Genomic DNA, 72,089 nt, shown 5'->3' with positions numbered 1-72,089 from the left:
CCTGTCATACCTCTGTCCCCATCATCCTTCTGTGACCAAAGTAAGTTGTGTGTTAGTGTTCAGTGGCCTACATTCTCCAGGAGGCCTGGGTGCAGAACACCTCTGTGGTGGAGGAAGTGTGCCTCAGGCAGTAGCTAGACCCAGCCTGGCTGGAGAGAGTCCTAGAGGCCTGTGCCCTGCGGCGAGATGTGGACAGCTTAGCTTCCCTGTGGGAGTCCACACTTCAATTGGGAAGCAGGTGAGAGTCTCGGGGTCTTTTGGGTCAGGGAGGCACTGCAGTTGGGGGTCATTTTGGTCCCTGACTCATCAAGGATGGTATGATGGAGAAATGCAGGAAGTGGTCAGGGAAGCGGAGGAGGAGAAGTGCTCAGCTTAGAATCAAGCACATACTAGGTGCTCAATAAATAATCATTAATCAATAAATAGAAATAGACACAAAGAGAGGCAAGGAGTTGTGGTAGGAATTGGCTGTGAGGGTCTCTCTGACAACTGAGAGTGAGATGACTAGACTTCTGTCTTACTCTGCCCTGCCTTGTTGGGTGACATTGATATAATTGCTTCTGGTCTCTGGGCCTCACCAAAGGGTCTGGACAGAGATGTCCAAGACACAGGATATATGCATCTGGAGCTGTGGCTTGGGCAGGAGCTCACAAACTGTGACTCCCAGGACAAATTCAGCCCTCCACTTGTGCATGTGTGTGTGTGTGTGTGTGTGTGTGTGTGTGTGTGTGTGTGTCTTTGAGACAGAGTCTCACTCTGTTGAACAGGCTGGAGTGCAGTGGTGCAATCTTGGCTCACTGCAACCCCCCCTTCCCACATTCAAGAAATTCTCCTGCCTCAGCCTTCTGAGTAGCTGGGATTATAGGGGCATGCCACCACACCTGGCTAATTTTTCTATTTTTAGTAAAGACAGTGTTTCACCATGTTGGCCAGGCTCATCTTGAGCTCCTGACCTCAGGTCATCTCCTCATTTCCCTCAGAGGCAAAGCCCAAGTCGTGATGATCCCTGGCAAAGTCTCTATCAACTTGCTCTGGTATCCATCATTCCCATCTCCCATCGTCATCTCCTGGCTTCACTCCAGCCTCTAGAGTCTCTGTGATGTTTCCTGATCCCCCCCAGCACACTCTGTCCCCAGGGCCTTTGCATCTGCTGTTCCCACTGTTGGAAATCTCTCCCCAGGAGTTCCCAGGGCTCATCCCTCGCTTCTATCACATTCACAGAGAACGCCTCCCTGATTACTTAATCCACCACCACCACCGCAACCTTGCTCATGCTAGTGTGCTTTACACCCACACCTGCTTTTGTTTTGCTTTCCTTTCCTTTCATTTTCTTTCTCATTTACTTTCCTTTCCTCTTTCTTTTCCCCTTTCCATTCCTTCCTTTCCTTTCCTTTCCTTTCCCCTTTCCTTCCCATTCCCTTCCCTTTTTCCTTTTTCCATTTCTTTATTTTCTTGAGACAGAGTCTTGCTGTGTTCCCAGGCTGGAGTGCAGTTGCGTAATCTCAGCTGACTGCAACCTCTGCTTCCCAAGTTCAAGCAATCCTCCCACCTCAGCCCTCTGAGTAGCTAGGATTACAGGCAGGTGCCACCCTTTTTTTTTTTTAATTGCATTTTAGGTTTTGGGGTACATGTGCAGAGCATGCAATACAGTTGCATAAGGTACACACATGACAGTGTGTTTTGTTTGCTTTCTCCCCTTCACCCACATTTGGCATTTCTCCCCAGGCTATCCCTCCCCACCTCCCCCTCCCACTGGCCCTCCCCTTTTCCCCCAATAGACCCCAGTGTTTAGTACTCCCCTCCCTGTGTCCATGTGTTCTCATTTTTCATCACCCGCCTATGAGTGAAAATATGCAGTGTTTCATTTTCTGTTCTTGTGTCAGTTTGCTGAGAATGATGTTCTCCAGGTTCATCCATGTCCCTACAAACGACACGAACTCATCATTTCTGATTGCTGCATAATATTCCATGGTGTATATGTGCCACATTTTCCCAATCCAGTCTATCATCAATGGGCATTTGGGTTGATTCCAGGTCTTTGCTATTGTAAACAGTGCTGCAATGAACATTCTTGTGCATGTGTCCTTATAGTAGAACGATTTATAGTCCTTTGGATATATACCCAGTAATCGGATTGCTGGGTCAAATGGAATTTCTATTTCTAAGGCCTTGAGGAATTGCCACACTGTCTTCCACAATGGTTGAACTAATTTACACTCCCACCAACAGTGTAAAAGTGTTCCTTTTTCTCCACATCCTCTCCAGCATCTGTTGTCTCCAGATTTTTTAATGATCGCCATTCTAACTGGCGTGAGATTGTATCTCAATGTGGTTTTGATTTGCATCTCTCTGATGACCAGTGACGATGAGCATTTTTTCATATGATTGTTGGCCTCATATATGTCTTCTTTCGTAAAGTGTCTGTTTATATCCTTTGCCAAATTTTGAATGGGCTTGTTTGTTTTTTTCCTATAAATCTGTTTGAGTTCTTTGTAAATTCTGGATATCAGCCCTTTGTCAGATGGGTAAACTGCAAAAATTTTTTCCCATTCTGTTGGTTGCCGATTCACAGTAGAGACTGTTTCTTTTGCTGTGCAGAAGCTGTGGAGTTTGATTAGGTCTCATTTGTCTATTTTGGCTTTTGTTGCCAATGCTTTTGGTGTTTTGTTCATGAAGTCCTTGCCTACTCCTATGTCCTGGATAGTTTTGCCTAGATTTCCTTCTAGGGTTTTTATGGTGCCAGGTCTTATGTTTAAGTCTTTAATCCATCTGGAGTTAATTTTGGTGTAAGGTGCCAGGAAGGGGTCCAGTTTCTGCTTTCTGCACATGGCTAGCCAGTTTTCCCAGCACCATTTGTTGAACAGGGAATCCTTTCCCCATTCCTTGTTTTTGTCGGATTTATCAAAGATTGTATGGTTGTAGCTATGTTTTGTTGCCTCTGATGCCTCTGTTCTGTTCCATTGATCTATATCTCTGTTTTGGTACCAGTACCATGCTGTTTTGATTACTGTAGCCTTGTAGTATAGTTTGAAATCCGGTAGTGTGATGCCTCCCGCTGTGTTCTTTTAGCTTAGAATTAACTTGGCTATGCGGGCTCTCTTTTGGTTCCATATGAAGTTCATGGTGGTTTTTTCCAGTTCTGTGAAGAAAGGCAAGGGTAGCTTGATGGGTATAGCATTGATTCTGTAAATTACTTTGGGCAGTATAGCCATTTTTACCATATTAATTCTTCCTAACCATGAACATGGAATGTTTCTCCATCTGTTTGTGTCCTCTCTGATTTCGTTGAGCAGTGGTTCGTAGTTTTCCTTGAAGAGGTCCCTTCCGTTCCTTGTGAGTTGTATTCCAAGGTATTTTATTCTTTTTGAAGCAATTGTGAATTGGCAGTTCATTCTTGATTTGACTCTCTTTAAGTCTGTTATTGGTGTAGAGGAAGGCTTGTGATTTTTGCACATTAATTTTATATCCTGAGACTTTGCTGAAGTTGCTTATCAGTTTCAGGAGTTTTTGGGCTGAGGTGATGGGGTCTTCTAGGTATACTATCATGACATCTGCAAATAGAGACAATTTGGCTTCCACCTTTCCTATTTGAATACCCTTTATTTCTTTTTCTTGCCTGATTGCTCTGGCTAGAACTTTCAGTACTATATTGAATAGGAGTGGTGAAAGAGGGCATCCTTGTCTAGTGCCAGATTTCAAAGGGAATGCTTCCAGTTTTTGCCCATTCAGTATGATATTGGCTGTTGGTTTGTCATAAATAGCTTTTATTACTTTGATATACGTTCCATCCATACCGAGTTTATTGAGGGTTTTTAGCATAAAGGGCTGTTGAATTTTGTCAAATGCCTTCTCTGCGTCTATTGAGATAATCATGTGGTTTTTGTTTTTGGTTCTGTTTATGTGGTGAATTACGTTGATAGACTTGCGTATGTTGAACCAGCCTTGCATCCCCGGGATGAATCCTACTTGATCATGATGAATAAGTTTTTTGATGTGCTGTTGCAATCGGCTTGCCAGTATTTTATTGAAGATTTTTGCATCTATGTTCATCATGGATATTGGCCTGAAGTTTTCTTTTCTTGTTGGGTCTCTGCCGGGTTTTGGTATCAGGATGATATTGGTCTCATAGAATGATTTGGGAAGGATTCCTTCTTTTTGGATTATTTGGAATAGTTTCAGAAGGAATGGTACCAGCTCCTCTTTGTGTGTCTGGTAGAATTCGGCTGTGAACCTGTCTGGACCTGGGCTTTTTTTGTGTGGTAGGCTCTTAATTGCTGCCTTGACTTCTGCCCTTATTATTGGTCTATTCATAGTTTCAGCTTCCTCCTGGTTTAGGCTTGGGAGGACACAGGAGTCCAGGAATTTATCCATTTCTTTCAGTTTTACTAGTTTATGTGCATAGAGTTGTTTTTAATATTCTCTGATGATGGTTTGAATTTCTGTGGAATCTGTGGTGATTTCCCCTTTATCATTTTTTATTGCATCTATTTGGTTGTTCTTTTATTTTTAATCAACCTGGCTAGTGGTCTGTCTATTTTGTTGATCTTTTCAAAAAACCAGCTCTAGGATTTATTGATTTTTTGGAGGGTTTTTTGTGTCTCAATCCCCTTCAGTTCAGCTCTGATCTTAGTTATTTATTGTATTCTTCTGGGTTTTGAGTTTTTTTTATCTTGCTCCTCTAGCTCTTTCAATTTTGATGATAGGGTGTCAATTTTGGATTTCTCCATTCTTCTCATTTGGGCACTTATTGCTATATACTTTCCTCTAGAGACTGCTTTAAATGTGTCCCAGAGGTTCTGGCATGTTGTGTCTTTGTTCTCATTGGTTTCGAAGAACCTCTTTATTTCTGCCTTCATTTCGTTGTTTATCCAGTCAACATTCAAGAGCCAGTTGTTCAGTTTCCATGAAGCTGTGTGGTTCTGGGTTGGTTTCTGAATTCTGAGTTCTAACTTGATTGCACTATGGTCTGAGAGGCTGTTTGTTATGATTTCAGTTGTTTTGCATTTGCTGAGCATTGCTTTACTTCCAATTATGTGGTCAATTTTAGAGTAGGTGTGATGTGGTGATGAGAAGAATGTATATTCTGTGGATTTGGGGTGGAGAGTTCTGTAAATGTCTATCAGGTTTGCTTGCTCCAGGTCTGAGTTCAAGCCCTGGATATCCTTGTTGATTTTCTGTCTGGTTGATCTGTCTGACATTGACAGTGGAGTGTTAAAGTCTCCCACTATTATTGTGTGGGAGTCTAAGTCTCTTTTTAAGTCATTAAGAACTTGCCTTATGTATCTGGGTGCTCCTGTATTGGGTCCATATATGTTTAGGATCGTTAGCTCTTCTTGTTGTATCGATCCTTTTACCATTATGTACTGGCCTTCTTTGACTCTTTTGATCTTTGTTGCTTTAAAGTCTATTTTATCAGAGATGAGAATTGCAAGTCCTGCTTTCTTTTGCTCTCCATTTGCTTGGTAAATCTTCCTCCATCCCTTTATTTTGAGCCTTTGTGTATCCTTGCATGTGAGATGGGTTTCCTGAATACAGCACACTGATGGGTTTTGGATTTTTATCCAATTTGCCAGTCTGTGTCTTTTGATGGGTGCATTTAGTCCATTTACATTTTGGGTTAATATTGTTATGTGTGAATTTGATACTGCCATTTTGATGCTAGCTGGCTGTTTTGCCCGTTAGTTGTTGTAGATTCTTCATTATGTTGATGCTCTTTAGCATTTAGTGTGATTTTGCAATGGCTGGTACTGGTTGTTCCTTTCTATGTGTAGTGCCTCTTTCAGGAGCTCTTGTAAAGCAGGCCTGGTGGTGACAAAATCTCTGAGTACTTGCTTGTTCACAAAGGATTTTATTTTTCCTTCACTTCTGAAGTTCAGTTTGGCTGGATATGAAATTCTGGGTTGAAAATTCTTTTCTTTAAGGATGTTGAATATTGGCCCCCACTCTCTTCTGGCTTGTAGAGTTTCTGGCAAGAGATTTACTGTGAGTCTGATGGGCTTCCCTTTGTGGGTGACCTGACCTTTCTCCCTGGCTTCCCTTAGTATTTTCTCCTTTATTTCAGCTTTGTTGAATCTGACGATTATGTGCCTTGGGGTTGCTCATCTTGCAGAATATCTTTGTGGTGTTCTCTGTATTTCCAGGAATTGAGTGTTGGCCTGTCTTGCTAGGTGGGGGAAATTTTCCTGGATAACATCCTGAAGAGTATTTTCCAGCTTGGATTCATTCTCTTCGTCACATTCTGGTATTCCTATCAAACATAGGTTAGGTCTTTTCACATAGTCCCACATTTCTTGGAGACTTTGTTCATTCCTTTTTGCCCTTTTTTCTCTGATGTTGGTTTCTCGTTTTATTTCATTGAGTTGATCTTCGACTTCAGATATTCTTTCTTCTGCTTGGTCAATTCGGCTATTGAAACTTGTGCATGCTTCGCGAAGTTCTCGTATTGTGTTTTTCAGCTCCTTTATTTCATTCATATTCCCCTCTAAGGTATCCATTCTTGTTATCATTTCCTCAAATCTTTTTTCAAGGTTCTTAGTTTCTTTGCATTGATTTAATACATGTTCTTTTAGCTCACAAAAGTTTCTCATTATCTACCTTCTGAAGTCTAATTCCGTCATTTTGTCACAGTCATTCTTCATCCAGCTTTGTTCCCTTGCTGGTGAGGAGTTTCGGTCCTTTCTAGGCAGCGAGGTGTTCTGGTTTCAGGTGTTTTCCTTCTTTTTCACTGGTTTCTTCCCGTCTTTCTGGATTTATCCACCTGTCGTCTGTGTAGTTGCTGACTTTTCGATTGGGTCTCTGAGTGGACACCCAGATTGTTGATGATGAATTCTTTCTGTTACTTGGTTTTCCTTCTACCAGTCTAGCCCCTTCGCTGTACGACTGCTGAGGTCCACTCCAGGCCCTGCTTGTCTGGGGTGCACCTATAGCAGCTGCAGAACAGCAAGGGATGCTACCAGTGTCTTTTTCTGCTATCTTTGTCCCAGAATGATGCCTGCCAAATGTCAGTCTTTTGGATATAGAGGGGTCAGGGAGCTGCTTGAGGAAACAGTCTGTACTTTGTAGGAGCTCAAGTGCTGAGCTGTGAGTTCTGTTGTTCATTCAGGGCTGTTAGGCTACTACATTTAATTCTGCTGCAACATAACTCATAAAAAAAAACTTTTTTTTCTCAGATGCTCTGTCTGGGGGCGGTTGGGGCTTTCCTTGTGAGTGTCCGCCTCGCTGTCCTGCCCAGCTAGGAGGCAGTCTAGTCACTTTTTGCCTGCCGAGGCTCCACCCTGCTGGTGTGAGGTTCACCCTGTTACTGCAGGCTCTGCCCTTCTGCTGCGGTCTCCGCCTTGTCACCACGGGCTACGCCCTGTGGCGGAGTCTATCTGTTGTACCGGGTTGCCTCGGCAATGGCAGGCTGTGTCAGCAATGGGCGTGTACCTCAGTAGGGGCTGATTGCCTCGGTAATGGCAGACACTCCTCCCCCATGGAGCTGCGCTTTAAGAAAACCTCCTCACCGGGAGCATTTGGAATTGCCGTTTTGTTTGTCGCACTGCGCTAACCCAAATGCTGTTTCCCTGGGATTTCCTGGGCTGGCTCACTGTCCAAGTCCTATTCATTCTCAAGTTCAGCCCTCTCAGGTCTCAGTTTGCTGGTTCAACAGGGCACTCATAACAGTGCGCTTTTGTTTGGAGTGCTGCGGAGCGCCTCTGCGCTCCGGCGCGGGCCGCAGCCGCACCGGCTGCCAGCTACACCAGCCTAGGCCTCTGCCTGGCGTCCCACATCTCTTTTATACCTGGGAATTTCCCCGTTCTGTGGGCAACTAAGATTCATCTGGAAATGCGTCCCCAACTCACCCTCTCCGTGCATCCAGCGAGAGCTTCAATCCTGGGTTGTTCTCACAGCACCATCTTGAGTCCTCCCCGCCACCCTTTTTTTATTTAAAAGGCATTATAGAATCACAAAAACAAACCAGTTTTATTTAAAAAAAAAAAGAAAGAAAAGAAAAAAAGTGTGGCCCTGCTCCTGTACTGATTTCTTCATAAATGGTGGAACACTAAAAAAAAAAAATTATTTAACATATGAAATAGGGACCTCTAAGAGAGAAGCAATCTAAAGGCGGCATCTGTAACCTGAGGCAGAGATTTGAGAGTTTTTTGCCAAATTGAAATTCCACTCTGCTACCTAAGCAATGAACACCTGGGCAAGTCGCAAACAATTTCTGATAAACTACCTCCATTACAATTCTGAGCAGATTACCTCAATATGTGTCAATTCTAGCCATATAAAAAGTCCACAGGTGAAAGTTGGCAATCATTCATTGAGGCCTCTGAAATTTCTTTACTTGTGCCAGTGTTCCCTTTAACTACCAAGTCAGGAGGGACTGATGCCAGATTGTCATTCTGTGTAAGAATGATTACTTTCTTCTGATAAAAAATCAAGGGATAGAGTAAGTAATTTGTAAAAGAAGAACTTATTCTTAAGAAAGAGCTCATGTGCCTTCAAACAGGAGACGTTTTTCCTGAATTTCCTTGCAGTTCAACACCCAGATTGGCAGGCACTCCTGCCTTCTAGCTGGGCACAGAACATGGAGGGAGGGAGGAGTCAGGAGACCTTGAGAGGCTGAGCAGGCTGGAGGCAAGGGACACGTTCTGACCCTTTCTGTCTTCACATAGTTGCCCATTGCCCAAAGGACATGTCCTGCCTGACCTAGGAGTATTTTCCCTCTCTATGATGCAAAAGCTAAGGAAATGGGTTTCTTCCAATATCAAGAACAGTCCTTTATGAGAAAGATCCCTTTTTACCTAGGAAGAAAATTCTCCTGCCAGGGGACACACTTCTGCATAAACAGAACCACCTGCTCCCAACAAACCTGGCTGTTGTCTTGGTCCATCATGGCCAGTAGGTGGCTGCCTGCCTCTGTTAATGTAGTAGTAGACCCCAAGTAAAATGGAATCTTCCATTTTTCCCTCTTTTCCTACAGCTACTGTTATATCACTGTAACAGGGGCATTCCCTTGTTTTCAGAAGTATTCAACAAAAGAAAAGAAAAAGAGCTTCTTATATAAGGGTTTCTGGAAAAATTAAATGTACACTCACCTTTTGCCTTTAATTGCTGGCTTTGTACTCTTAAAGGGAAACTGATGAACCAAAACTGCAAGGGAACAGAAACCAGCTGTATGAAGAGTCACAGAAGGTTAATGAGGAGTGAGGAAGAGCACACAGTAGAGATTTCTAAGGGAAGACAAAGGAAACTAAATGATATGTGAATGGAAAATGGGATCCAGAAAAACAGGGCAGGAGGGAGGACGAAGTATGTCAGATATCAGAACTGAAAAATTAGTACTATGTACAGGTCAATTTCACTTCAGTTTAGGAGACTAACTTCTCTTCCAGATATTTCGACGAGCTGAATTTTCCTGACTGAACATATAAACCAGATTTTTCTCCCATCTTAAAGATAATTATTTTTCAGTGTTCTCTGGAACACTTCCCATAATGGCATTTTTTAGGCTCATATTTTTGTAGGTAGTTACTGAGGGGTGGGGGCAGAATTAGTTCTCCACTCTGATATTTATATGTGTGCAAAGATAATAAAATTATTAACTGTATTTTAAGTTTCCAATGAGAAAAACTTTTAATTGTTTTTAAATGTTTAACATTCACAACTGTAATTATTTTCTAGCCTATATTTACCTAAAAAGACTAAGGTTCAGAGAAATTAGGTGAATTTCCTTAGATCACACAGCATTGCTGTCAGAATCTAATATAGAATTCTATATTACATATTATCGGCAATGTAAAAAGTTTCATATGTTAGATTGTTATTCAGTTTTTTTAACAAGCTTGGATTCCAAAATTAAACAGATGTCTTGCTCCATGGTCTTCTTTTAATTGCTGCCTGCTATTGTATTTTTGAGGGACCAGCTGTTACCTATTTTTTAGTGGCGAAAACTTAATTGATCCAGTTTTACTCTTCCGTCTTATAAGAAAACTTTCCCTAAACATTACATTTGTTGCAATTTGGTTATTTGTGCATCCTGAAGAAACTGTGGTTTTCATGAAATTACTGTTCTACATAGCAGATGAAATATATATTTAATTAGGGAGAATACATTAATAATGTAAAACATTCTGTTGGTTGCTGGTTCACTCTAACAATTGTTTCTTTTGCTGTACAGAAGCTCTGAAGGTTAATTAGATCCAAGTTAATTTGTCTATCTTGACTTTTGTTGCCACTGCTTTCAGTGTTGAAAAAAGTTTTGCAATCTACCCATCTGACAATGGGCTAATATCCAGAATCTACAAAGAACTCAAACAGATTTACAAGAAAAAAACAAACAAACCCATTCAAAAGTGGGTAAAGGATATGAATAGACGCTTCTGAAAAGAAGATATGTATAAGACCAACAAACATATGAAACAATGCTCATCATCACTCGTCATTAGAGAAACGCAAATCAAAATCACATTGAGGTATCACCTAACGCCAGTTAGAATGGCGATCATTAAAAAATCTAGAGACAACAGTTGCTGGAGAGAATGTGGAGAAATAGGAACACTCTTATAGTGTTGGTGGGAGTGTAAATTAGCTCAACCATTGTGGAAGACAGTGTGACAATTCCTCAAAAATCTAGAAAGAGAAATTCCATTTGACCCAGCAAACCCATTACTGAGTACATACCCAGAGGATTATAAATCATTCTATTATAAAGACACATGCACACATATGTTTACTGCGGCACTGTATACAATAACAAAGACCTGGAACCAACCCAAATGCCCATCAATGATAGACTGGACGAAGAAAATGTGGCACATATACACCATGGAATACTCCGCAGCCATAAAAAATGATGAGTTTGTGTTTTTTGTAGGGACTCTGGAAACCATCATTCTCAGCAAACTGACCCAAGAACAGAAAACCAAACACCACATGTTCTCACTCATATGCGGGTGTTGAACAATGAGAACACATGGACTCAGGGAGAGGAGCATCACACACTGGGGGCAGTTGGTTGGGGTGCTAGGGAAGGGACAGCAGGAGGTGGGGAGGGTGGGGAGGAATGCCAGATATAAATGAAGGGGGAATGGATGCACCTATGCAACAACCTTACATGACTTGCACATGTACCCTGGAACCTAAAGTACAATAATAATAATAATGTAAACAGAAGACTTCTTGGCATACCTTTCCCTATTAGAACCACCAATGTGATTTAGAGGAAACTAAGGTTAGCAAACTTTTAAAGCAAATATTCTTTGAAATTATATTTTCTGCAGTAATTATATTTAGGATAAAAGATATAGCTAATGTACATGGTAGAAAGAAGTTTTCAATAAATTTTAAAATAATAAAGGCAGAAATCCAATGAAAAATGTCATATTACAAACTAATAAAATTTTGATGAATTGAAGAACTGACAGTGATACTAAATTTTAAATCAGTAAGAGAATTCTTGGTGTATAATTATATGCTCATAAGAAATAGTTCAATTTTTAAAATGGTGGTTATTTTATAATGTACACAAATTTCTAACTTTTTCATATGAAACAGGATATAGTTACAGAGACTCTGATGGCAAGTTAATGAAATAAAGTGTGCCGTCAGGATTTTCTCACTTACAACAAAGAATTCTTGTCATACCTAGCACTAAGAAATTAAGATGGATTATAAAGTTGCAGCAAAACTGTAGTGAACCAGTGTGACAACAGTGTAAGTTAAGTAACAACTTATAAGGCCAGTACTTCCAGGTGTCATTATGTTATCATCATTAATCAATTTGGTGAAGGATTGAATTAGTTATCTATTACTCCCTAGCACATTAATATAAGCTAGGCAGCTTATTGATATTAAAGTAGTATTAATTAAAACAATAATACATTGTTAATGTATATGATATAGGATTAAAAATAAATATATTACATATATTAATATGGTTTGCTAGTACATCAGTTACATGAAATCTATCCAGAAAAATATATTGAGAAAAGGAAATACTATGCCCTGAAAATGTAACTCACAATCTTTTCCCCATTACAGTCTATTTGTTGTCCCCTTCAGAGTCACTAATTTCTTTTATTTATACTCCTACCTGCTACAATACGGTTTTCTCTGACTTCTTTTACCATAACAACTCTCATAAGGTTGCCAGTGCCATCTGTTTTCCCAAGGGAGTGGACAGTTTCAACTTACACCTTCTGCGAATCTACTGATTACTCTTTTCAGAACATTATTTTCTTAAATCAACCTTTTTCCCTAGTATTTTCACCTGTTGACCTTCTAATGTGTGGCCTTTCCATCTCTTTCCTTTGGGGCTCTTCTCTTTCCTTTCTTAACTGTGGGAGGTCCTCAGAATCATGTTTAAGCCATTATCTCCCTCTACACTCTCTCTACACATGAGCTCCTTCATTTTTGGGCTTTCAGTTACCACATATGAACCTCCAGCAATTGCATTCCTTATAAATAGCAAACTCTTATATCCATCTGGCAGTGCACATTTATGCTTAGATGTCAACCAGTCAGCATATAGAAGATATTTCTGGGTTTATTTTTATTTCCTCACATGCCTTGGTCTACCTTGTGGGGAGACAAATTCATTGGTTCTTCCTTCTCATTAACACATTTGACATGGCTGATACTACGGATGATTAATGCTTTTAAGTTTCTTTCCCTACAAAAACCAAAGATACAAGAGAGCAGGAATTGTATTTGTTATGTTCACCTAGCTATCTTGAGGGCAATATACAACCTAATTTAGACAAAGTTAATTTTTACTTATATTTTGAATGTAATAAGGATGGATAAAGGAATTGTACCATCCATTCTTTAATCAGGTTTTACAACCAGGGTTGGAGTTCAATTTTAAAGGACAAATAAAGAATATTTCATAGTAAAAATTTAATAAACAAGGTGAAATAATAAATATAAAGAACATAATTTGTTACACAATTCACAATGTAAAAGTTCACATGAGATAATAAGAACAAAACTAATTTAACTTATATAAATAGTGAAATAAATATTTAAATACATAGATGAAAAACTAACATATAAATAGTGAAATAAATAAATATTTAAATAAATAGATGACAGATCCATCAGTATGGCCATCTGTAAGGGGCTAGTGCCCATACAGCTCAACAGGATGTCGCTTAACACTCCTGAAAACACTTGACACAGTTAATTCAACTCACGGCATGGTTATAGCAGAAACAAGAGTCTTTGAAGTGGCACAACTTGAGGAAGTGTCAGCTGCTGTATTAGTCTATAAGAATCATTTCCATGGTGCACCGAGTCTCATTCCTTAGTCTTCAATCTTTTTCGAAAGTTGATTGATGAAGAGGAAGGATCTCATGATTTCTGCTCTGACAACCTCCCAGGCACAAGGGCTGTGTTTCTTCTCCGTCAGATAGAGAGTGATTCTTTGGAAGTATTTCCTCACAGCCAGGATGGAGTCCGCATTCATCAGGGGAGTCCCTTCCACTCCAATCCTCTCCATCACACAGGCTTCCAAGTCATTCAGCTGCTTGTAAAGTTCAGTGTAGAATTTTTCTAGGAGGGTCTCATCCCAAGCAGCAGATGAATCCTTTGTGCTGAAGAGGTTGAAGGTCTGCTGGATCATCTCATGGAGGACAAAAATGGCTCGAGCCTTCTGGAGCTGGCTGCCATCAAACTCCTTCTGGGGTAATCCAAAGTCATGTCTGTCCTTTAGGCAGGAGAAAGGAGAGATTCTTCTCATTTGTGCCAGGAGCACCAAGGCCCTCCTGTTACCCAAGCTGTGGTTCTGAGGCAGATCACAGCCCAGAGAGCTGAATGACTTGTAGCTGAGCACCACAAGGGCCACCAGTAAATGTAAGGGCAAGACCATCATAGATGCTGCTGAGCTGGTTCAGATGGATGACTCAACCTCTGGCTCTGGGATCTCTGAAGACTTTGCTTTGTATGCAGCCTTATAAAGGGAACATACTACTTTACATTTTCTGAACACAACTCCATTTTTTTCTACTTTTTCTTTTTGCTTCCCTTTATGCACTTTCTATATGGGCTTGGGGAAGTGTTTCTCAACCAGTTTCCTTTTCATTACTGTGTTCCCTTTCTCAGCCTCCAGAGTCCTATTTGATAATTTTTTTTCCAAGTAAACCCCTTCTGATAATTTAATAACACAGATATATTATATGTATATATGGATGTACTGTATGTCTATCCATGCCTTATACATAAAAAATGAAGTGGACAGTTTACTTCTTTATGCAATGCAGCATTAATAATAAGAAAAATTTTATGCTAAAAGTTAAATTTAAAAGCTATTGACATTGAACTTTATGAAAAGTATTTGCTGAGTGACTTCTAGTATACCTAGGTAAATATTAATGAATCAACTGAAACATGTAAAGTTAAAATACATAAAAATATATATACCAATCTAGTAAAAATATTTATTAAAAATATGTAATATCAATACAATAAAAATACTTAAAAATCTCAAAAAACTGCTAAGGGGCTCTTTAAAATTAAATTATTTCTGTAATATTTAATTTATTTTACTTAACATTTAGATTTGCTTTATATAAAAAATAATTTTTACCTTCACTAACTGCTAAATTTATATCAAGGTACAGTCAACACTTTTTTTTCAGCACTTCCTGTAAGTACTAATGTTTGAAAAACTTTTATACAATATAATAAAAAAATACAAAGCATTTGTATAAAAGTATATAATACACTTGAAAATACTGAGGATCAAACATAAACTACATACCCAGACAGCCAGTGGCAGCCTATTCATATGCCAATGGAGACCACATCACACGGTATGTGCTTAAGCACATAGAGGAGAGAAAGTCCACCAATGACAACCATCTATTTCACGTTGGTTTGTAGCACTGATCTCACATACATTTTTCGTATCTTCCATGAACTCAATGTCAATGATTTTCATGTGATAAGAAAACCAAGTGAAAGAAAATAAATACTAAAGGATGAGGTTTTGTTAGAGTTCGGCATTCAGGGGCCATAAATGAATGTACTATCTACAATTTGTTCACATGGCAAGAACTAAGGTTTGTACCCTTAGGAGCAATATCATCCCCAATCAAAATACACAATTGAGAAAATATCAATTTCATTTTTCAAAACAATTTTTGCATTAATATTCAGGTTTCCCAAAGAAGCTGGGGACATTTGAATTCTAGTTCATTCTTATGAAATTTAAAAAGCCATCTGTTACCTAAGGTCAATAATAATATCTAAATATGATAAGTAAATTAGGTGTACCATTGTTTACATAGCATGCAAGACACCAAATGTCTTTCCCATTTCCCTTTTCATTGAAAACAAAAGTTGTTGCTTTTTGTATCCCAATAAATAAGGAAAAAAAGAAAACAACTATATATCTAAATGTGATAAAAAGATAGGAATGAAAGTAATATCCCACTGGAGAAAAAAACTAGCAAAATATAACCTAGTCAGCCCAGATTAGATGGACATTCATGAGTGGGGAACAGCAGAAGCAAAATGGTGGAAGAGATGTAGATCAAAGGTAGCAAATGAGCATGAGCTCAACTGAAAGTAATCATTGCTGGTCCAGGGGGGTGTTTGCAGCTTTAGTGAATTCAGCCTTACTAGACAGTTGAGGGTGATGAACCAAACATAAGACGTTGTGCACTAGGAAGCAAATGTGTGAGAGCACAATATTCTCACTGTAGAATGGACAAGTATAATTGTCTCAAGTTCTCTACTAGTAGATAGATGAACTCTGAAGATCAGTATTTTTCATGTTGTATATTGTAATGTTTAATATTGAATGACAACTTGATGGAATTGAAGGATTCAAAGTATTGTTCCTAGGTGTGTCTGTGAGGGTATTACCAAAGGAGATTAATATTTGAGCCAGTGGACTGTGAGAGGCAGACCCACTGTCAATCACGGTGAGCACCATCTAAGTAAGCAGCTGCCAGCATGGCTAGAATGAAGCAGGCAGGAGAAGATGGAAGAGGAGACTTGCTGAGTCTTCTGACGTTCATCTTTCTCCCGTGATGGATGCTTCCTGCCCTCAAAATCAGCTCTAAGTTCTTCAGCTTTTGGATTCTTGGACTTACACCAGTGATTTTCTAGGGGCTCTTAGGCCTTTGGCCACACACTAAAGGCTGCAGTGCCGACTTCTCTATTTCTGAGGTTTTGGGACTTGGACTGATCCACCACTGGCTTCCTTGCTCCTCAACCTGCAGATGGCCTATGGTAGGTCTTTACCTTGTGGTCATGTGAGTCAATTCTCCTTAATAAACTCCTTTTTATATGTAAATACATCCAATTAAATAATTCTGTCCCTCTAGAGAACTCTAATGTACCTCTCTAATAAGAAGCCAGGAAATAGATGATTTCAAAGGAAACTTCTCTTGACTTAATAAAAAGGACGATAATAATAACACTAAGAATAAAAAGTTACTAAATTTGATTGTATTTCTTATCAATCAGATATTGTTCTTGGCACGTACAAAAACTATTTTCACTTTATTCAAAGAGAAATACACTCATTTTTCATATTTATTGAACATCTACTATGTGCCCATCCCTGTTTAGTTGCTAGAGACATCGGTGACCAGAGCAGACATGGATAGGTTGTACTATTGTCCCCTTTTACAAAAGGAAAACACAGAAGCACAGGGAGCTTTGAGTTGTGGAGCCACAGTTGGAACTCAAAACATCTGACTCTAAGTCCTCAGTTCTTACATGCTCCCTGGGAATTATTTCTGGCCATAAGAACTAGAGCTGTTTTCTAGACCCTGATGAGTGTTTTCTTAGTAGAGTTCTATATAAAGAAAGCCATGGTCTTTCTTTTCAGCTCCTTCACCCTGTCTTTCACTGAATAGCCCTATTTGTCTATGCCTGATATGTTACATTATAATGAAGATGGTCCCCAATTTATTTACATGTTATATAGTTTTGTTTCTTTGAGAACATATATTCTTATACTTGAATGTAGTTGCAAAATTCTTTGTTCACCCTAGTAATATATTTATAAACAACTCTGTAAAACTCTGTATATTTCTATCCTTTTATTCAAATATCCTTAAGGCTTTAGATTTTATCTTAGCACAAGTCTAAGATAAGTCATGACGAACTAGAGGCCAGAGCTAAGTCAGAACTAAACCAATGAGCTAATGCTCAGAGCTCAGGGAGTCCACATCTAGAAGGGCTCGCTAAAGGGATTGAAGGTGGGAATGGAAGTACTTCTGGAGAAATGAGGAGAGTCAAGTGTATTATAGGAGGAGGACTGTGATGCCAAAGTCTCTGAGTCACCTGACTTGCCAGCTGGTTGATGCCATTTATGTTGCAGGCCAGCAGAGTTTGCTACTGAGTTAATTTTCCCACTTGTTTTGAAAAACTGTGCAAACATGATAGGCAATATATGTAGTGAACTAAAGAAAAGGTGTTGGTAAAAGGAATGTGTTTGTCTAGATGGTAAGATGTCTGGTAAAAATGGGCATAGAATTGGAGAAAACTATGCCTTTGCTCCTTCTATTTGGCCTTTCATTTTTTTGGTGTGTCTTAAAAAATGTGATAATTATGTAGGCTTATTCAGTGATTTTTTTAAAAAAGATTCTCCTCACACACAAAAAAAGTGAATGATTATTTGCTTCTTATTAGCACCATCCATTTTCCATGTGATAATGGGGTCCATTTCTGTTTGATTTCCAAAATTTGGCATGTAAAATTCAAGATGACACTTCAGGTGGAAAAAACAAGATTTTGGATTTTGAGACTTTGGTCGGATGTTTTTGCCTGGCAGTGTTATTCTTCTTTATGCATGGTTATAATTCTCTCTTTTAGCTGTCAGAGATGTCACCTTCAGTTATCGGACCCATTTTCTCTTTAGAATAGCTTATCATGGGTCCACAAGATATTTATGAGCAGAGACACCATCTTATCCAAACTTGTTCCCTGGCACCTCTGCCCAATCCCTATCATATCAGGTGCTCAGTCAATATTCATGAAAAAGATTAATCACTATAATACTAGAGGAAAGAATAATACCAATACATATTAGATACATGATTTGAAAGGAAAATAAAAGATATTTTATAAATTCTTCAAGGTTCTTCATGGGGAGTTTTCACTGAAAATTATGTGGAATATTCAAAGAAAGAACAGCCACTTCATTGTAGAATCATTTTCAAGTTTCAGTTTTTAATAATCAGAACATCTGAATGAGAAATAATGACTTGGACAAATGGAAGACTCACTCTCCACTTTTCTTTCAGTGGTCTTCAAGTACCTGCAGAGATACCTGGCATAGTTTCCTTGTCTCCTCAGACAATAAAGAAAGAATTTCAATTTTACAAGTGATCCCAGGCCTTATCCCCATACTCTTGGCCTTTTTTAAACTTTAGCCAATGCCTTTGGGAACCAATTTAAATACTTCTTTCAAACAGTCAATGATGCCATAAACTCTAATGAAGGACATCTTTGTCCACTTCCCTGAGTTTGAATTGTGGAATCAGATTTCGGAACAGATGTTTTAATAGAGCATGATAGCAAAAATATTGTTTTTTTTTCCCCTAAAAATTGCATTTGTACAAATCCTATAAAAATATAGATTAATCTTATTCAAAGAACTTGCCTCCTTTTCCCACTAATCACCCAACTGGACTCCCTTTCACAACTTCTTTTCATCTTGGTATTCTATGAGAATAATTCCAGACCAAGTTAACTTGGTTGAAAGAGATTTTTGTCCTGTAATATCTGGGCCTATGAAAACATCTCCATGTGATGTACCATAGTTTAATCTAGCAATTGACTAAAATAGACTCGAGTGCCACAGCCACATTTGGGGTTATATGTTGAAGATAGCAAAGTCACAAAATACAAGGTACTCAGATCTCTGAATCATCTTCAGAAAACAGCCAACCAGAGTCATCTGAGCAGGAAGTTCTGCATTGAGCTTTTATGGGGAGGAAAGATGAATTTGCATGTTGATCTAATTACTGATTATTTTCTATTTATCTATTATAGCAGATAGCATCAACCTAACTGACGAAAGTCTTTTAAAATACTATCCTGAAGAAACTTGTCCATAAAAAATTGAATTTCTGACTTAGGAAACAGCAAGTACCCCTTAAATATTTAAGCAGATAAATAAAATTATAAGTGATCACTTAAGAAAATAATACATGTTGTTTTCTGCAAACATTTTTTGCAAAATTGTGATACACAATATAATGTTGATATAATCTAATGACTGGTTTCAGATTTTTTGAGCTGGTTAAAAAATCTGAGATGACATTGCTTTTTTGGCTCAGAAAACGATAATGTAATTGATTAGAGAGATTCATGAATATATAATAACTTTCCTGTTTATTTGCTGTCTTTTCTTTGAGGATTGTTAACAAGGGAAAAACACACTTCAATCTTCTCTCTGACAACTTCCCAGGCGTAGGGGCCTTATTCTCTTTACTTCACGTAGGTAATGATTCTTTGGAAATATTTCCTGACAGCAATTCCCAAATAGGAACTAGATAGATTTTCTACTTTTGTAGAAATTTACTTTTGTCAGCTGCAGTTGTTCCAGGTTGTGATCGAGGCTGTAGAGTCGTTTACCGAGGAGGATCTTATGTCAAGCAACCAAAGTGTCCTCCCTGGGGAAGAGGCTAAAGATCTGCAGGAGCTGCTGATGGTGGAAACGGATGTCTCCTGTCTTCTGGATTTGCGTGATACTTCTTTTTTCCTAGAAACCGTAGGTTCTATCATTAGGCACGACTGAAAGGGGATATTTTCAGCTGTGTGAATAGCACTGTGGTTTCCTCCCGCCTTCCTTCTTTTCTGGTCATTGCCCCAAGGCTTGTCTTGCTAAGTCAGCAGGCAGCGCTGAAGATGAGCATGATGACTCCCGCATAAGCAGGGAGATGAGGGCCGCTGCGATTTCAGAAATTCACTAGCCTGCCGCGAGGGGACCCGGGCCCGCTACGCAAAGAGCGCAGTGCCACTCGCTGTGCACCAAGGCCGCAGCAAGGGGCCGCAATGGCCTTTCCTGACACCCAGGATTTGGGAACCGCGTTCTTGGCGGGTTTGAGTTTCGGGGCGTCGCGCAGCCCCAGGGAAACGTCGTTGAGGCTTATCGCGTCAACTTTGTGCAGCTTCAACCTGAGTAATAAAATCTCCTTTGCTGCTGAGGAGGCAGCTCCACCGTGGTCTCCCCCGAGACATCCTCCTCAGGTAGCCAGCAGGGCACCTTTCATTTTCGGATTTTTCCCCTGGGTTTTGGACTTTATTCCCCACACAGACTTCAGCGAGGCTTATTTTTACAGAAGGACCAGTTGATTCTGGGGCTTGAGGACTCGAGATCACACGGGTTTAATCTGCAGGATTCCGTTTGTGTGGGGGTGCGGGGCGGGGAAGGTTTGGGGAAGGGGACACACTGGACTCTGGGGCCAGAGGGCGGGTCCTGGGAGCACCCGGGGCTGGGAACACTGTGCACCAGGCCAGGAGGAGGAAGGCGCCCTACTATAAATTTAAACGTTTGTAAACTTAGGTGTTTACAAATGCGAACTATATAGATTATATTTATACTAAAGGTTGCTATCTGTATTAGTCGGTTCTCAAGCTGCTAATAAAGAGATACCCAAGACTGAATAATTTATGAAGAAAAGAGGTTTAATTGACTCACAGTTCCATATGGCTGGGGAGGCCTCACAATCATGGCAGACGGCGAATGAGGAGCAAAGATAGGTCTTACATGGTGGCAGGCAAGAGAAAGCTTGTGCAGGAAGGGGAACACCCATTTATAAAACCAGCGATTCTTGGGAGACTTATTCACTGCCGCGAGAACAGTATGGGAGAAACCACCTCCATGATTCAATTATCTCCACCTGGCTCTGCTCTTGCCATGTGGGGACTACTACAATTCAAGGTGAGTTTTGGGTGGGGACACAGCCAAACCATATCACTATATTTTACTATGTTCAGATTCTCAGCCAGTAATTTCCAAACTTTATTTCATTTAATCTTTACAGTTTCTAAAATGACAGCTACTAAAATAGTCTCAATTTTTCGAATGAGGAAAGGAAAATCTGATGTTTGACTTGCTAAGAGTCACAGATTTTGTCAGAAAGTAGAGCCCTCTACTGCCTCCCAATTCCCCTCTTTATTCGCTCTCAGTACTTCCTCTTGGCTGCACTGAGAATGCTAGTGCTAATTAATCATAATTGTGTCTTTAATGTCTAGCTTTTGCTCCCTGGAGGGCAGTCATCATCCTGTCTTATTATCCTTGAATCCACAATGCCAAGCACATTGTTTGTCACATATATGCAGTGAACACATTTTTAGTGACAGAATGAAGACAACTGGATGACTTAACCCTTGGTATGCCAGTTTTATGCTCTGTTATCTGTAGATTGTAAATTGTGTCTCCTTTAAGGAAACATGGAAGAAATCAAATCTAGTGCCTTAGCCCTTAAAAGGCAGATGGAGAGAGGTGAGGAAATATGTATTCAGTGCAATTTAATAAGTAAAAATGGGCTGGGCACAGTGGCTCATGCCTGTATCCTAGCACTTTGGGAGGTGAGGTGGGTGGACAGCTTGAGGTCAGGAGTTCGAAACCAGCCTTGCCACTTGGTGAAACCTCATCTCTAATAAAATACAAAATAAAAATACAAAAAAAGTAACCTGGCATGGTGGCAGGTGCCTGTAATCTCAGCTACTTGGGAAGCTGAGGCAAGATAATTGCTTGAACCTGGGAGGCAGAGGTTGCAGTGAACAGCGATCATGCCATTGCACTCTAACCTGGATGGCAGAAGACTCTATCAAGAAAAAGAAAAGAAAAGAAGGAAGAGAAAGAAGAAAGAAAAGAAAAAAGAAAGTAAAAATGACATCTAAGATAAAACCTCTAAGTAGCATTATTAGAATTTTAAGAGAAATAGACGGAGACTCAGACAGGTTTTTATTTAAACATTGGTTCTCGGCCGGGGGTGGTGGCTCATGCCCGTAATCCTAGCACTGTGGGAGGCTGAGGCAGGTGGATCACGAGGTCAGGAGGTCGAGACCAGCCTGACCAACGTGGTGAAACCTTGTCTCTACTAAAAATGCATAAATTAGCTAGGCGTGGTGGCATACACCTGTAATCCTAGCTACTCAGGAGGCTGAGGCAGAAGAATTGCCTGAACCTGAGAGGTGGAGGTTGCAGTGAGCCTAGATCATGCCACTGCACTCCAGCCTGGGCAACAGAGTGAGACTTCATCTCAAAACACAAATAAATAAATAAATAAACCAACCAAAAAAAACCATTTGTTCTCATTTAGATGAATACCTCCTATTAGATGAGATTTCTGCCATTTTCTGAGTGCTTAATTTCCATTATAATACAAAAGAATTGTTGAAGTCATTAACATTATCTGAGATCCATAAATAGAATAGAAAGTGAACAAAATGGAAACAAAATTGGGATAAATACAAAAACTGAAAACCCTAGCCTTATTATGTAATAATCTCACAACAAGAAAGTGCTGAGACAGCTGGGTGAAGGCTCACAAGGCACAGCCAGCTGCATCACACCAGTGGCCCTGCCAGCCTATTCACTAGTGACACTGAGGATGATGTTCTCCAGCTCTCTCTGTACCCTTAGCTATGACCTGGCCCAGCACCTTGGCTTGCCAGAAGTAGAGACCTTCACAGTTCTGCACCAAATTGACAGAATCTTCCTTTTCTTCCTGTCTGAAGGACAAGAATGTTTTCAGGTTCTCCTGTAGCAGATGGATGACACCAAATTCCAAAAGGCTCAGGCCATCAATATTCTCCATGAGATGACCCAGCAGATCTCCAATGTTTTCAGCACAAAGGGCTGAAATTCCTCATTGAGCTTGATCAGTAGGTACAACCTCTGGAAAATTGTTTTGGAACAGAAAATGGAAGAGACCTTCAGTAGGAAAACTCCAACCTGTCTGTGAAAGGTTATTCCTGAGAGACCAGTCTCTATCTGAAAAAGAAAGGGCATAGCTGCTGTGCCCATTGGTACATTGGACATTGTTTTACCAGTAATTAAGAAGTAAAAATCAGTAAGTTACTTCTCTGTGTTAGTAGGCTTATCAGAAAACTCAGAAGATGGAAAAAGAGACTTAGACATAAACCTCATTTTGGTCAATTGGGTGTCTATTAAGATGTCACTTCAAGTTCAATTCAAAGACTTTTCTTCTGCTTCTGTAATAAAATGTATTGAGTCATTTTTGTTAGACTTTTTCAATAAGAAGAAATTGTACAGTACTTTTGAATGTAAGGAAATTACATTTTTAGTTTATAAAAATTACAGTGTAACTCATGATACTTGTCTTCAAATTTTCTCTTTATAGATATGGTCAGTTTTGCCTTCTGGTTTCTTTTGCTTGTGGAGGATGGGAGGAAGTTAAATCTTAACTATAAATGTTGGGTCTTAACTCACCCTCTTGAAAAGATACAAAGTGTTCTTAAACCTTGAATCTGCCTTCAATTTCAAAAAGAACATAATTGGTTTTATTTATTTCATTGCTTCATAAAATATTTTGAGTATATCTATATCAAGTAAATACACTTTTAGTGAATATATTTGTAAATAAAACAACTGTGTTATTTCTGTAGTTCAGCACTCTGGCAAAGATGACCCGTCTTACAGGGTAAGTAATCAGTAGGAACCCTTTCTAGGGCTATGAAAAAGATGTACAAAGCCCTTTGGCAGATTTTATAGCTGGAACTAATTCAATTTTACTTATGTTTCTTGCAAAAGTTATGTCCAATGGTTGTTGATTCAATTTTAGCAGCTGCATGAACAAGAAACTAAAATATGGAATAATTTATCTTGAAACTACAACAAGTAGTGAATATACTTTCTATTTGCTGACACTATGAAATGTGCCAGGCACAATGAAAAAAGTAGACATATTTCCTGCTTCCAGAAAATGACAGAGCTTCTAGTCTAGTGGGATATGGGCAAGTGAGCAAATGAAAGTAGTGCTAATGCCTGTGATAAAGAAAGTATAGGATTCTAGGAGCATGTAGGACTTGTGTGGGACTGGGAAAGCTTCCAGAATTAGTGACTGCTAAGCTCGCATCTCAAGGATCTGCGGGAGCTAGCCAAGTAAAGGCATGGTGGTCAAAGTGTCAGAAACAGGGAGCAGCGAATATGAAAGCTTTTATAATATAACCTCTACTTCCTACTCCAACTGGTGGCCAGAGGGATGATGTACGAACAAGGGACTGAAGGAAGATTTAAGTACACAGAGGCGGAGGAGAGGCAGCACAGAAGGAGACAGGAGAGCAGAAGTTGCAGTAGAGGCTACATTACAGAAAAACCTTTGCAAGAAATTAGGGGATTATAATTCATGGAAATGATCGTTGGAAACATTGAAATGTTTCAAGCAGTGCATTGATGTAACCAAACACGTATTAAAAGTACTCTTCCAGATGCCCTTTGAAAACTGGGTAGAAGTTGGAATGTGTACCTTATGGTAAAAATGAGTCAAGTAAACCCATCAGGACATAGTTATTTATATGAAAGGAGAGAGATCATCAGGTTGGAAGATATTTATTTGGTTGTATTAGCAGACTCTAGTTGAAAGTAAAACTAGTTGAGTAAACAGATATTAAAAAGATGTTGATGCTCATTGAACATTGAACTATTGGGATGCTTCAGAAACAAGCTTTACACTAAGCCTCCAGGAAAAATACCACTAATCAAACCAGAGAACTGGAATGATAATAACAACAAACAACCAAACAAATCTTGCTAATCTTGACCTGATAAGACCTGGAAAGACCGGCCATTCTGTGATGCCATTTTTTTGCTAAACACTTGAACTTGCCACCCTGGGGAACCAACACCTCAGCCAGAAAACAGAGCCCCCATACAGAAGCTACTTCCTCTCATTATATGAGTGCTTCAGATTAGCAGTCTTGTTCAAATGCCTGTGTCCTATTTGGAAAGGAGACTGAAACTGATTTTAGAAAAAGATTTTATGTATATATTTGGAGAAAAATTATATATTAGTTATTTTCCCGTTGTTCCCCTCTAACTAAGCTCACCTAAACATGATGAGATGCTGTAATAGTAGGTTATCAATACCAAGATGACTAGACATTAATGTCTCTGGACATGTTAATCAGACATAGAGGTGCACATTGTGTGCACACACTTACACACACATCTTCAAAAGTCCCGAACATGTGCATATCTAATCTAATTAATATGTCCAGAGACATTAATGTTTAGTCGTCTTGATGTTTTCCTTGCTTCAAACATTTATTTTTTCAAGTAGATCCTGAAGGAAAAAAAAATATCTGAGAGAGTTAAATGTTTCTGTGCAAAAGGAGGGAGCTTTCTTCTCTCTCTCTCTCTCTCTCTCTCTCTCTCTCTCTCTCTCTCTCTCTCTCTGTCGTTCTCTCTTTGTCTAACAGAACGTTTACAACCTTAGAACTCTTATTTTCTACCCAGTCCTTATGAAGTACTCATTTTATAAGGGAGATTCAAAATGTTCCCTCTGAACTTATCCAGGCTTCTGATCACAAAGTAAGTGACTCTTCACAGCTTTGCTCTAAGACCCACTCAGACGTTGAGGCCCTTTTTGCTAGTTGACAACCCAGGCTGTATAAATGAAAATTCTCAATTGTTACCAAATTCTTTATAGCAGTTAGCTCTTGTGAGGGCACTGGAATTGGGGAAGATTTCCTTAATGACCAAGGATGTTTTACATTTTTTGAAGTGATTGAAATGTGAACAATTTTCATATATTTAAATATATCAATGTCAAATATATATAAAACTTATGTAATTATAAAAACATTTCAAAATGCTTTTTTGAGCTGGGCACAGTGGCATGGACCTGTGCCAGCTACTGGAGAGGCTGAGGCAGGAGGATGAGCCGAGCAGTTCAAGACTGAAATGCACTGTGATCACACCACTGCACTCCAGCCTGGGCAACACAGCAAGACTTGTCGCCAAAGCAAACAGACGTAAAAATTAAGTGCTCTTTAACCATTTACTCCATGAATCATTTTTATCATGGTAGCTCCTTCTAAGCAAATGCCTATTTCCCCCCAAAACACCTGCATATTCTTTCTTGTAGTCTCCTCCTACTTCTTGTGAATTTCTTTCTCTCATTTATACCCTTGTGCTTTTCTTAACTGGGGCCAAATTGAGGCCAACATTTTCCTCCTCTCCTTGATTCAATGTCTGTGATTTTACCTGTGAGTACAGATATTAGATCCTCTTTAAGAGAAAGTGTTAATAATTATACTTGATGATTTTATCTCTGTCATATATGATTTATACTTGAAATATTGTGTCACAATCTAATGTATCATAGGTGCTACATGAATGATGTAATGATGAAGAGATCTCAGGTTATAGTTATATGGCAAGATTTCATTAAAATAGTGTTTATTCTTTGCATTTGTTTGAGGATAGAGAACACATTCCTTGATGCTGCCTTTATTTTCTTATGGCACATTAATCCTGAATTGATTACTAATTAAATATTTCGGTGTTGCTCTGATCACGACTACCAAGGGCCTGACAGGCAAATCACACAGGCTTCTTCCAGTCTTTATCAAAAATGATGATAATGATGATGATGATGGTGGTGGTGGTAATGGCAATTACAAATTATTCTCTCCTTTCTGAGGGATTCATTTAATACCCCACCATAATCTCATTTACCAAAGAAAAACACATGCTAATGGAGTATATGTAACTAAAACAATCTAGTAAATAAAAGGCAAATCTAGGTTTCAAAACCTTTGTCAGACTTCAAACTCCACCTCCTCACCAACAGCATTACATGCCTGTGGAAATTGAATGTATTGAACCATCACATATTTTCTAGAAAGCCCTACACTTTACTTATAAAACACTGATGTTTCTTTATGGTCTCCTACAATTCTCAAATTGATTACAAATTATCCAGTATTTTCACCAATTTGTGCCTCACCTACAAATGTGATGTGTTCACAAAATGACAAGAAAATATCTTGACTATTTTATACAGTTGGCAAAATAAAATTAACATTTGGTAGTTATTTTGAGAGTCTGAAATGTGATCAACAAAATAAAAAATTCTAATAATTACTGGTATAAAATAATCACCCAGGTGGCTCATGTACATTGCTCAGTTAATTCTCACCATAAGTTCACAAGGTCCAGAGAGTGAGTTTCTTACAATTATTTCAGTGACTCCTGTAGAAAACAGAGCTAGTGGCTCTTGTGGGTTGAAAAGAGAGGATGCTTATGCTTCCAATTTACATGACTATAGAAAATGATTGGGAAACTAGAAAATGACATATACTGATGAGTGAAACAGAGTGGAGCAGGTGATGATTGCCATCAGCAGAAATCAGGATGTGTTCCAACCACAGGAACAGGAGTGGCAACAGCAAACATCACCAGTGCCCTCAGCAGAGAGACAGGAAATGGAGAATTACCATCAGTGAATTACTGTTAAAAAAAAAAAAAATCAATAAAGCAGCACGTGGCCAGTGGTCATAATAAGAACAAAGAAAAACACAGACTATTGGCTGGGCGCGGTGGCTCATGCCTGTAATCCCAGCACTTTGGGAGGCCGAGGAGGGTGGATCACGAAGTCATGAGATCGAGACCATCCTGGTGAATATGGTGAAACCCCGTCTCTACTAAAAATACAAAAAAAAAAAAAATTAGCTGGGCATGGTGGCAGTGCCTGTAATCCCAGCTACTCAGGAGGCTGAGGCAGGAGAATTGCCTGAACCCAGGAGGCAGAGGTTGCGGTGAGCCGAGATAGCACCATTGCACTCCACCCTGGGTAACAAGAGTGAAACTCAATCTCAAAAAAAAAAAAAGAAAAACACAAACTATTATAACACTGCAACTGTGCTGTGTAAACCACTCATGTCTTATGTAGAAACAGGTAAAGATTAATCAATCAAAAATAATAACTATAATGACTTTTCAAGATATCCACAATATAATAAGATAAATAGAAACAACAAAAAGTTAAAAAGTGGGGAGATGAAGTTTGAGATTTTGTTTTCTTTTGCTTGTTTATGCAATCAGTGTTATCAGTTTAAAATAATCGGTTAAAAGACTATCTGCAAGCCTCAATGTAATCTCAAATCTAAAACATACAACAAACACACACAAAATAAAAAGGAGAAATTAAAACACACACCAGAGAAAATCATCCATAGTAAAAGGAAGACAAAAATGAAGAAAGGAAGAAGAGAAGACCATCAAATAATCACAAAACAAATAACAAAATGACAGGAATAAGTCCTCATAAAGAATAACATTGAATGTAAATGTGCTAAAGTCTCCAATCAAAAGACATGGAGTGGCTTAATGTATTTTAAAAAACAAAAACAAAAAATACACCCAGGTGTGTGTGGTGGCTTGTGTCTATAATTCCAGCACTTTGGGAGACCACGGCAGGTGGATCACTTGAGCCCAGGAATTCGAGACCAGCCTGGCCAACATGGCACAACTCCATATCTACTAAAAATACAAAAAATTAGCTGAACGTGGTAGCACATACCTGTGGTCCCAGCAACTTCATAGGCTGAGTCATAAGAATAGTTTGGACCTGAGAGGTGGAGATTCCAGTGAGCTGAGCTAGACTGAGCCACTGCACTCCAGTCTGGGTGACAGAGCAAGACTAACTCAAAAAAACAAAGCAAAACAAAACAAAACAAAAACTCCTAGAGGCAATGATCCATTGCCTACAAGAAATATACTTCACCTATAAAGACACAAATAGACTGAAAATAAAGGGGAAAAAACATTCTGTACCTATGGGAACAAACAAAAAAAATCAGAAGCTACACTTATATCAGACAAAATGGATTGCAAGACAGAAACTATGAAAAGAGAGAAAGAAGGTCATTATATTATGATAAAGGGGTCCATTCCGCAAGAGCATATAACAATTGTAAATAAATATTACCAACACTGGAGCACTCAGGTATACAAATATCATTAGAACTAAAAAGAGAGATAGACCCCAATACGATAGTAACTGGAGACTGCAACACTGCACTTTCAGCATTGGACAGATCACCCAGACAGAAAATTAACAAACATTGAATTACATCTACACTATAGACCAAATGTACCTAATAGATATTTACAGAACATTTCATCCAACAGCTACAGATACACATTCTTCTCCTCGGCACATGGATAATTCTCAAGGATATACCAAATGCTAGGTCACAAAACAAATCTTAAAATATAGAAAAAAAGTAAAATAATGTTAAATGTCTTCTCTTACCACAGACTAAGAAAAAAAGAAGTCCCAGATAAATACAATCACAGATGAAAGAGGAGACAGCACAACCAACACCACAGAAAATCAAAGAATCATTAGAGGATATTATAAGAAACTATATGCCAATAAATTGGAAAGCCTAAACAAAATAGATAAATTCCTAAAAAAAAATACAACATATTGGTCTGTTCAGGTATTGTATTTCTTCACAGTTTCATGAAGAAATACAAAAACCATGAAGAAATACAAGAATGGTTCTAGAAGACACACAAGAATTGTTTCTTGTATTTCTTCAAGGTTTTTGTATTTCTTCACTGAAGTATGAAGAGATATGAAGTGTGAACAGAACAATAATAAGTAATGGGGCAGAAGCCATACTAAAAAGCCTCCCAGCAAAGAACCCAGGATCTGATGGCTTCACTGCTGAGTTTTGCCAAATATTTAAAGAACTAATACCAATCCAACTCAAATTATTTTTAAAAATACTGGACAGAATCTTTCCAAATTCATTCTATGAGGCTAATATTACTCTGATACCAAAACCAGAAAAAGACACATTTATAAAAAAGAGAAAAACTACAGGCCATTATCTCTAATGAACATTGACACAGAAATCCTCAACAACAAGTTAGCAAACTGAATGCAAGAACACATTAAAAAGATCATTCATCGGCGGAGGTTGCGGTGAGCCGAGATCATGCCATTGCACTCCAGTCTGGGTAAAAAGAGCGAAACTCCATGTCAAAAAAAAAAAAAAAAAGGAAAAAAAAAAAAAGATCATTCATCATGACCAAGTGGAATTTATCCTAGAGATGCAAATGTGGTTAAGCATGTGCAAATCAATGGATTTAATGTTGTTCAATGAACATAATGTCCTCCAGCTCCATCCATGTTGTTGCAGATGATAGGATCTCATTCTTTTTTATGGCTAAGTAGTACTCCAATGTGGATAAGTGCCATACTTGCTTTATCTAGTCGTCTGTTAGACAACTAAATTGCTTCCAAATAGTAACCGTTGTGAATAGTGCTGCAATAAACATGGGAGTGTAGATATCTCATTGACAAACTGATTTCATTTCCTTTGGATAAATACCCAGTAGTGGGATTGCTGGATCATAAGAGGGTTAAACGGGGTTGGTTAATGGGCACAAAAATATAGTTAGAAAAAATGAATATGATTTAGTATTTGATAGCACAATAGGATGACTACAGTTAATGACAATTTATTATATATTTTTAAATAACCAAAACAGTAGAAATGGGATATATGTAACAGGGAAATAAATAAATGCTTGAGGCATCGGATACTCCATTCACCCCAATGTAATTATTATGCATTGTCTGCCTATATCAAAATATGTCACATATCCCATAAACACAGATGTCTATTATGTACCCTCAAAAATCTATTTTCAAAAAAGTTGCTCTAAAAATATAGTTATCAAGTTAAGTAAAATGTCAATAGCCTTTTAATTTAATTTTAATTGTTTTACCATTCTTTATAATGATAAAAAATATTAAGTCTATACTTTTTTATTTAATGTACAGAATACAGATATACATAAGATACATAAATACATACACAGTATAAAGGTGATTAAAATATAATGGGAGATTTCATCAGAAAAAAAAGTCTCTAAAAAGGCTCTGGGGTTGGAGAGGAAGGAAGCAATAATGAAAAAAAATGTGGTGAGAAAAAAGATTTAAAACCCATATAAAGAATGCATAAAGAAAGGAAAAAGAGAAATAGAAACTAACATGGGGCATTTGGAAAGTAGAAAATAGTATGTTCCCTATTTAAGGCTATGCACAAAGCAAGGTCTTCAGAGAGCCTGGAGCCTAAGGTTCAAGTTCACCCATTTCAACCAAAATAGCAGCATCTGCAACAACTACAATGGCCTTGACCTTTCCTTTACTGATGGCCCTCACGGTCCTCAGCTACAAGTCAAGCTGCTCTTTGGACTGTAATCTGCCTCAAACCCACAGCCTGGGTAACAGGAGAACTTTGATGCTCCTGGCACAAATGAGGAGAATCTCTCCTTTCTCCTGCCTGAAGGACAGACATGACTTTGAATTTCCCCAGGAGGAGTTTGATGGCAACCAGTTCCAGAAGGCTCGAGCCATTTTTGTCCTCCATGAGATAATCCAGCAGACCTTCAACCTCTTCAGCACAAAAGACTCATCTGCTGCTTGGGATGAGACCCTCCTAGACAAATTCCGCACTGAACTTTACCAGCAGCTGTATGAATTGGAAGCCTGTGTGATGCAGGAGGTGGGGGTGACAGATACTCCCCTGCTGAATGAGGACTCTATCCTGACTGTGAAGAAATATTTCCAAAGAATCACTCTCTATCTGAAAGAGAAGAAATACAGCGCTTGTGCCTGGGAGGTTGTCAGAGCAGAAATAATGAGATCTTTTTCTTCATCAACAAACTTGCAAAAAGGTTTAAGAAGTAAGAAATGAAACCTGGTTCAACGTGGAAATGATTCTCATTGACACCAGCTCACCTTTCTATAATCTTCCATTTCAAAGACTCATGCTTCTCCTTTGACCATGACACCATGTCAATCTTTTCAAACGTTTTTAGGAGTATTAAGCAACATTGTATTCAGCTCTTAATGCACTAGTCCCTTACGGATGACTATGCTGACTGATCTATTATCTATTTAAATATTATTTGAATATTGTTTATTTAACTATTTATAAGACTTAACTTAGTTTTGTTCATATTACATCTTGTGCACCTTTGCACTGTGGTGAATGTAATAAAATATGTTCTTTGTATTTAGTAAATTTATTTTGTTTTTTCCTTGAACTTTTACTATGGAAATTTTTTGTACTTGTTTATTCTTTAAAATGAAATTCCAAGCCTGACTGTGCAACCTGATTAAAGAATAAATGGTACACTTCATTTATTTATCAACATTATATTCAAATAAAAGTAAAAATAAACTTTCTGTAAAGCAGGTTGTATGTTGTACTCAAGATAACAAGGTGAACCTAACAAATACAATTCTGCTCTCTTGTGTATATTATTTTTGTATAAAAAACTAAAAACAGAAATCATACTTAATATGGAAAATGGTATGAAGAGACTTCTACTCTGCAGAAGGTAGATTAAGGTATGTGAGGAAATAAAACACAGAGATATCCTCGTTAAGTTCATTAGTATACATCTAGTAGAAAATGTCCATTGCCAGTTATTTACATGTTTGTAATTTATAAAAAATGTGATTGCTGGGGTTTCATATGTAATAAGGGGAAGCCAATAATTGAAGGTCATGGTGTGTGAAGAGAATGTAGAGAGAAAAAAAGGGTTTAAATGTGATTATGAGGACCTTTCACTTTTTTTTTTTCTGAGACGGAGTTTCGCTTGTTACCCAGGCTGGAGTGCAATGGCGCATTCTCGGCTCACCACAACCTCCGCCTCCTGGGTTCAAACGGTTCTCCCGTTTCAGCCTCCCAAGTAGCTGGGATTACAGTCATGTGCCACCATGCCTGGCTAATTTTTTTTTTTGTATTTATTTTGTAGAGACAGGGTTTCACCATGTTGGCCAGGATGGTCTCGATCTCCTGACTTCGTGATCCACCCGCCTCGGCCTCCCAAAGTGCTGGGATTACAGGCGTGAGCCACCATGCCTGGCCCGTCCTTTCACTTTTAAAGAGAGGGGAGAGAAGAGCCACAAAGGAAAACAGGTGGAATGGCTGCACACTAGAAGGCAACTAGAGGAAAAGGTAATGAAAGCGTATTTAGAAAGAAAAATGCTTGAGCTTAGGAGTTCAAGGCTGCAGTAAGCCATGATCACAACACTGCACTCAGGCCTGGAAGATAGAGGAGGAGGGACCACATTTCAAAATAAACAAACAGAAGGAAATAAATGTACTGAGAAGAGGATTTAGTGGATTTCCCCAACGTGTGGCTTGAAACTGCTGACTAACTGGGGAATAGATGGCACTGGCACCCTTAGTGAGGATTGGTTGGATAAAATTAATACACAGAAGAAGACAGAAGTGGAAGTGTAAATAAGGTAAGGTAGTGACCTGAAGTAGAGAAAGAAATAGAAGAATGCGGGTTATTTTTTCTGTGCACAATTTTTCTTTTTACAATGTATATTTTTCTGAATAGATTTCATGTAATTGAGGTACTGGAAAATGACATTAATATATTTCATATATTTATTTTAAATTATGGAATATTTAATTGCAACAGTACTTTATCAGTTTTAATTAATACTACTGTGAATATCAGAAAGATGCCTACTTTGGTTAATTTTTTAGGCAGGAATAGGTAACTACTTCAATCTTTCATTTAAATATTCAATTAATATTGACAATATAATGGTTACTGCAATTACTGGCTTTATTAAGTTATTTAGCTTGTGCCATTGTCATGCTGGTTTGCTACAATTTGACTGCAATTCTCTGGTAGAACCAGATATGATAAGAACTCTTTGGTAATTTTTCCTCATTTTATGAATATTACACTCTTACATTAATCCAAAAATAACTAAATTACCATAAGCACATAAACTGGCAAACTTTCTTCACAAATTAAATTGGGAAACTGGATCAGAGAATCTCTTCCCAATACCTAAGGGAAAAAAATTAGTCAAACCAGCTAAAAATACAACCTGAAACAGAAAGTACCAAAGAGTTGTGTATAATTCAGGAGTACAAGGAGACTTAACAATTGTAATAGAAATCCAGATACAAAACTGACAGAATCGCCCATAATTTACATTAAAGACTTTGGTATTGAAATTTCATTTTTCTTGGATGTATGTGTGATGGTGGTCAACCCATTTAATCTCTCTGAGCTTCACTCTTCTCATAAAAATTGGGTGCAAAATATTTATATAGTTGTGAGTATTAAAAAAACATGAATTTTTAAGCACCTGCCACAGTATCTTCCATCAAGTAAGAAGTTAAAATATCATAGATGTTTCCCTGTTTTTCTTCAGATGGCTGTAGATGAGGACATTGTTTATCTTTCTATAAAATTCTTAGGATCTGTGTTCTATTTATCACTAAGTGACCGCCAATGGAGGCAGCCTAAAAAAACTAGATTCTGTTATCATCTATAGAGAGGTTGAAATATGGTCACTCCTAATTTCAAAGAAATGACGTATTTATACGTGGTCAGGGAATGCTTACTTGTATAAATACCTGAGTCAGGAGAATAAACATATAGATTGAAGTGCAGAAGACATGTGATGTTTATTTACTGATTCAGGCACTTGGCACATTCCCTCCCTGGCTTTCAGCGTTCCAGGAGGCACTTCCATATCACCAGCGTTTTCTTCCTTTCCAAGGTGGATTCCCCGTGGTACCCTGGTCATTCATTCCCTTGAATTTCCTGCCCATTCACACAGAGAAGCTTTCTGTTACATTGTGGTTCTGGTTTCAGATAGCGTCCCTAAAGAGCAGAATGCCACAAGGAGAAAGCAGAAGTGCGATAGAACTTCTAGGTTTACAGAAACACCTGCAAGAAGGGTTTTCTAGAATGTCCATTGAATATGACATAACAGTAGCTTAGCAAAAAGGAAAGAGAAAGCAGAATTCAGTTCATGTGTAGGCTCCTGCAAACCTCTCAGGGGAACAGAGTCCCCTGGCGCCAAGTATGACAGGGCAGCAACCAAGACTGGAGAGCAGGTTTCTCATCTATGAAGAAATCCTTCCGGTTCAGGGGATTTCTCCACATGCTGCAAAAAGGCTACTTCTTAGCCAGAAGAGATACTCATGCGGACATAAGCATGTCTCCTTACCCTTGGTCTATTACAAAGAGAATGAGTTTCTGGCTGCAGTCAGGGAATGGACTACTTGGGATTTCCAGTTATAGGGACAGAGAGACATGTGTTCCCTGCAGACCAGTCTATGCTCCCTAGAATCAGCCTTTCCACATGCATTAGGACTCCTGGGGACACACAGAGCTGCCACTTTGGATTGAAACTTAATACTATTCACAAAAATATCATGTTTATTAGTGCATTAAACTCTTGACAAGGCAATCTTATTTTTCACAGATTCATTCCTAATAACAGAGTTCAAACTTTAATCAAAACATTTTCTCATTGTCACTTTAGATAGTAATCTTGACAGCTCAACTCAGCAATAAAAACTGTGCCTAGTTAGCAAAAGGGAAAAATCCCACAGAAGCTAAGGAATATAAAAGAATATTATTATTATTATTCTCTAAGAGCTAGTGAGGCCTATTTATTCAAATGTATCAATTTTGGTAGAATTTGAGAGGCATTCCTATAATTGGCACCATGTTTTTATTGAGGTATTTCCCAGGAAGTGTGTGTGACTTGCTGAGGTAGCAGGGATGAAGAGCACAGGACTCTCTTGAATCTTATCCTTAAACTACACAATCAACATCATATACATAGATACCTAGAAATATCTAGATGCATTAAACATATATGGCTATCATTGTCTTATTTTATAGATATGTGGTTATCTTCTTATTTTATACATATATATCAAAATCATGAACACTCTCCTCAAACTCAGTAACTACTACCTTTGAGAACATGACACTAAAAAACAGAATTCTTGGAAATATTCTGGAGAAAACTGAAAAATAGTCACCATTCACATCGAAATATTAATTTTTACATTTGTCAGGAAATGATAGCTTATGAAATATATGGAAGAGAAGTTATTTCCCTAAATCGAAGTAAAATATGCATAACATATACTGCCTGATTCCCATAACCTAGCACAATTCCCTTCCTCTTCCCTGTTTTCTGAATCCCATTTTTCATATTTGTTGGGGCTCAGAAAAAAACAATACTCAGAAGTGATGGTCTCAGAAGCAAATCTTCTCTCTTGATTTTTTCCCCCTCCTGTTTCTCACTCTTCAATCTCTAGATGCTAGCCATATAAACTAGAAATCCCCTTTCCCAAGGATTCCATTCTCCAAAGTAAGCCATGAAACCTAAACATATCACTCTTATGTTTCTGTGGAAGAACTGGTCCTAAAGAAGTTCTTTGAACTATCTTGTTCAATTGTAGCTTATAAGACCCCCATTCCAAAAAGAGCTCTGCCCCATGCCTGGGGGGAAGGAAGCCTGCACAGAAAGGTCAAGAAGAGTCTGACCAGAAAGCCCATGTTGGGTTTCCTTACTCAGTCTGTTAGCATTAGATCATGCCCTTTTTGCCTAATCACATTTTTACATAGCTGCTCATTCTTCACTGAACTTAAACATTAAAACGAATCTTTTTTTCATGTAACTGTGGGTCTTCATTCTGAAGGCTCCCATGTCACATAAAACTATGATGAAATAAATATGCTTTGCTGTCTTTCTTTTGCTAAAGGGAAGTCAGGTATGATCCTTATAATTGGAAGGTAAGAGATTACACCATTTCTGCTCCTATAGTCCTGGTGATGAGGATGGGATGGCTGAAGCACCTGACTCACCTACTGACGAGGTGAGTTGGCCAAAAGATGGCAAAGAAAAGTAAGAATTTGTATCAAGGTCTATTTTCCTGGATCTCTGCCTGTAGTGCCTAGTCAAGGTTGGAAGGTAAAAATTTCCTGTTTTCTTCTTTCCAACTTCAGGATAGCAAGAGAAAACTATTTGCTTGGATTGTGCTTCTTGTGAAATTTTGATGTAAAGTATACATTTGTTATTAATCCTTTCCCTTCCATACACAGATATTGTGTCCCTGTTTGTCTCATATTGTGTCCTGAGAACCTGGCTTGGCTTGCTGCCTGTGCAACACACTTCAGATGTGCAGTTGGCCAAGAAAAATAAGTGAAAATGTTGGGAGCTCCCATGGCAAGCTTACATATCAATTGTTGCTAGCTCTCAAAGTGTCTAAATCCTTCTTTTGGCTATCTTTAGGAGTGGCTCTGATTTCGGAGAGGGTTCCATCTTTGCATTTCTTTGAAGATATCTTATGCATCCTTGGTTAAGTCATAAAAGACTGAATTGGTTTCGGTTTGGAGTCACTTGGTAGATACCTTTGTTTTAAAAGAAAAGAGAAAAAGGAAAGAAAAAACAGTTTCAAAAGCTAGAAATATTGGCTGTTTTTTCTTGCTGAGATCTGATATGAGATTTAAAATGGGATCCTGTTTCTCCCATAGGAAGTTTTTTCAGTAGACCTAAACCTCTTTTTAATGAGATGTTGATCCCTCTGTTTGCCTCCTTTCTTGCTGGCATAAATTTTGCTGCAAAAAAAAAAAAATGTAAAACTTCATTGGCCTTTTTGGGAAGCTTAAGATCTTCCCAATGTGGCTCCTCTAAGACGTGTTCTTCCATTTATTTCTGCACTTCTTTCCGTCTGCGACCTTCAGTTTTCTATATAGTTCTCTTTTATCATCAATATGTTACCCTTCAAGCCTCTGCCTCCTCAATTTGAATCTATAGATGAGTGTGATTATAATTGATACCTTAACATTATTGAGTCTTTAAATCTCAATAATGTTGAGAGCTTAAAAACTCTTTAAGCTCAATACATCTCTTCATTTATTTAGGTCTTATCTATTTTCTTTTAGCAATATTTTAGTTTTCAATGTACATGTCTTTCTATAAATTTATTCCTAAGAATTTTAAATGCTTCATAATGTTAGAAATAATATTCTAAAGATTAAATTTCTGATTGTTCATTGCTCCTTTAAAAATATTTTTGATTTTTATATATTGACTCAGATAAACTGACTAGTAAATTCTAGCATATTTTTTAAAGATTCTGAAGAATTTTGTAGAGGATCAAGTCATTTGTCATAAACAAATTTTACTTTTTTCTTTTCTATTTGGATGACTATTATGGATTTTCTTGTCTTATTAAGAAGAAATGCTTACTTCAGTCATTTTTTATTACATCATTAACAATGTTTCTAAATAGATTTAGTATTTTTTGGTAATATATTGGTAGCCTAGTGGGCAGCTACAGAAAAATAACAACACAAACAGATCCTAAAGCATATGTTCATGAATTTTCAGACTGAGAGGACTGCAGGACCATGCCATTTGGAGGATATCAAGCTATTTGTTACCTGGTGATCTGGATGAAAGTAAGAGGAAATGACAAAAAAAAACTTTGTCATTAAAACACATATTCAAACACCATGATTTGATTAAACAATGAGGAAAAAACTAGAATTATTTGGGGACACAGGTCACTGAGGATTCCATTAAAGTTCAGTGGATGGTGTCCATGGTTCCTTTAGACTTGATTCACTTTTGTTTAATCATTTTCTTTTGTTTCTAAGACTTGATAATTTCATGGTCCTATCTTCAAGTTCTCCATTTCTTTCTTCTGTCTGCTCCAATGTGCCTCTAATCCCACTAATAAATTATTTAGTGCTTATTTCAGTGACTTCATTTTTTGCTTCAGAATTTTTTTGTTTTCTTTACATGTTGTCTACCTCTTTACTGATAGTTTCATTTTGTTTGTTCATTGTGGGTAACACCCCCCAAGGGCACCGAGGAAGGAGAACTGTCCAGACCCCAGGCACAATTAGTGCCTGAAGAATATTTTAGTTTATCGTGTTATTACTCAGCTATTTCCTTTATATAATCCTTTATATATAATCATATATTATAGAATTAGTGCCTGAAGTATAACTTACTGCTTACATATATCTAGCTTATATAATCATACTTAAAACTTATATCTAGCATACTTAGTTCTAAATAATCTTTCGATATAATCATATAGGTATTGTAGTCAGAGCTGTACTGACACATTTAGTGCTGATTTATAGAATCCTTCTATATAACCATATAGTAGTTTGTAGCAGGAGGAATGCCTAGAGCAGTCACAGAAGAGAAACAGTACATGGGAAAACAGACAGACCAGGACAAGAACCAAAGACCCAGGCAGTGGCGTCCCTGCCTGAAAGGGCATACACTGTATGGCAGGCTTGGAGCAAGAGCCTCTCCTCCTACAACTCCTTTAGGAGTTGTAGTACCTTGCATCCAGTTCCTGTGGAAAGTAGGCCTCAGGCCTGAGATTCTGGAAATAACCAAGGGAGAAGAACCCCTCTGGTGTGACCAGTCACTGCAGCTGTACACCCTGTCAGTCTTTTCTGGCTTCTGTGCTAGCTCGAATCATCCTCCCATAAATATTTTAAAAGAATAGTACAAGTCTGTCAGCTCCCACTGCATTGGCTTACAGTATCCTTCTATCAGAAATCCTTTGAAATTTCCAGCCCCCAGATAAGAAGTGTTGCTCACGACACCTGTTACACACAGCCCACCTCCTTGCCTCGGTGACCTAATGGGGGTGGACTCCTTTTCTGTACACGATCCTCTACTACTGTGCACGGCACAGCCCCTATTGTGCACGACCACCACTCTGCCAAGGTGACATAATGGGGTGGCCCCCTTGCTTGTGACTCACGTGATTATGTATGCCCTATTACTAAGCCTGTAGATGATTACCTCACTCACGACCCTGCCCCCTGCTTGTACCTAATAAATACAGATGCTCCAGGGCATTTGGGGTTCTCGTTGATCTCCATTCACAGGTTGTGTGGCCCCCCGAGTCCAGATGTTCTTCACCAGTTCTTCAGTGTCCTGTCTCTTTACTTCACAGATCCTGCACCTCAGCACAGCATAAGTGACACCCCATGACCCTGTGGGGCCCTACAGCCCTACAGTTCACTATTGTTGAGAGTTTCTCCATCTCTTCCTTTAATTCTTTCAGCTTCTTTAACAAAGTTAGTTCAAAGCCTTTATCTAGTAGATTTGCTATCTGATCTTTTTTAGGTATGATTTCTGAGACTTTTTGTATGGGCCATACTTTTCAGTGTTAATGTATGCCTTGTGACTATTTTTATTGTTGTTGAAAACTGGACATTCTAATGTAATAATGTAGTAATTCTGAAAATAAGATTAATCTCTTACCAAGTGAGGGTATTTTGTTTTTGTTTTAGTGTTGATTGTTGCAGGCTAACTCTGTGCAAAGATTGTCCTGAGATATAATCTTAAGTTCTTCTCAGGGTGTTTCCTGAGTTTGCACCTTTCCCTAGGCATGTGCAGTCCCTTTCTAACTTTCACTTTGAATGTCTTTGTTTTTAATGTCTGGTTGCCAAAAAGGGGAAAAAATATAGGTGAAGATGGGGAGGGTGCTAGCTGTCTCATACCTTGGAAGTCACTTCAGATGGAGAGGGATGGCCTTGCCATAGGGGAATCAAAAATAGCAACCAGAAAACAGGGCACAAATCCCTGATATTTGGTGGAAAGTGTGATTTTTGCCAATACTGGCTTCCATCAGCTCAGTGCAAGCTGCCCTTGGAACATGGGCACACTTGCCTGCTATGGAGACTAGGGTGGAAAACTGTAGTGGATCTGTTGATACTACCGTGATAAAAGCTAAAACTGACTGAAATTAATCACAATTTACCATCCAAGCCTTCTCCTGGAAGTCCAAGCCTGAAATATATTCCAGAGTTCCAAAATAGTTATATCATGTAGATTTTGCCATTGCAACTCTTTTTTAATTGCATTTTAGGTTTTGGGGTACATGTGAAGAACATACAAGATTGTTGCAAATCACATGTCAGTGTGATTTGCTGCCTTTCTCCCCTTCACCTATATCTGGCATTTCTCCCCATGCTATCTCTCCCAAACTCCCCACCCCCTGCTGTCTCCCCCCTTTTCCCCACAACAGATCCCAGGGTATGATGTTCCCCTCCCTGTGTCCATGTGTTCTCATTGTTCAACACCCGCCTATGAGTGAGAACATGCAATATTTCATTTTCTACTCTTCTGTCAGTTTGCTGAGAATGATGGTTTCCAGATTCATCCATGTACCTACAAAGGACATGAACTCATGGTTTTTGAGGACTGCATAATATTTCATGGTGTATATGTGCCACATTTTCCCTGTCCAGTCTATCATCAATGGGCATTTGGGTTGGTTCCAGGTCTTTGCTGTTGTAAACAGTGCTGCAGTGAACATTCATGTGCATGTGTCCTTATAGTAGAACAATTTATAATCCTCTGGATATATACCCAGTAATGGGATTGCTGGTTCAAAAGGAATTTCTATTTCTAGGTCCTTGAGGAATCGCCACAGTCTTCCACAATGGTTGAACTAATTTACACTCCCACCGATAGTGAAAAGTGTTCTTCTTTCTCCACATCCTCTCTAGCATCTGTTGTCTCCTGATTTTTTAATGATCTCCATTCTAACTGGTGTGAGATGGTATCTCAATGTAGTTTTGATCTGCATTTCTCTAATGACCAGTGATGATGAGCATTTTTTCATATGTTTGTTAGCCTGATGTATGTCTTCTTTTTTAAAGTGTCTGTTCATATCCTTTGCCCATTTTTGAATTGGCTTGTTTGTTTTTTTCTTGTAAATCTGTTTGAGTTCTTTGTAAATTCTGGATATCAGCCCTTTGTCAGATGGGTAGACTGCCAAAATTTTTTCCCATTCTGTTCATTGCCGATTCACTCTAATGACTGTTTCTTTTGTCATTGCAACTCTTATTTAGATGGGGAGACTGAATTCTGGTGTTTTCTAATCCATCTTCCCAGAATCCTCTACAAGATTATTCAGAGGGCTCTATTATCTGAAAGAACAAGAAATCCTAATTGGGAAATATGTGAGATTCAGATGTATATTTGTTGGGAATTAAAACAGTAGATGGATCTCAAGAGGGTCCTCAATGCAACTAACAACCGCCTAAAAAAGAAAAGTCAGATCCTGTATGCTTAGGCACTGCCATAGTATAAATTGGTAGAAAGTTATTTTCAGCTTTAAACTTGCAAGGAAACTTAAAGTAAAGATAGATAAGCTGTGACTCTATTCATTTGTTAAAACGTGGGAAATTATTCAACAAAAGATGTAAATTTTACTATGTATACATATTGTATAAAATTATATATAAGATTTATATATATATAACTTTTGTTTTTAAGATAGAGTCTCACTCTGTTGCCCAGGCTGGAGTGCAGTGGTGTGATCTCAGCTCATTGCAACCTCCGCCTCCCAGGTTCAAGCGATTCTCTTGCCTCAGCCCCCGAGTAGCTGGGACTACAGACGCATGCCACCATGCCAAGCTAGTTTTTGTATTTTTAGTAGAGATAGGGTTTCACCTTGTTGGCCAGGATGTTCTTGATCTCCCAACCTTGTGCTCTGCCCTCCCTGTCTCCCAAAGTGCTGGGATTACAGGCATCAGCCACTGTGCCCAGCCTATACATATATTTTTAAAAAGTCAACCACATTAGTAACAGAAACCAAGGTTGAATGTAATGAATATATGACATAATTCTTTTGAAAATGGCAAATACTCTGTCTAACCATTTGGTGACTACTGAGTGTGAGGCTGAAGACAAAAGAGTTGTACGTAGGTACTACACTTTAGGTGGTAGATTGGTTTCTCACAGGGATTCTGATTAGTAGTTTTGGAACTACTTTACATGAATTACTAGGGTTAAATAAATAAGTAAAAATCTCTTTGGATAATAAAAGTCAGATATCTCAGGGTTGGGAAAAGAAGTTTCAAATAATCAACATGGTAAAGTGAGAATAATTCTTACTGTGCTGGATTAGAATTTTTTTTAAATCCATGTATTCTCATTTGTTAGCATTTATTATTTATTCAGCTAAATTGGCATTTAATCAATGTCCAGTAAAAAGCATGAGGACTTCTTAAGGAAATAATTGATTCCAGGTATGGAGCATGGAAGTACCAGAATACCCTAGAGTATGTGTGGTGCCAGAAGATAGGGAAGGGCTCAGAAACCAAAAGTATAGGTGCACATCAAAATCACACAGGAGGCAGTCTGAAAGAGCTTTCAAAAACCAAATGGCTATTTATTCTATTATTTGGGTTATAATCAAATACTGTCACTAGCAACAAAAATGATAGTGACAGTATTTGGTTATAACGCAAATAATAGAATAAATATCCGTGAATTCATACTGATATAAGTAAATAAGTAGGTGGATAATTATAAATTGGAGAAGGGACCAATACTTTCAGAAATATTTCAAATAATAAATATAGAAATAATGAGGAAAATGGAATATCACCAAAGAATAATTGCAATAGGCAAGGTCCACAGGTAAATCATAAATTGAGTGAGAAAAACTTTGAAAGGAATGAGGATGACTGCATATCCCCAATGTATCTCCCTTCAAAAGATTTTTTAATTACTGTGATGCTTTAATATAGGTCAAAAAAGTCTTGGATATACCATTCTCTATGTGGTGGAACTTAATTTTCCTACCTTTGAATGTCAACTCATATTAGTGACATGTTTTTGACACATACAATATGGAAGTGGAATAATAGTAATTTTACATAGGAGAAACTTCCCAGACACCAACTTAACCAACTGATTAATTTAATATCAGCAGTAATAAGATAATGATATTATATATTTCCTATGCTATTTGATGAAATGAGCACATACTCTATTGTACTCATCCCTTAAATCTATAATGTAATCATGAGAAAATTCCACACATCCAAATTCATGAACATCCTACAAAGTAACTGACCAATATTCTTTAAAAATCTCCAAGTTATGAAAGTCAGGAAAGACTGAGCACATGTTACATATTAGAGGAGAAAAAAGAGATGTGACAACAAAGTGTGATATGGGATCCTGGATTGAATCTTGGATCAGAAAGCGGACATCAGTGAAAAAGTTAAGGAAATCACAGTGAACTCTGAAGTTTAGCAAACATTAATGCATCAGTTTTAATTTCTTAGTTTTGATCATTGTTTCATGGCTATGTAAGTTGTTATCATTAGGAGAAGCTGACTGAAGGGAAGAGAACTCCCTGTACTATCTTTGCAACTCTCTATAGGTCTAGCAGTTTAGAAATACAAGTTAAAAATGAAGAGTGTTCAAAAATTCTTAATATTACCGATTAAAATCTTTAAAATATATATTGCATTGATTAAAATTTTTTATTAAATGCTATTTTATTTCAAAAGACATAAATTTTATCTCCCATGTAACTGTCTGGCAGATAGTTCTGTCTCCTACCCCTTAAGATTCTGCCAAAGACACTTTCCTTCACCAGACTTTAGTCAGGTTCCTCTGAACTCTCTTTTTGACCAGGTCCTGCCTTTGGGCCCATTCTCAGGTCTGCCAAGTCCAGTTGTTACTAAGTCAGGTTTATGAGCTGATAGCTGATTACCCTTGATATCTGATCAAATTCCTCATCCCACACACTCAATATATAATTACCATGGCTTGAATTTAGAAAGAATTATGTTTAGTTTAGCAAGACATAATTTGATGTCTACCTTTGATGTCTCCTTTTAGTAATTTTTTTATCCACTGACCTGCTCATTCTGCTTGTTGTGTATAAATCCCAGGCTGTCTTTGCTGTTTTCTGAGCTGAGCACCTACCTATTGATCCCTCTCCCTTATTGATATGGTTTGGATCAGCATCCCCATCCAGATCTCATGTAGAATTGTAATCTCCAATATTGAAGGTGGGGCATGGTGGAAGGTGATTGGATCATGGGGCGGTTTCTCACAGTTTAACACCATCTCCCTTAGTGGTGTTATGGTAAGAGTGAGTTATTGTGAGATCTGTTGTTTAAAATTGTTCAACACTCCCCTCCTTTTCTCCTCTTGCTCTGGTAATGTAGGATATACCTGCTTCCTCTTAGCCTTCTGCCATGACTGTAAGTTTACGGAGGCCTCATCAGACATGCTTCCTGTACAGCCTGCATTAGCATAAGCCAATTTAACCTTCTTTCTTTATAAATTACCCAGTCTCGAGGGGGAGGACTCAAGATGGCGCTGTGAGAACAACCCAGGATTGGAGTTCTCATTGTGTCGGCGGAGAGGTGAGTCTGAGCTGCATTTCCAGACTGATCTTTGTTGCCCACGGAACGGGGAAATTCCCAAGTGAAGAGGAGACGTGGGACGCCAGGCAGATATTCCGCCTGGCGAAGCCGGCAGCCGGGGTGGCGGCGGCCGGCCCTTCCCAGTACTCCCCACAGGATGTACTTGTCCGGGTGCCCCGTTGAACCGGCAACCGGAGACGTGAGAGGGCTGGACTTGAGACTGAGCTAGACTTGGACAGTGGGCCAGCCCAGGGGACTGCAGGAACAGAGAGTTAGGATTGGCCCAGTGGGACGAACAAAACCGCGATTTCAAACAAGCCCCGTGCAGACCGCCCCAGACGCTCTGAGGGGGAGGGGCGGCCACCATTACCAAGGCAACCCGCCCCAACTGAGATACACGCCCATTGCTGATGCAGCCAGCCATTGCCGATGCAGCCAGCCATTGCCGAGGCAACCCGTCCCTACTGAGATACACGCCCACTGCTGACACAGCCAGCCGTTGCAGAGGCAACCCGTCCCTACTGAGATACACGCCCACTGCTGACGCAGCCTGCCATTGCCGAAGCAACCCGCTACAACAGAGAGACTCCACCGCAGGGCGTGGCGGAGAACAGCAGAACAGCTGAGCCAGGGTGAGCCTCACAACAGCAGGGCGGAGCCTCGGCAGGCAAACAGTGGCTAGTCTGCATCCTAGCTGGGAAGGACCTCAACGGACATCCAAAAATAAAGCCCAAACCCCTCAACACAGAGCATTTGAGGAAAAAAAGGGTTTTTTTAATGAGCTCTGTTGCAGCAGAATCAAACATAGCAGCCTAACAGCCCTGAATGAACAACACAGCTCACAGCTCAGCAATTAAACCCCTATAAAGTACAAACTGTCTCCTCAAGCAGCTCCCTGACCCCTCTATATCCAAAAGACTGACATTAGGCAGGCACCATCCTGGAACAAACATAGCAGAAAAAGAAACTGGTAGCATCCCTCGCTGTGCCACAGCTGCTAGAGGTGCACCCCAGACAAGCAGGGTCTGGAGCGGACCTCAGCACTCGTACAGCGAAGGCGCTAGACTGGTAGAAGGAAAACCAAGCAACGGAAATACGTCATCATCAACATTCAGGGTGTCCACTCAGAGACCCAATCGAAAAGTCAGCAACTAGGCAGACGACCAGCGGACAAATCCACAAAGATGGGAAGAAACCAGCGCAAAAAGGAGGAAAACACCCGAAACCAGAACACCTCACCTCCTAGAAAGGACCAAAACTCCTCACCAGCAAGGGAACAAAGCTGGACAGAGAATGACTGTGACGAAATGACGGAATTAGACTTCAGAAGATGGATAATGAGAAACTTTGGTGAGCTAAAAGATCATGTATTAAATCAATGCAAAGAAACTAAGAACCTTGAGAAAAGATTTGAAAAAAGATTTGAGGAAATGATAACAAGAATGGATAACTTAGAGAGGAATATGAATGAATTAAAGGAGCTGAGAAACACAATACGAGAACTTCGCGAAGCATGCACAAGTTTCAATAGCCGAATTGACCAAGCAGAAGAAAGAATATCTGAAGTTGAAGACCAACTCAATGAAATAAAACGAGAAACCAAGATTAGAGAAAAAAGCGCAAAAAGGAATGAACAAAGTCTCCAAGAAATGTGGGACTATGTGAAAAGACCTAACCTACGTTTGATAGGTGTACCAGAAGGGGACGAAGAGAATGAATCCAAGCTGGAAAATACTCTTCAGGACATCATCCAGGAAAATTTCCCCCACCTAGCAAGACAGGCCAACACTCAATTGCAGGAAATTCAGAGAACACCACAAAGATATTCCGCAAGAAGAGGAACCCCAAGGCACATAATCGTCAGATTCAATAGGGTTGAAATAAAGGAGAGAATACTAAGGGCAGCCAGAGAGAAAGGTCGGGTCACCCACAAAGGGAAGCCCATCAGACTCACAGCAGATCTCTCGGCAGAAACACTACAAGCCAGAATAGAGTGGGGGTCAATATTCAACATTCTTAAAGAAAAGAACTTTCAACCCAAAATTTCATATCCAGCCAAACTGAGCTTCAGAAGTGAAGGAAAAATAAAATCCTTTGCGAACAAGCAAGTACTCAGAGATTTTGTCACCACCAGGCCTGCTTTACAAGAGCTCCTAAAAGAGGCACTACACATAGAAAGGATCAACCAGTACCAGCCATTCCAAAATCACACTGAACGCTAAAGAGCATCAACATAATGAAGAATCTACAACAACTAACAGGCAAAACAGCCAGCTAGCATCAAAATGGCAGTATCAAATTCACACATAACAATATTAACCCTAAATGTAAATGGACTAAATGCACCAATCAAAAGACACAGACTGGCAAATTGGATAAAAATCCAAAACCCATCAGTGTGCTGTATCCAGGAAACCCATCTCACATGCAAGGATACACAAAGGCTCAAAATAAAGGAATGGAGGAAGATTTACCAAGCTAATGGAAAGCAAAAAAAAGCAGGAGTTGCAATTCTCATCTCCGATAAAATAGACTTTAAAGCAACAAAGATCAAAAGAGACAAAGAAGGCCATTACATAATGGTAAAAGGATCGATACAACAAGAAGAGCTAACGATCCTAAACATATACGGACCCAATGCAGGAGCACCCAGATACATAAGGCAAGTTCTTAAGGACTTACAAAAGGACTTAGACTCGCACACAATAATAGTGGGAGACTTTAACACTCCACTGTCAATATTAGACAGATCTACCAGACAGAAAATCAACAAGGATATCCAGGGCTTGAACTCAGACCTGGAGCAAGCAAACCTGATAGACATTTACAGAACTCTCCACCCCAAATCCACAGAATACACATTCTTCTCAGCACCACATCACACCTACTCTAAAATTGACCACATAATTGGAAGTAAAGCACTGCTCAACAAATGCAAAACAACTGAAATCATAACAAACAGCCTCTCAGACCATAGTGCAATCAAGTTAGAACTCAGAATTCAGAAACAGACCCAGAACCGCACAGCTTCATGGAAACTGAACAACTGGCTCTTGAATGTTGACTGGGTAAACAACGAAATGAAGACAGAAATAAAGAAGTTCTTCGAAACCAATGAGAACGAAGACACAACGTGCCAGAACCTCTGGGACACATTTAAAGCAGTCTCTAGAGGAAAGTATATAGCAATAAGAGCCCATATGAGGAGGATGGAGAGATCCAAAATTGACACCCTATCGTCAAAATTGAAAGAGCTAGAGGAGCAAGATAAAAAAACCTCAAAACCCAGCAGAAGACAAGAAATAACTAAGATCAGAGCTGAGCTGAAGAAGATTGAGACACGAAAAACACTTCAAAAAATCAATAAATCCAAGAGCTGGTTTTTTGAAAAGATCAACAAAATAGACAGACCACTAGCCAGATTGATTAAAAATAAAAGAGAGAACAACAAAATAGATGCAATAAAAAATGATAAAGGGGAAATCACCACAGATTCCACAGAAATTCAAACCATCATCAGAGAATATTACAAACAACTCTATGCGCATAAACTAGTAAACCTGGAAGAAATGGATAAATTCCTGGATTCCTGTGTCCTCCCAAGCCTAAACCAGGAGGAAGCTGAAACTATGAATAGACCAATAACAAGGTCTGAAGTTGAGGCAGCAATTAAGAGCCTACCACACAAAAAAAGCCCAGGTCCAGACGGGTTCACAGCCGAATTCTACCAGACACACAAGGAAGAGCTGGCACCATTTCTTCTTACACTATTTCAAACAATCCAAAAAGAGGGAATCCTTCCCAAATCATTTTATGAGACCAACATCATCCTGATACCAAAACCCGGCAGAGAACCAACGAGAAAAGAAAACTTCAGGCCAATATCCATGATGAACATAGATGCAAAAATCTTCAATAAAATATTGGCAAGCCGATTGCAACAGCAAATCAAAAAACTTATTCATCATGATCAAGTAGGATTCATCCCGGGGATGCAAGGCTGGTTCAACATACGCAAGTCTATCAATGTAATTCACCACATAAACAGAACCAAAAACAAAAACCACATGATTATCTCAATTGACGCAGAGAAGGCATTTGACAAAATTCAACAGCCCTTTATGCTAAAAACCCTCAATAAACTCGGTATCGATGGAACGTATCTCAAAGTAATAAAAGCTATTTATGACAAACCAACAGCCAATATCATACTGAATGGGCAAAAACTGGAAGCATTCCCTTTGACATCTGGCACTAGACAAGGATGCCCTCTCTCACCACTCCTATTCAATATAGTACTGGAAGTTCTAGCCAGAGCAATCAGGCAAGAAAAAGAAATAAAGGGTATTCAAATAGGAAAGGTGGAAGCCAAATTGTCTCTATTTGCAGACGACATGATAGTATACCTAGAAGACCCCATTGCCTCAGCCCAAAAACTCCTGAAACTGATAAGCAACTTCAGCAAAGTCTCAGGATATAAAATCAATGTGCAAAAATCACAAGCATTCATCTACAGCAATAACAGACTTAAAGAAAGCCAAATCAAGAGCGAACTGCCATTCGCAATTGCTACAAAAAGAATAAAATACCTTGGAATACAACTCACAAGGAACGTAAGAGACCTCTTCAAGGAGAACTACAAACCACTGCTCAACGAAATCAGAGAGGACACAAACAGATGGAGAAACATTCCATGTTCATGGTTAGGAAGAATTAATATCGTGAAAATGGCTATACTGCCCAAAGTAATTTACAGAATCAACACTATCCCCATCAAGCTACCATCGACTTTTTTCACAGAACTGGAAAAAACCACCATGAACTTCATATGGAACCAAAAGGGAGCCCGCATAGCCAAGTCAATTCTAAGCAAAAAGAACACAGCGGGGGGCATCACACTACCGGATTTCAAACTATACTACAAGGCTACAGTAATCAAAACAGCATGGTACTGGTACCAAAACAGAGATATAGACCAATGGAACAAAACAGAGGCACCGGAGGCAACACAACATACATACAACTATACAATCTTTGATAAACCTGACAAAAACAAGCAATGGGGAAAGGATTCCATGTTTAACAAATGGTGTTGGGAAAACTGGCTAGCCATGTGCAGAAAGCAGAAACTCGACCCCTTCCTGACACCTTACACTAAAATTAACTCCAGATGGATTAAAGACTTAAACATAAGACCTGGCACCATAAAAACCCTAGAAGGAAATCTAGGCAAAACCATCCAGGACATAGGAGTAGGCAAGGACTTCATGAACAAAACACCAAAAGCATTGGCAACAAAAGCCAAAATAGACAAATGGGACCTAATCAAACTCCACAGCTTCTGCACGGCAAAAGAAACAGTCACTAGAGTGGATCGGCAACCAACAGAATGGGAAAAAATTTTTGCAGTTTACCCATCTGACAAAGGGCTGATATCCAGAATTTACAAAGAACTCAAACAGATTTACAGGAAAAAAACAAACAAGCCCATTCAAAAGTGGGCAAAGGATATGAACAGACACTTTACAAAAGAAGACATATATGAGGCCAACAATCATATGAAAAAATGCTCATCGTCACTGATCATCAGAGAGATGCAAATCAAAACCACATTGAGATACCATCTCACGCCAGTTAGAATGGCAATCATTAAAAAATCTGGAGACAACAGATGCTGGAGAGGATGTGGAGAAAAAGGAACACTTTTACACTGTTGGTGGGAGTGTAAATTAGTTCAACCATTGTGGAAGACGGTGTGGCGATTCCTCAAGGCCTTAGAAATAGAAATTCCATTTGACCCAGCAATCCCATTACTGGGTATATATCCAAAAGACTATAAATCGTTCTACTATAAGGACACATGTACACGAATGTTCATGGCAGCACTGTTTACAATAGCAAAGACCTGGAATCAACCCAAATGCCCATTGATAATAGACTGGATTGGAAAAATGTGGCACATATACACCATGGAATATTATGCAGCAATCAGAAATGATGAGTTTGTGTCGTTTGTAGGGACATGGATGAATCTGGAGAACATCATCCTCAGCAAACTGACACAAGAACAGAAAATGAAACACCGCATATTCTCACTCATAGGTGGGTGATGAAAAATGAGAACACATGGACACAGAAAGGGGAGTACTAAACACTGGGGTCTATTGGGGGGAAAAGGGGAGGGCCAGTGGGAGGGGGAGGTGGGGAGGGATAGCCTGGGGAGAAATGCCAAATGTGGGTGAAGGGGAGAAGAAAAGAAAGCACACTGCCATGTGTGTACCTACGCAACTGTCTTGCATGCTCTGCTCATGTACCCCAAAACCTATAATCCAATTAAAAAATTAAAAAAAAATAAAAATAAATAAATAAATTACCCAGTCTCAAGTTTTCCTGTATAGTAGTGCAAGAGCCAATGCATCTATTGTGATAGATTTGACACCTGTTGCAGTACTTCCAAATATTCTTGACTGTTATACCAAGTAAGTGTCAGCATAATTTTTTCTTTACCAGTACCTTTAATTAAGGCAGCACAATCAACTCAGCAGCACACTCTGCTGGCCTACAACATAAAAGGCATCAACCAGCTGGCGAGTCAGGTGGCTTAGAGTCTTTTGTCATCTCAGTCCTCCTCCTCCAATGCCCAGGAATCGCCTCATTTCTCCAGAAGTGTTTCCATTTCCACACCTTTAATAATCCCTTTAGTTAATCCTTCTAGATGTGCTCTCCCTGAACTCTAAGCCATAGCTCATTGGTCTAGTTCTGATTTAGTTCATGTCTTTAGCCTGACAATGACTTATTCTTTCTTAAATTTGTGCCACATAGGTGGAAATCTGAAGTATTGTGAATATTTGATTAAAATAATAGTACTATGTAGATTTTTAAATGGACATATATAGGATTTATGAAAGTATTTACTGTGGTAAACAAAGTGTTTTAGAAATACATTCATGTGTATGATGGTGTATCCTCAAGAAGACAAAACTAGAATATAACATGTAAGTAAAGACGGGCCAATTTCATCATAATGTTGACATGAGCAAATGGGGTTTTACAGTGAAGAAGACAAATAGAAACTGAAGAAAGAGACCCTGTCATTCTATAGACAGGATTCTACTGGAAAACATTGGTTGGTCTAGAAATCAGCTCTGGTTCTTATGGCCAGAAATATTCTCAGAAAGCATGTAAGAGTTAACACTTCAGAGTTGAATTTTCTGACTCCAAACTCTAACTCTACAACTTAATAGCTCCCTGTGCTTTCATTCTTTCTTTTGTAAATGGGGACAATGGTAAAACCTGTTGCTGTATGCTTTGGTCAGTGATATCTCCAGTGAATAAATGGTAGCTGTTCAATAAATATGAAAAATGAGAATATTCTCTATTGGTTCAGTGAGCATTAGTTATGCAATAAAAAAAAGTGTCTGACTAGAAATACTTTCTACAATTTAGATATTTTGTTCCTGTATTTTTTTTTTGAGATTAAGTTTCAAATTTGTTGCCCAGGCTGGAATGCAGTGGTGCAATCACCCTCTGCCTCCAGGATTTAAGCAATTCTCCTGCCTTAGCCTGCCAAGTTGCTGGGATTGCAGCAAAATTCTACTAAGATTATTCAACACAAAAATAATTAGGTCAAGTATTAAAGAAAATATCTTTACAATATCTAGGTGAATATCTAGCAGCTAGTGAAGTTAAAAATTGCCTCACATGCAACAAAATTAAAAGTTAAGTATAATACAAATAAATGATAAAAATATTTAAAAATTTTAAGTATTGGTTTCAAATAATTTTTAAATATTCATTAGAGATGTAATGTTTATAAACATTAGATAATGTTTATAATTTTTTAATTTGCTTGTGTAATTTCATACATTACAATTTATATCAGTAAATTACATTGAAGTCCAGAAGCAAATTTAGTTATAAAGTTAAGTTGAATTTGAATAGATTTTAAATTTAACTTTTAGCTTAGAATTTTCACTTTGTTATTTTTAACCCTGTATTGAATTAAAAAATTAAGTGTACTTTTTGAGTATAGCTATATACATATAGTACACAAATATATACATATTATATCTGTGTTATTAAATTTTCATGGTGGGTTCAATTAAGAAAAAAATATCTAAAAAGTCTGTGGGAACAAGATGGGAGAGACAATATTGAAAAACAAAACAGCTGAGAAACACTGCTCTAAACTCATGTAAAGAGCGAAAAGGAAAGAAAAAAACAGAAGTGGAAAGTGGCCCAGAGGCAACAGAAAACGGAAAATGGCATGTTCCCTATTTAAGGTATCTGGACAAAGCAAGACCTTCAGAGAAAATAGAGCCCAAGGTTCAGATTCATCCATCTCAGCAAGCCCAGAAGCATCTGCAATATCTATCATGGCCTTGCCCTTTCCTTCACTGATGGCCCTGGTGGTGCTCAGCTGCAAGTTAAGCTGCTATCTGACCTGTGATCTGCCTCAGACCCACAGCCTGGATAACAGGAGGACCATGATGCTCCTGGCACAAATGAGGAGAATCTTTCCTTTTTCCTGTTGGAAGGATAGGCATGACTTTGGATTTCCCCAGGAGGAGTTTAATGGCAACCAGTTTCACAAGGCACCAGCCATCTTTGTCCTCCATGAGATGATCCAGCAGACCTTCAAACTCTTTACCACAGAAGACTCATCTGCTGCATGGGATAAGGACCTCCTAGATGAATTCTGCACTGAACTCTACCAGCAGCTAAATGACTTGGAAGACTGTGTGATAGAGGAGAGGGTGGGAGAAACTCCCCTGATGAATGTGGACTCCATCTTGGCTGTGAAGAAATACTTCCGAAGAATCACTCTCTATCTGACAGAGAAGAAATACAGTCCTTGTGCCTGGGAGGTTGTCAGAGTAGAAATCATGAGATCCTTCTCTTTATCAACAAACTTACAAGAAAGATTAAGGAGGAAGGATTAACACCTGGTCCAACATGAAAACGACTCTAATTGACTCATACACCAGCTCACACTTTCATGAATTCTGCCATTTCAAAGACTCTCTCTTCTGCTGTAACTATGACCATGCTGATAAACTGATTTATCTATTTAAATATCTATTTATTTATAAGATTTAAATTATTTTTGTTCATATAATGTCATGTACACCTTTACACTGTGGTTAGTGTAATGAAACATGTTCCTTATATTTACTCAATTCATATTTGTGTTGTTCATTAAACTTTTACTACAGGAATTTCTTGTATGTATTGATTCTTTAATATGAAATTCCTGCCTTACTGTGCAACCTGATTGCAGAATAAAGAGTATAATTTATTTATTCAACATTATTATATGCAAGATATAAGTACAAATGACCTTTCACTAAACCAGATTGTATGTTTTACTCAAGATATAAAGATGAACATAATAATCCACTTCCTATTCTCTTGCATATTTGATTTTTGTATAAAATAAAACTAAAAATACTAATCATACTTAAGATCAGTTATCCTAAATACTATAAAGAGAAAAGGAAACAACCAATGATTTCTTTCAGCAGCAGCTAATCTGAGACATGTAAGGAAATAAAAATAAACACAGATATCCTCTATAAGTTGACCGGTAAACATCTAGTAGAAAAGTCTATTGCCAGTTGGATACATGACTTTGCAACTTACAAGGAATACAATTGCTGGGGGGTTCATATGTGGCAAGCAAAATCCCAGAAATGGAAGTGCTCAAGCATAGAGAGTGTAGAGGAAAAAGAACTTAAACATGATTCTGAGCACCTTCCACCTTTAAACAGAGGGAAGAGAAGAACCACAAAGGAAACAGAGGTGGGGTCCCTTACATTAGATGGACAAAAAGAAAGAATGGTGATTCATATGGTTTGGATCTGTGTCCCTGCCCAAATCTTATGTGGAATTGCAATCCCCAATGTTGGAGGTAGGGCCTGGTGGGAGGTGATAAGGTCATACCTGTTTCTCATGGTTTAACACCATCCCCCTTGGTGCTGCCATGGGGATAGTGAGCTCTCATGAGATCTAGTTGTTTAAAAGTGTGTGGCACCTCCCCCACTGTTCCTTTTGCTCTGGCTTTGCCTTCCGCCAAGAGTAAAAGCTCCATGAAGCCTCCCCAGAAGCAGATGTTGCCATGCCTCTTGTACAGCCTGCAGAACTATTTGGCAATTAAACCTCTTTTCTTATACATTACCCAGTCTCAGGTTATCTCTTTGTAGCAGTGCAAGAATGGACTGGTAGTGTGATAAAAGTGTATTGAAGAAGATAAATGTGCTGGGAAGAAGAATCAGTGGATTTACTAAAGGTAGGGATTAAAACTTCCCAATAATTAGGAAATAAATGGCATTGGTGATCTTAGTGAGAGAACTGGTTTGGTGGAAATGATGAGTAGAAGTCAAACTGAAGTAGGAGCCAAATAAGAGAAGTTAGTGACTCTGAAGTGAAGATGGAAGTAGAATGGAATTAGAAAAGAATGTGGATTATTGTTTTTGTACAGTTTTTTCTTTTTTGCAATATATATATATATATATATATTTATATATATATTTATATATATATATATTTATATATATATATTTATTTATATATATATATATTTATTTATTTATATATATATATTTTTGAGATGGAGTTTCACTCTTGTTACCCAGGCTGGAGTGCAATGGTGCCATCTTGTCTCACCGCAACCTCCACCTCCTGGGTTCAGGCAATTCTCCTGCCTGAGCCTCCCGAGTAGTTGGGACTACAGGCACGTGCCACCATGCCCAGCTAATTTTTTGTATTTTTAGTAGAGACGGGGTTTCACCATGTTGACCAGGATGGTCTCGATCTCTTGACCTCGTGATCCACCCGCCTCAGCCTCCCAAAGTGCTGGGATTACAGGGTTGAACCACCATGCCCGGCCTTTTGCAGTATATTTTTTCTGGACAGATTTCATATAACTGATATACTGGCAAACCATGTTAACAGGTTTAGTATATTTATTTTAAATTATAACATTTAATTACAATAATAATTTATCACTTTTAAATAAAATACTACTTTGAATATCAGTAAGCTGCCATAATTCTGTAGGTGAGAACAGATAACTAATTCAATTCTTCATCACAATATTTAATTAATACTGATAATATAATGATTACTGGACCTACTGGCTTTATTAATTAAGTTACTTAACTTGCATAATTGTCACACTGGTTTACTACAATTTTACTGCAACTTTTAACACATTTTATTTTCTGGCAGAGCTGGTTATGGTAAGAAATCTTTTCTATTCATTCTTGGTAACATTTCCTGATGTTATGAATTTCTCAATCTTATGTCAATCCAAATTAACTAAATTATCATTGACATAAAGAATGACAACCTTCCTTCACAGATTAATAGTGAAAATTGGATCAGAGATTCTCTGCCTAAATACTCAAGGAAAAAACTGGTTAAAAACAGCTGAAAATACAGCATGAAACATGGAAATTCAGAGAGCAAGAAAGAGTTGTGTAGAATTTACAAGTAAAAAAAAGATTTAACCATTATAACTGAAATCAAGAATACAAAACTGACAAAAATCACCCATAATTTGCATTACATTACAAAGAATATGACATTGTAATTTCATTCGGCTTGCATGTATGTGTGGTATTAAGAAACTCATTTAATCTCTTTGAGCTTCCGTTTTCTCATAAATAAAATGAATTCAAAAAATGTATATAGTCGTGATAGTAAACATGCAGTTTAAAACACCTACCACAGTATCTTCCACCACGTTGCCCGGTCAACATGGTGAAACCCTGTCTGTACTCAAAATACAAATATTAGCTAGGTGTGGTGATGGATACCCGTAATTCCAGCTACTTGGGAAGCCAAAGCAGGAAAATTGCTCGAACCCAGGAGGTTGAGGTTGCTGAAAGCTAAGATTGTGTCTAACTCAAGGAGTTAAAAGATGATAAGTATTTTCCTCCCTTTCTTCATACAGCTGTAGATGAAACTAGTATTCATCTTTCTATAAAATTTTTACAATCTGTGGTGTCATACCTTTCAGGAACTGACCTCCAAAGGAAGTATCCTAAAAAAAAAAAAAAAAAAAAAACAAAAAAAAAAAACAAAACAAAAAAACAGATTCTGTCATCAACTGTAGAGAGCTTGAAAAAATGTCACTCCTCAATTCAAAGTGTCCTATTTATATTCAGTCAGGAAATGGTGGATTGTATAAATATCTGAGACAGGAGAATAGCCATGCCAATTGAGGTGCAGAAAACACGTGATGTTTCTTGACTGATTATGGCACCTGACACATTCTCTCCCTGGCTTTACTCCCTTCACCTTCCTGCCCATTCATACAGAGCTGTTTTCTGTTCTGTTGTGGTTTCAGCTTGATAGTTTCCCTTAAAATCAGAATGCCACAAGTGCTAAATAGAAGTGAAGTAACATTTCTAGATTTTGCAGAACAATCTGCAAGAGAGGCTCTCCTGAATTTCTGTTGAGTATGATGTAATAGTAGCTTAGTGAAAAGGAAAGAGAAAGCAGAATCTACTTTATGTGTAGTCTCCTGAAAACCTCTCGGGATAGTCCTGGTAGCCAAAGGTGACACGGACAGCCAGCAAAACTAAAGGGCCAATTTCTGGTCTATGCAGAAACCCTATCACTTCTGAGTATTTCTCTTTATGCTGCAAAATACACACTTCTTGGCAAGAAGAAATTCAAATGCTGTCATAAGCCTGTTCCTTATCCTTGGTCTATTACAAAGTTTCTGGCTTCAGTCAGGGCATGAACTCCTTGGTACTGAAAGTTACAGGGATAGAGAGAGAGATGTACTCCTTACCTATAGCCTACCATTCAGACTAGCCTCTAGGATTACCCTCTTTACATACTATATATGGGACTCCAGGGGACAGGCAGACCAACCAATCTCAATTGGAACTTAATAGAATTCAGAAGAAGTTCCTGTTCAATAGTCCATTAAACAACTATTAACTGTACAATCTTATTTCACAGATTATTCCTATAATTAGACTTCAGACACTAACAAATGAAAGAATATTATCATTGTCATTTTGAATTATGATTTGGACAGTTCTTCCACTTAATAGTAAAAACTGTGCCTTGGTATCAAATAAGAGGGAAAGAGCTAAAGAGTGTGAAAGAATAATATTGTTACCTGAGGGCTAGTGAAGTTTAATCATTCAAATGTAATAATTTTGCTCTATTTTGAGATGTATTTTTGTAATCAGCACCATATTTTCATTAAGATGTTTTAACAGGAAGTCTGTGTGAATTCATGAGGCAACAGCAAGGAAGAGTCTCAAATTGCAGAGCAGTCTCTTAAAGTATCCCTCAGACTACACACTGTGATATAGATATATAGATACACACACACACACACACACACACACACGTACCTATATGTGTATATGTGTACATATATGTATATGTGTACATACATGCTTATTTTCTTATTTTATAAATGTATGGTTATTTTCTTAGTTAATACATATATGTCAGAAAAGGAACTGAGTGCAGTGGCTCACGCCTGTAATCTCACCACTTTGGAAGCCAAGGTGGGTGACTCACTTGAGTTCAGGAGTTCAAGACCAACCTGGCCAACATGGTGAAACCCCATTTCTATTAAAATACAAAAATTGGCCAGGCATAGTGTTGGTTGCCTATAATGCCAGCTATTTGGGAGGCTGAGACAGGCAAACAGCTTGAACCCTGGAGGTAGAGGTCGCAATGGGCTGACATGGTAACACTGCACTCCAGCCTGGGCAACAGAGCAAGACTTCGCCTCAAAAAAAAGTGAGGGGGCAGGGAAGAAAAGGAAAAAAAGACAGAAAGATAAAGAGAAAACAGAAAAGGGAATACCCTCTTCTCTATCTCTAACAAATCATAATCTGAAAAGCAGAATTCTTGGAGTTCTCCGGAGAAAACTGAAAAATAGTCACCCTTCATACTGAAGATAAGTGTGATATATATATTCAGTCAGAAATATAAAAGCATATAAAATTAATATTTTCTTTTATTTAATAGGCTAAATTGTCTAACTGCTTACTTAATAAGCTGAAATTTCAAGAATAATTTTTAATAGTTTTTAAGCACTAGTGGACTACAATGTTTTTCCATTTTCTTTGCTTGCTGTTCATAATTCTATTTAGGTTTTATTTTATGGCATTAATTATAGTTTTTTTGTTCTTATGAATTATGCTTTTATACCTCCCTCTTAAAAGTATACATAAACCTTTTATGCAGATATTAGCTATATTCCCTATGATGCGACTGTCAATTTTCTTTACACATAACTGTTATTTTCCTTTATATTTCTCCTATTGCCAGACAATGGAGACTATGCAAAATTGAAGGAAAACAAGTTTGAAATCCTACTTGTTTCTGTCAAGCAAATGGGCTGTCTTTATAAATGTGGATAAATAAAATCCAAATGCTCTTCAGAGAGAGTGTAGATGACTGCTTAGAGAGCTCATTCGACACATTCTTCGTACACTAGGGATGCTAGTTCTGCAAAAGTACTGAAACCTAAGTAATGCTAGACAAGGATGGCCATTGCAGTAAAAGCTGTCTCTGACCAGATGGGGATACTCCTAGGAATTATATTCAACTGCCACGCAGAGGATGTCTGCAAACCACCATATTGTGAGTTTATTGATTCACTGGTTTTCTATTCCCTACGACCTAGTCATAAAACCCACTCATACTTTGGTAGAATTTTACAAATTTCTCTCTTAGCAGAGGTGATATGAGGAGTGATCTGTGAATGAGAATTGATTAGTGATGTCTTTAGGACATCTATTTAGTGAATGGTGAAGGACAGAGATAGTATTAATAGCTGGTTCTGCCTGTATGTCTAGTGTTCTCTTCTGTGTTTAATGTATCTAAATTACACTTTGTTGTTTGTCATGAATTCAGAATTGATGAGAGCACTCAATACTAAGAAGGCATTTAAAAGAAAACATTGTTTTTCATTTATATGATCAGTGTCAAGAAAGAACAGGGAAATAAAGAAAAAAACTATTGATTATGTGCCATCTATAAAATACATATGTGTCATCTAGAAAATAAATAATATATTACATGATTTAATCCACCAGTTACAATGTGAACAGTAATACTATCAAACTTACTTTATCAGTGAAGAAAGCAGGAGGCTGAGAGGAGAGATTACCCACGTAGAGTGTACAAGTGATTGGCAGAGCTAGGATTTGAGTCTAGGTGTACTGATAGAAAACTTCATACCTTACAGCACTCATTGGATATCATGTTTCTCTTCCTCAAGGTTGTGGGCTATGAGGATAGGGCAGGTGCCCACAAGTCACCCTGTTAGAGACCCAAACTCACAGCCTCTGCCCTACTGCTCTGTGCTTGACTCATTTCCTTAACCATCCTCTTATCTTCCTACAGCATCTGTCTGGGTCACAGATAGACCTGTCACCTGCATGAGGACAGTCAAGAACTCAGGTACCCCAAAGATTCTGAGGCTTGAGTAACATATATATCTTCAGTCAAGAGACAGGGCCTGAATATGACCTCTTAGAAGTTTAGCACCAACGTTGGACAGAGTGCCTGGCTGGCTTCACTGGAGAACAGGATTACTTATGAAATCCTCTTGGTCTGTTTTCTCCTGTCCTTTGTGTAATGGTGAAGAAAATAATACACCTCAATTTGTTCTCAGCTCAAATCTTCTCCTTTTTAGTTTTGGTCTTTGGGCAAGTCTTTTTTGCTCAAAGATTCATGCCAGCTCACAGGGTCTGTGCTGCATGTAAGAGGAAGTCGAAGGGTAAGTGTGAACAATCTACAAAGTGCTATGTGGTGGCTAGTGGTTATTTCTCTAAACACATCTAATTGTATTAATTCAGACTGTTGTTAGAGCTTGCAATGATATTTTAGACAACACAATTTAGTGCCTAAAGGGTGTGACTCTAGAGCCAGAGTTCCTGGGTTGGCTTCCAGCTCTGCTATTTAATAGCAATATGACCATGTCAAGTACCATAAACATTATGCTTCCTAGTTTCCTCATCTGCAATATGGAAACAATAATGGTATTTATCTCATAGGATTATTGTAACAATCAAATTAATAAATACACACAAAATAGATGAAACTGTACCTAGCGAAAATAATCACTGCTATTAGAAGCAAGAGTGTCTACCCTCAGGGAAGAAGCAGAAGAGTTGGTCTTAGATACTGACTGGCACAGAGCACTAGAAAGGTTTCTAAGTCCTGTGCTGACTGTTTTTGACATGCTGCTACTTTCACAATATATTCAGTGTGTAAGGAACCATGTCACTGTGTGTGTAAGACATGCATGCTTTCATTCTGTGTTATGCTTTCAAAAAATGAGTTTCTTTTTAAAAAACAGTTGTGCTAGAAAAAAATTCCTGTGATATCTTAAGATTTCCAAATACTGGTGGGATCCAAGCCAATATATAATGTGTGTGTGTGTGTGTGTGTGTGTGTGTGTGTGTGTGTGTATAAAATCTATCTAAATAGGTATCATTAACCTGATATCCATATTTACCTAACTATATCTATATTTATCTATCTATGTGTATATATCAGATCAAAGTTTTTCAGGGGCTCATCACTGCTTTCCATGTTGGTGCTACACAAGAGAGAAGCTTGTCCCCAGGGTCACCTGAGATGGTATGGGAAGGTGGCTGATGAAAAGATATTGAAGGCCTGTCCTGTTCAAGTGTGCTGAACTCCCTTCATCAGCCAATTCATGACCCTGAATCACAGTGTTTGGGATTTTCCTTTGAAGACCTCTCTCACACTCAGATAAATTATTTGTGACTTTGGTTAGAAGCCCTAGGCCCGACTCTATCCCCTGACCTGCCTTGCCTGTTCTCTAAGACTAATAATGATGTTCTCCTCTTTTCCAAGTATTCTCATTCCTGATACAGCTCTGTTCCAATAATTAATTCAGAATAATGGAAAGTGATAATAGGTCCCTTTTCTTTGCCTTGCCTAATTGATGTCTCTGCTTTCTACAAATGGTGGTAGTTATGGATTCCACTGCATTTAGGAATGTGACAGAAAGAAGATAGCAATTCCATGTAAAAAAGAAAAGAGAACTTATGCTCCAGGCCTCACTTACATGCAGAAGAAAACAACTACACTTCTTCATCATCTCAAGCATGCTGCTGTATCAGCAACTGGGCACAGAGAATACACTTTTGTCTGGAGCCCCAGTCCAGCATTTCAGAGCTATAGAGCAGTCACAAGGGTTATTGAGCATGGTGGAGGGTGGATAGGACAAAAAGAGGTGAGCCCATGGCCTCTTCCTTCTCAGATTCTGTACCACCTTCATGGGCAGTAGATCACTCAGTTCTTACCTGGGATAATTTTCCCATGGACAGGATGGTGGGGGATGGTTTTGGGATGAAACTGTTCCATAGGGGTGCACAACCTAGGTCTCTCGCATGCACAGTTCACAATAGGATTTGCACCCCTATGAGAATCTCATGCCACTGCAGAGCTCAGGGGGTAATGCTTGCTCACTCACCATTCATCTCCTGTTGTGCACCCTCCCGGGGGCTGGCGACTCCCCCAGTGTTTTCTTTTAGTAGTTTCATAGTTTGAGGTCTTATATTTAAGTCGGTTTTGATTTTGTATATGGTGAGAGGGGTACAGGTTCATTCTTCTGCATATGGATACCCAGTTTTCCCAGCACCGTTTATTGAAGAGACTGTCTTTTCTCCAATGTGTATTCTTGGACCTTTGTTGAAAATGAGTTCACTGTAGACATATGGATTTATTTCTTGGTTCTCTTGTGTTCTATTATTCTATGTTTCTGTTTTTATTCTAATACTATGCTGTTTTGGTTACTATAGCTCTGTAGTATAATTTGAAGTCAGGTAATGTGATTCTCTGTTTTGTTCTGTTTGCTAAATATGGCTTTGGCTATTCTGGGTCAGTTGTTAACTCTCTAATTTTGGACATGATGATTCATTGGGTAAAAAGTATGTTTCTTGAAGTTTTAAAATCCATTATGATTCTCACAAGGGGTTCACATAGGGATTTCAGGTTTGTTTATATTTTACTTAAAACCCATGAATGCTTTGGGAGGCTGAGGCGGGTGGATCATGAGGTCAAGATATCGAGACCATCCTGGTCAACATGGTGAAACCCCGAATCTACTAAAAATACAAAAAATTGGCTGGGCGTGGTGGTGCGTGCCTGTAATCCCAGCTACTCAGGAGGCTGAGGCAGGAGAATTTCCTGAACCCAGGAGGTGGAGGTTGCGGTGAGCCGAGATCATGCCATTGCACTCCAGCCTGGGTAACAAGAGCGAAACTCCATCTCAAAAAAAACAAAAACAAAAAACAAACAAACAAAAAAAAACCATGAACGTTAAGTATTTCAAAAGGCTTTACCTTTTGTAGGTACATAATCTAGGTCCCAAGATATCACAGACAAAAAAAAATTATTAAATGAATTATTGAGTACTAGACTTGTATAAAAGTGCTGTCCTCTCCACCCTTATCCTGCTCATATCACAGCCAACTCTATATGAGTGCTCCTGCATTTGAAGAATTCCTCTGAGCTTCAGAGCTTACACCACTGGGAAGTATAGCAGATGCCATGAACAACTAGAGCATTAGCTAAGTGTAGTTTATAATGAATTCTAGCTAGAATGACCACTAAATCTTTGTATTTACCAAGCATTTCTACTTCTCAAAAAGAATGTTAGTAGATCATCTTGTCATTTAGCTTAGAATCCTCTGCATTTTACTGTCTAGATTTCTTTGTATATGCAGCATTCATTTTTGCCCCCAACTGTTGTTACAGCAGCTTTGATTTCATTCAACCACTTGACATGAGCACCAGAAACATTTACAGAAAAAAATTGGTTTGGGTCATATTCCTTAAAAGGTAGTTTCTGCCATCTGGGAAGGATACTTGGGATTTAAAAGTCTCTACATGGTCTCTATACACAGTTTCTTTATTTTTTAGAGAAGCAGTCTCTGTCACCAAGGTTGGAGTGCATTGGAGTGATCATAGCTCATTGTAGCCTCCAACTCCTGGGCTCAAGGGTTCCTCTGGCCTCAGCCTCACAAGCAGCTAGGACTACAGGTACAGCCACCATGTCCAGCTACTATTTTATTTTATTGTAGAGACAGGGTCTTGCTATGTTGCCCAGGCTGGTTTTGAAATTTTGACCTCAAATGTTTCTTCTGCTTTGGTTTCCCAAAGTGCTGGTATTAGAGACATGAATCATCTTGTCTAGTCAACATTTTGTTATTGAGTCTTCAGATTGTTGCCAAAAACATTGACTTAAAAATCTTATGTTTTAAAGTCACATGTGGGTATAGCAATCCTAATTCCTAGAACCACAACATTTTTGTCCTTTCCCCAGCACTTCCTCACATCTCAAGTTAGAGATAATATCTTAAATCTGACCCTCTGGCTTAATTTGCACCCAGCCACCCATCTTCCAATTTAACCCTCCCTGACTCACTCTAAATGTGCTGGCAGGAGTCAGCTCATCATGTTTTAGAAATTTTGGCACATCTTTATTGGAAGGTTATCACTTTTGTCCTTCAAGCGATCAATTGCCCAAGACCACAGAGTATTGCTATAATTGAACTACGTTGTCAGCAGCGACCTCCTCTTTCTTTAATCTGGTACTAACATGTCAATATTTTCATAGCTTCCAGATGATAACAGCAACAAATTATGTTCAGTGTGTGTGAGTGTGGGCAGAGGTCAGGTAAATTATCCTTTTCAAAATTTTTACATTGAATAGCAAAACAAATTTTATTTTGACAAATGTGATATCTATGTTGAATTCAAATTATTAAATTGTTGAATACTTTTAATGCTTTAAACTTCTAAGCTGGCGACAGGGGATTTTATGATAATTTTGCTTCCATCAGAAGATTACACTGTTTGCATTGGTTTCAAAGAACTTCTTGACTTCTGCCTTTAATTATTCATTGAACCAGGAGTCTTTCTAGGAGGAGGTTGTTCAATTTCCATGTAATTGTGTGGTTTTGAGTTAGTTTCTTAATCTTGAGTTCTAATGTGATTGCACTGTAGCCTGAGAGACTATTCCGATTTCAGTTCTTTTGCATTTTCTGAGGACTGTTTTGATTTCAATTACGTGGTCAATTTTAGAGGCAGTGCTATGTGGTACTGAGAAGAATGTGTATTCTGTTGTTTTGGTGTGGAGAGTTATGTAGATATCTATCAGGTTCAAGTTGATTCACAACTGAGTTCAAGTCCTGAATATCCTTGTTAATTGTCTATCTCAATGATCTATCTAATATTGATAGTAGGCTGTTAAAATCTCTCACTGTTACTGTGTGGGAGTCTAAGTCTCCTTGTAGGTCTCTAAAAACTAGTTTTATGAATCTTGGTGCTCATGTATTGGATGCATATATATTTATATATTTTTTATGGCATCTCGCTCTGTCACTCAGGCTGAGTGCAGTGGTGTGATCTCAGCTCACTGCAACCTCCGCCTCCCAGGTTCAGGTAATTCTCCTGCCTCAGCCTCCTGAGTAGCTGGGATTACAGCTGCATACCACTATGCCTGGCTAATTTTTGTATTTTTAGTAGTGATGGGGTTTTACCATGTTGGTCCAGCTGGTCTTGAACTCCTGACCTCATGATCCACCTGCCTCGGCCTCCCAAAGTACTGGAATTACAGGCATGAGCCACCTTGGTCTTGTTGAGTTGATCCTTTTACCATTATGTAATGTCCTTCTTTGTCTTTTTTTTTTTAATCTTTGTTGGTTTAAAGTCTGTTTTGTCAGAAACTAGGATTGCAGCCTTTGCTTTCTTCTGCTTTCCATTTGCTTGGTAAATTTTCCTCCATCCCTTTGTTTTCAGCCTATGTGTATTTTTGCAGGTGAGATGGGTCTCTGGAATATAGCACATTGATAGGTCTTGACTCCATCCAATTTGCCCCTCTGTGTCTTTTAATTGGGGCATCTAGCCCATTTACATTTAAGGATAATATTTTTATGTATGAATTTGATCCTATCATCATGATGCTAGCTGGTTATTTTGCAGACTATCTGATGCAGTTTCTTCATAGTGTCCTTGGTCTTTTTACTTCAGTATGTGTTTGTAGTGGCTGGTACTGGTTTTTCCTTTCCATAGTTAATGTTTCCTTCAGAAGCTCTTGTAACACAGGTCCAGTGGTTGTCAATTCCCTCAGCATTTGTCTGAAAAGGATTTTACCTCTTCACTTATGAAGTTTAGTTTGGCCAGATAGTTTTGGGTTAGAAATTCTTTTCTTTAGGAATATTGAAAATTAGTCCCATTCTTCTCTGACTTATAGGGTTTCTGCTGAGAGGTTCACTATTAGTCTGATGGGCTTCCCTTTGTAGGTCACCTGGCCTTTCTCAGTGACTGCCTTTAACATGTTTTCTCTTTCATTTCAATCTTGGAGAATCTGATGATTATGTGTCTTTGAAACCAATGAGAACAAAGAGACAACATACCAGGATCTCTGGGATGCAGCTAAAACACTGTTAAGAGGGAAATTTACAATACTAAATGCCCACATCAAAAAGCTGGACAGATCCCAAATTGACATCCTAACATCACAACTAAAAGATCTAGAGAAGCAAAAGCAAACAAATCCAAAAGCTAGCAGAAGACACGAAATAACTAAAATCAGAAGAAACTGACAGAGATAGAGACACAAGAAACCTTCAAAAATCAATGAATCTAGGAGCTGGGTTTTTGAAAAAATTAATAAGGTGGACTGCTCATTAGACTAATAACAGAAGAATCAAATCGACACAATAAAAATGATAAAGGGGATATCACCACTGCCCCAAAGAAATTAAAAATAACTATCAGATAATACTATAAATACCTCTATGCAAATAAACTAAAAAATTGAGAAGAAATAGGTAAATTTCTGGACACATACACCCTCTGTTGGGATACAGCACAACCCTGTGTGTGGGTTTCCTGAGTCCCAGTGGTGACGAGGGAGTAAGAAAAGAAATAAGATAAAGACAAGAGTAGAATTCAGCAGCATGGGTCCAAGGGGCCAATGCATCGTAGCACAAATCTCAGTGTATAAAAAGCAAAGCAAGCTTGTAATCATTTAACTATAAGTAACACAGGTCTTCCCCGGCCATCATCTGTCTTACCTCCCCTCCACACAACCCTCAAGATTAACAAGATAATGCACCTAGTAAAAGCATGTGGAGCCCAGAGCTCAGCACCAAGGCGGTTCATCCGGTACACGAGAGTGTGTTGCCTCCCTGGACCCATGCTGTTAAATTCTACTCTTGTCTTTATCTTATTTCTTTTCTCACTCCCTCGTCACCACTGGGACTCAGGGCACCCCTGCAAAAGGTTGGGCTGGATCCCAACACCCTCCCAAGATTAAACCAGAAAGAAGTCGAATCCCTGAATAGACCAATAACACGCTCTGAAATTGAGGCAGTAATAAATAGCCTACCAACCAAAAAAAAAGCCTGTTACCAGATGGATTTACAGCTAAATTCTTCCAGAGGTACAAAGAGGAGCTTGTACCATTCCTTCTGAAACTAATCCAAAGTATAATTCCTTCTCAAACTATTTCAATTTAATGAGGCCAGCATTATCCCAATACCAAAACAAACAAACAAAAAAATTTTCAGATAAATATCCCTGATGAATATTGATGAGAAAATCCTCAGTAAAATAATGGCAAACCAAATCCAGCAGCATATCTAAAAGCTTATCCACTATGATCGAGCTGGCTTCATCCCTAAATGCAAGGCTGGTTCAACATATGCAAATCAATAAATGTAATCCATCACATAAACAGAAATAATGACAAAACCATATGATTATCTCAATAGATGCAGGAAAGGCATTTGATAAAATTCAACATCCCTTCATGTTAAAATACTTAATAAACTATGTACTGATGGAATATATCTCAAAATAATAAGAGCCATTTCTGACAAATCCAAAGCTAATATTATACTGAATGGGCAAAAGCTGAAGGGATTCCCTTTGAAAACCAGCATAAGAGAAGGATGCCCTCTGTCACCATTCCTGTTCAGCATAGTATTGGAAGTTCTGGCCAGGGAAAGCAGGGAAGAAAAATAAATAAATGGCATTCAAATAAGAAGATAAGAAGTCAAATTGTCTTTGCAGATGACATGATCCTATATCTGGAAAACCCCATTGTTTCAGCCCAAAAGCTCTTTAAGCTGGTAAACAACTTCAGCAAAGTCTCAGGATACAAAATTGATGTGCAAAAATTCTAAGTGTTCATAACACCAAAAGTAGACAAGCAGAGAGCCAAATTACGAATTAGCTTGCTTTCACAATTGCTGCAAAGAGAACAAAACACCTAGGAATATAGCTAACAAGGAATGTGAAGGACCTCTTCAAGGAGAACTACAAACCATCAAACTGATCAAGGAATTAAGAGAGGGTACAAATGGAAAAACTTTCATGCTCATGGATAGGAAGAATCAATATCATGAAAATGGCCATATTGCTCAAAGAAATTTATAGATTCAATGCTGTTCTCATTGAACTACCATTGACATTCATCACAGAATTAGAAAAAAACTGCTTTAAAATTTATATGGAACCAAAAAGAGCCAGTATAGACAAGACAATTGTAAGCAAAAAAAAAACAAAGCTAGAGGCATTGTGGTATCTGACTTCAAACTATACTGCAAGGCTACAGTAACTAACAAAGCATGGTACTTGTACCAAAAAAGACAAATAGACCAATAGAACAGAATAGAGATCTCAGAAATAAGACCAGACATCTACAACCATTTGATCTTTGACAAACCTGACAAAAAAAATGGGAAAAGATTTCATATTCAATAAATGAGAAAACTGGCTAACCATGTACAGAAAACTAAAAATTGGACCCCTTACAACTTATCCAAAAATTAACTGAAGATGGATTCAAGACTTAAATGTGAAGCCCCAAACTATGAAAACCCTAGATGCTGGTGAGGTTGTGGAGAAATATGAACACTTTAACACTGTTGGTGGGAGTATAAATTAGTTCAGCCACTGTGGAAGACAATGTGGTGATTCCTCAATCACCAGAAAAACCATTTGATCCAACAATCCCATTACTGGTTATATACCCAAAGGATTATAAATCATTCCATTATAAAGACACAGGCACACATATATTAATTGCAGCACTACTTACAGTAGTGAAAACTTGGAGCCAACTCAAATGCGCATCAATGATAGACTGCATAAAGAAAATGTGGCAAATATACACCACAGAATACTATGCAGCCAAAAAAAGGAATGAGTTTATGGCCTTTGCAGGGACATGGATAACGCTGGAAACCATCATTCTCAGAAAACTAACACATGAACAGAAAACCAAACACTGCATGTTCTCACTCATAAGTGGGAGTTGAACAATAAGAACATATGGACACAGGGAGGGGAACATCACACACTGGACCTGTTGGGAAGTGAGGGTAAAGGAAGAGAGAGCATTACAACAAATATCTAATATATGTGGGGCTTAAAAGCTAGATGATAGGTTGATAGATGCAGCAAATCATCATGGCACATGTATACTTATGTAACAAACCTGCACATTCTGTACATGTATCTCAGAACTTATAGTAAAATAATTCAAACAAAAAAAAACCCTAGTGGGACTATGTGAAGAGACCTAACCTAAGTTTGACAGGTGTACCACAAGGGGATGAAGAGAACGAATTCAAGCTAAAATATACTCTTCAGGATATTATCCAGGAAAATTTCCCGAACCAGGCAAGACAGGCCGACACTCAAATCCAGGAAATACAGAGAACACCACAGATATACTCCGCAAGAAGAGCAACCCCAAAGCACATAATCATCAGATTCACCAGGGTTGAAATAAAGGAGAAAATACTAAGGGCAGCCAGAGAGAAAGGTCAGGTCACCCACAAAGGGAAGCCCATCAGACTCACAGCAGATCTCTTGGCAGAAACTCTAAAAGCCAGAAGAGAGTGGGGGCCAATATTCAACATCCTTAAAGAAAAGAACTTTCAACCCAGAATTACATATCCAGCCAAACTGAGCTTCATAAGTGAAGGAAAAATAAAACCCTTTGCGAACAAGCAAGTACTCAGAGAGTTTGTCACCACCAGGCCTGCTTTACAAGAGCTCCTAAAAGAGGCACTACACATAGAAAGGATCAACCAGTACCAGCCATTCCAAAATCACACTGAATGCTAAAGAGCTTCAACATAATGAAGAATCTACAACAACTAACAGGCAAAACAGCCACTTAGTATCAAAATGGCAGTATCAAATTCACACATAACAATATTAACCCTAAATGTAAATGGACTAAATGCACCAATCAAAAGACACAGACTGGAAAATTGGATAAAAATCCAAAACCCATCAGTGTGCTGTATCCAGGAAACCCATCTCACATGCAAGGATACACAAAGACTCAAAATAAAGGAATGGAGGAAGATTTACCAAGCTAATGGAAAGCAAAAAAAAGCAGGAGTTGCAATTCTCATCTCCGATAAAATGGACTTTAAAGCAACAAAGATCAAAAGAGACAAAGAAGGCCATTACATAATGGTAAAAGGATCGATACAACAAGAAGAGCTAACGATACTAAACATATATGGACCCAATGCAGGAGCACCCAGATACATAAGGCAAGTTCTTAATGACTTACAGAAGGACTTAGACTCCCACACAATAACAGTGGGAGACTTTAACACTCCACTGTCAATACTAGACAGATCAACCAGACAGAAAATCAACAAGGATATCCAGGGCTTGAACTCAGACCTGGAGCAAGCAAACCTGATAGACATTTACAGAACTCTCCACCCCAAATCCACAGAATACACATTCTTCTCAGCACCACATCACACCTACTCTAAAATTGACCACATAATTGGAAGTAAAGCACTGCTCAACAAATGCAAAACAACTGAAATCATAACAAACAGCCTCTCAGACCATAGTGCAATCAAGTTAGAACTCAGAATTCAGAAACCGACCCAGAACCGCACAGCTTCATGGAAACTGAACAACTGGCTCTTGAATGTTGACTGGGTAAACAACGAAATGAAGGCAGAAATAAAGAAGTCCTTCGAAACCAATGAGAACGAAGACACAATGTGCCAGAACCTCTGGGACACATTTAAAGCAGTCTCTAGAGGAAAGTATATAGCAATAAATGCCCATATGAGGAGAATGGAGAGATCCAAAATTGACACCCTATCATCAAAATTGAAAGAGCTAGAGGAGCAAGATCAAAAAAACTCAAAACCCAGCAGAAGACAAGAAATAACTAAGATCAGAGCTGAGCTGAAGGAGATTGAGACACAAAAAACCCTTCAAAAAATCAATAAATCCAAGAGCTGGTTTTTTGAAAAGATCAACAAAATAGACAGACCACTAGCCAGACTGATTAAAAATAAAAGAGAGAACAACCAAATAGATGCAATATAAAATGATAAAGGGGAAATCACCACAGATTCCACAGAAATTCAAACCATCATCAGAGAATATTACAAACAACTCTATGCGCATAAACTAGTAAACCTGGAAGAAATGGATAAATTCCTGGACTCCTGTGTCCTCCCAAGCCTAAACCAGGAGGAAGCTGAAACTATGAATAGACCAATAACAAGGTCTGAAGTTGAGGTAGCAATTAAGAGGCTACCACACAAAAAAAAGCCCAGGTCCAGACGGGTTCACAGCTGAATTCTACCAGACACACAAGGAGGAGCTGGTACCATTCCTTCTAAAACTATTTCAAATAATCCAAAAAGAGGAAATCCTTCCCAAATCATTTTATGAGACCAACATCATCCTGATACCAAAACCCGGCAGAGAACCAACAAGAAAAGAAAACTTCAGGCCAATATCCATGATGAACATAGATGCAAAAATCTTCAATAAAATATTGGCAAGCCAATTGCAACAGCAAATCAAAAAACGTATTCATCATGATCAAGTAGGATTCATCCCAGGGATGTAAGGCTGGTTCAACATATGTAAGTCTATCAACGTAATTCACCACATAAACAGAACCAAAAACAAAAACCACATGATTATCTCAATTGACGCAGAGAAGGCATTTGACAAAATTCAACAGCCCTTT

General features: G+C 38.5%; 3 protein-coding genes across 3 annotated transcripts; 2 read left to right on the top strand and 1 right to left on the bottom strand.

Moving 5' to 3' along the window:
* Positions 1–13,049: 13,049 nt before the first annotated feature.
* Positions 13,050–14,320, bottom strand: LOC100406098 (interferon alpha-5-like). Its single transcript, XM_008990227.5, has one exon. It carries the CDS (start codon positions 13,856–13,858, stop codon positions 13,292–13,294), a length of 567 nt encoding a protein of 188 aa, XP_008988475.3. The 5' UTR covers positions 13,859–14,320; the 3' UTR covers positions 13,050–13,291.
* A 16,775-nt stretch (positions 14,321–31,095) lies between these two features.
* Positions 31,096–31,704, top strand: LOC144576568 (interferon alpha-14-like). The gene has a single exon (XM_078346894.1). The coding sequence runs from the start codon at positions 31,135–31,137 to the stop codon at positions 31,702–31,704; it is 570 nt and encodes a 189-aa protein (XP_078203020.1). The 5' UTR covers positions 31,096–31,134.
* A 21,490-nt stretch (positions 31,705–53,194) lies between these two features.
* LOC100414516 (interferon alpha-1/13-like) lies at positions 53,195–54,196 on the top strand. The gene has a single exon (XM_002763473.5). It carries the CDS (start codon positions 53,281–53,283, stop codon positions 53,959–53,961), a length of 681 nt encoding a protein of 226 aa, XP_002763519.2. The 5' UTR covers positions 53,195–53,280; the 3' UTR covers positions 53,962–54,196.
* Positions 54,197–72,089: the final 17,893 nt, after the last annotated feature.

This window comes from Callithrix jacchus, chromosome 1, assembly GCF_049354715.1.
Source record: "Callithrix jacchus isolate 240 chromosome 1, calJac240_pri, whole genome shotgun sequence".
NCBI classification, from domain to species: domain Eukaryota; kingdom Metazoa; phylum Chordata; class Mammalia; order Primates; family Cebidae; genus Callithrix; species Callithrix jacchus.
Note: the sequence above shows the minus strand (reverse complement) of the source record. Positions and strands in the feature narration are given on the sequence as shown.

Coding starts and splice junctions, on each gene's coding strand:
- LOC100406098 (XM_008990227.5), bottom strand. CDS start 13,858: ATGATGGTCTTGCCCTTACATTTACTGGTGGCCCTTGTGGTGCTCAGC.
- LOC144576568 (XM_078346894.1), top strand. CDS start 31,135: ATGGCCTTGACCTTTCCTTTACTGATGGCCCTCACGGTCCTCAGCTAC.
- LOC100414516 (XM_002763473.5), top strand. CDS start 53,281: ATGGCATGTTCCCTATTTAAGGTATCTGGACAAAGCAAGACCTTCAGA.